General features: G+C 47.2%; 3 protein-coding genes and 1 pseudogene across 3 annotated transcripts; 2 read left to right on the top strand and 2 right to left on the bottom strand.

The window, feature by feature from the left end:
* Positions 1-41,262: 41,262 nt before the first annotated feature.
* Positions 41,263-47,375, top strand: LOC147975725 (uncharacterized). The gene is made up of 11 exons (XM_087520553.1): positions 41,263-41,373; positions 41,527-41,637; positions 42,037-42,198; positions 42,411-42,509; positions 42,615-43,108; positions 43,252-43,440; positions 43,943-45,132; positions 45,718-46,027; positions 46,185-46,458; positions 46,777-47,042; positions 47,174-47,375. The coding sequence occupies exons 1-11, from the start codon at positions 41,263-41,265 to the stop codon at positions 47,373-47,375; spliced, it is 3,408 nt and encodes a 1,135-aa protein (XP_087376679.1).
* Positions 47,376-50,145: 2,770 nt separating this feature from the next.
* On the bottom strand, positions 50,146-52,119 carry LOC147975724 (protein FAR1-RELATED SEQUENCE 5-like; annotated as a pseudogene).
* A 1,752-nt stretch (positions 52,120-53,871) lies between these two features.
* On the top strand, positions 53,872-64,219 carry LOC125551244 (uncharacterized). The gene is made up of 28 exons (XM_048714399.2): positions 53,872-54,139; positions 54,221-54,398; positions 54,497-54,648; positions 55,170-55,289; positions 55,386-55,517; positions 55,689-55,875; positions 55,952-56,129; positions 56,473-56,594; positions 56,698-56,789; positions 57,010-57,046; positions 57,206-57,266; positions 57,539-57,687; positions 57,834-57,904; positions 57,989-58,159; positions 58,265-58,333; positions 59,534-59,632; positions 59,720-59,809; positions 60,319-60,394; positions 60,475-60,580; positions 60,678-60,753; positions 61,169-61,348; positions 62,027-62,149; positions 62,241-62,324; positions 62,453-62,637; positions 62,730-62,868; positions 62,950-63,009; positions 63,423-63,527; positions 63,672-64,219. The coding sequence occupies exons 1-28, from the start codon at positions 53,996-53,998 to the stop codon at positions 63,783-63,785; spliced, it is 3,300 nt and encodes a 1,099-aa protein (XP_048570356.2). The 5' UTR covers positions 53,872-53,995; the 3' UTR covers positions 63,786-64,219.
* Positions 64,220-65,878: 1,659 nt separating this feature from the next.
* Positions 65,879-67,022, bottom strand: LOC125551245 (protein LURP-one-related 11). Its single transcript, XM_048714401.2, has one exon. The coding sequence runs from the start codon at positions 66,845-66,847 to the stop codon at positions 66,116-66,118; it is 732 nt and encodes a 243-aa protein (XP_048570358.1). The 5' UTR covers positions 66,848-67,022; the 3' UTR covers positions 65,879-66,115.
* Between the last annotated feature and the right edge of the window lie 4,456 nt (positions 67,023-71,478).

Genomic DNA, 71,478 nt, shown 5'->3' with positions numbered 1-71,478 from the left:
AGGAGATAATAGCACTCCGGACAGTGCTGAAGACGACAACAATCCCCTCCAGCAAGATTTAGAGCAGGAGGATGGAGAAGCCAGCCCTCCCGAGAGAGCGGCAGATAGAGAGGCGGAGGATGATAATTACATGCCTCCCTCCAAAGATGAGGCAAGCCTCGACAATGACGAATTTGTCATGCCGGAGGATCCCGCCAAGCAAGAGCGCTTCAAGCGCCGGCTTATAGCCACGGCAAATAGCCTTAAGCAAAAGCAGCAGCAGCTTCAAGCTGATCAACATTTGCTAGCTAACAGATGGACTGAAGTCCTTGCGGCCGAGGAATATGAACTCGAACACCCCTCCAAGAGTTACCCAAAGCGCAGGTTGCTACCCCGACTGGAGGAGGAAGCATTAAAACCTACATCTCCAGCATATGACGCGGCTGATCGGCCACCTCGTGGCCGCGACAGAGAGGCATTTCAGCCAAAAACTTAGCCCGCACCCCGACACCACTCAAATAAAAATGACAAGGCATGGGGAAACACGCTAGACCTGCGAGACGTATTGGAGGACAAAGCAAAACACGCAAGATCGATCTATGGATCATGAGGGCGCGCCACTACGCGAGACGATAACCGTCACGCTGGATACAGTAAAAGTAAATCCGGCCGGGCCGAACACAGCGGACAAGACTCATTCGAGCTATGTCGCGACATAGCCCACTACAGAGGCGCCGCACACCCCATATGCTTCACAGACGAAGTAATGGATCACCAAATCCCAGAGGGTTTCAAACCCGTAAATATCGAATCATACGACGGCACAACAGATCCTGCTGTATGGATCGAAGACTTCCTCCTGCACATCCACATGGCCCGCGGTGACGATCTACACACCATCAAATACCTCCCACTCAAGCTCAAAGGACCAGCTTGGCATTGGCTCAACAGCCTGCCAGCAGAATCCATCGGCTGTTGGGAAGATCTGGAAGCCGCATTCCTCGACAACTTCCAGGGCACTTATGTGCGACCACCAGATGCCGATGACTTGAGCCACATAATTCAGCAGCCAGCGGAATCGGCCAGGCAATTCTGGACACGGTTCCTAACAAAGAAAAATCAACTCGTCGACTGTCCGGATGTATAGGCCCTAGCAGCTTTTAAGCACAACATCCGCGACGAGTGGCTCGCCCGGCACCTTGGCCAGGAAAAGCCGAAATCTATGGCAGCCCTCACGACACTCATGACCCGCTTTTGCGTGGGAGAAGACAGCTGGCTGGCTCGCAGCAATAACATATCAAAGAACCACGGTACTTCAGATACCAAGGATAGCAATGGCAGGTCACGTCGCAACAAACATAAGCGCCGCGTCAATAGCGACAATACTGAGGATACGACAGTCAATGCCGGATTCAGAGGCTCTAAACCCGGTCAGCAGAAAAAGATATTCAAAAGAAGCACTCCAGGCCTGTCTAGTTTGGACCGTATACTCGATCGCTCGTGCCAAATACATGGCACCCCCGACAAGCCAGCCAACCACACCAACAGGGAATGTTGGGTGTTCAAGCAGGCCGGCAAGTTAAACACCAAAAACAAAGATAAGGGGCTACATAGCGATGACGAAGAAGAGCCCCGGCAGCCGAACAGCGGATGACAGAAGAGGTCCCCCCCACAAGTGCGGATGATGAACATGATATACGCAACCCACATCCCCAAGAGGGAGCGGAAGCGTGCGTTAAGGGATGTATATGCGTTGGAGCCAGTCGCCCCAAAGTTCAACCCATGGTCCTCCTGTCCGATCACCTTCGATCGCAGGGACCATCCCACTAGTATCCGTCATGGCGGATTCGCCGCACTGGTCCTAGACCCAATCATCGATGGATTTCACCTCACTCGAGTCCTTATGGATGGCGGCAGCAGCCTGAACCTGCTTTATCAGGACACAGTGCACAAAATGGGTATAGACCCCTCAAGGATCAAACCCATAAAAACGACCTTCAAAGGCGTCATAACAGGTGTAGACGCCCATTGCACAGGCTCAGTCACACTAGAAGTGATCTTCGGATCCCCGGATAACTTCCGAAGCGAGGCGTTAATCTTTGATATAGTCCCGTTCCGCAGTGGCTATCATGCACTGCTTGGGCGAACCGCATTTGCGAGATTCAACGCGGTACCGCACTATGCATATCTCAAGCTCAAGATGCCAGGACCTCGGGGGGTCATCATAGTCAATGGAAACACAGAGTGCTCTCTCCGCACGGAGGAGCACACTGTGGCCCTCGCAGCAGAAGTGCAAAGCAGCCTCTTAAGGCAATCCACCAGTTCGGCGATTAAAAACCCGGACACCTTCAAGCGCGCCCGGAGAAATCGGCAACAAGACCGCCTGGCACGTTCCGAGCTCGCATAGCAATGCGACCCCCACCCCAGTCCCAGCCAAACGGTGAAATCCGTGCCACGCGTACATAATTACTCATTGAAAATACCATGGGCAAAGGTGGGGAGGGGGCACGACTACGGCACGCCAAAGACGCGCCTCAACCGCACTAGGGGCTTCCTGCTTTGTTATTTTTCTCTCTTTCAGGACTTTAATCTCTGGAAACCCCGTCCGACAGTACTGTTGGGGATATCACTACTGGGCGTAAACCGGCCTATCTGGGCCGGGTTAACTTCGTCAGTAGTTAAGTATGTTAAAGCCCAAGAAGGCAGATGAGGGTTCAAGGCCCATAGTCGGTTCAAGGCCTGTAGCCGTAAACCGGCATTGGTATTTAACTTGTATTGTAAGTTAGGAATAAGTAGAGACCAAACCGTACACATCTATGAGTTGGTATTGGGACTCTGTGAACCGACGGGCGTCACCCGTGTATATAAGGGGACGACCCGGCGGCGGTTCAGGGACAACAGACAACAACTCGAGATATAGGTGAAGCTTGTTTGCTCCCTGGTCATCGAAACCCCATCAATTCCATCACAACTAGACGTAGGCTTTTACCTTCATCGAAGGGGCCGAACTAGTATAAACTCTCTTGCGTCCCTGTGTCCGCTTTAACCCCCTCAAGCTAACCCGACGCGATGGCTCCACGACTAAGTCCTTTCTCTAGGACATCTGCCGTGACAAAACCATGACAGTTGGCGCCCACTATGGGGCTATCGCACGATGGTTTCAAGTTCTTGGAGGGCCGCTTTGAAGGACTCGAGGGCTACGCCGTAGGCCGGATGACTAAGAGTCGTCGCGGCAAGCTTTACATCGACGATGCAGGCTGGAGCCCCGAGGCCGGCTCAGTTGAGTACGGGTACCGGGTCCCCTTTGGTGGCATACACGTTTTCATCGGCAAGATCGGAGAACCGGGCCCTGAGCCAGATATCTGCACCGACCTCGTCGAAACGGCTCAGCGTGCGTGATCTGCCCAGGTTATACCGGCCATGAAGCGTGCCTTCGTGGGAGTCATCCATGGAGGAGGTCATGAGGATGGATCGGGATCTGGCGGCGAGACCGTCATTTACTCCGGCGATGAGTCATCAACCGGAGAAACCGAATCTCTATATCAGCTACAAGATGGCCGGATTGGGGGCTGTTCCAACGGCGACAGTATTCCGGACCCCTCTGATCTGCCCAACCGAGTTGGAATATTCATGGCCGGCACACAAGCAGCGCTTCATTCTTCGACCGCTGCGGCAACAACCTCCGGTTCAGCAGCGGCGACGACTGCCGGGGCAGGAGGCCCTGTGCGCCCACCGGCTCAAGTTCTATCAGAGCTATTTGATGCATTGGCTGTGCTTATGGCGAAAGCTCATCTGGCGGATCAGGACGTCCACAATGCGGAGATTGCAAAGGTAAGGGAACAGATCACCCAGGCCAAGGCGGACCTGGAAGCTGAGGATACCAGGATGGCCATAGAGCGGGCCGCTCTAGACGCACAAGCCTACAGGCTCATGTTGGACCAGAACGCGTCGCATGAAGTCATGAGGAGGAAGTACCGATCCCGTTTGCCTCCGGTTTTCGAGGCCATAGACCTTTTCAACACCCCGGGAGCAGGAACCAGTAATCCGCTGGAGGGAAACCGGGCGGAAGCTCCTGGGACCGGTGCGCCGGTTCAGCCTCGTCGGATGGATCCGCCTCGTCAAAACACCGTTATACCTCAGGCTGTTTCAACACCTCCGGGTCACTACTCCAACCCAATGGACAATCTCGTCACCGCTGCTGCATGGATGGAGGCCATTCCAATTGAAGGTGACTCACCGCAGGCGATAGAGACGCGACGGGTCAAGGAGCTTCTTAGGACAGCTTTGGACCAACAGGAAGCATACTCGTATAGCCGTGACCGAATCAACTCGACCCCTCTCCCAAGCCGGAGCTATAGCAGGCGTATGGAGGAACCGGCAGTGTCAAGTAATGAACGACGTGGAGCACCCCGCGGCAACAACCCGGCGGGTGGTGCTGATAATGCTCAGGAAGTGGTGGACCGGGACCGAGCACGCAGGGAGGCCGAGTTAGCCGCATAATATCAGGCTCGGCAGCTTACGCCGGTTTGTCCAACTATTTCGGTCGAACCCGGTGTTACTTCTAGCTCTTTGGGGGTGCCTTGCCTTGTCCCCGCTTTACGCAATGTGCGCCTACCCAAGGATTTCAAGGGCCCGCGCAAGGTACCAAATTACACAGCGGATCAACCCCCAGAGACATGGGTGGAGAGCTATGAGATGGCCATGGAGATGCTGGAGGCATGTGTGAAATACTTCACCATGATGCTTGAAGGAACGGCCCGCACTTGGTTAAAAAGCGTACCGGCCAATTCTATCAGTTCATGGGCCCAATTACGAACCCGGTTTATCAATAATTTCAAGGATACATGTAAGCAGCCCATGTCGATAGTAGACTTAGCTGCCTGTGTCCAGGAGGAAGGAGAACCGATGACTCATTGGGTGCGCCGGGTCTCACAAGTGTTGCATTCATCAGACCGCATCAACGCTGACACCGCAGTCTTAACCATAGAAGGCAACTGTCTGTTTAGGCCCCTAAAGCTGAAGTTGGGACGGATGAAGCGCCATTGCACTGACATTGGGACCCTCATGGCTGCTTTGGTAAAGTATGCTGATTCTGATAGTACCAAGGATCCTGAATCTGATGATGACAAGGCAGGGAAGGGAAAGAGGAACAGCAACTCCAAAGGTCAGCAGCATCACTGGGCAGGCAATGGTGGTGGAGGCAAGCGTAAAGCGGATGGTAACATGGACTTTGTGGCTAATACCAGCGCGCAGGACAATGGCCAGCGACACAAGGGTAAACCGAAAAATCGCAGTGGGGCACCCAACCCTAACCCGGACCGCCTAAATTATCTACTGAGCCAGCCTTGTCCAAGACATGGGACGAAGGAGGTGCCAGCAAACCACCTTTGGAAGGATTGCTTCATTATGCAGGAGTTCAAGAATTCTAATGATTTCCGGTATGATCACGGCTCCGGCGGTGGCTCAGGATCCGGGCCGGGTTACGGTGGAGGAAATTCCGGTTCAGGATTTAACGGTAATCTGGGCGGACATAACAGTCAAAATAATCAGAACAACCAGGGTGGTTACAACCAGCAGCAGCAACAGTCAGGTTACCAGAGCAACCCAAAGCAATTGAATAGTGGGCAGTACCATGTCTTTACCACTAGCTTGGACAAGCGAGACCGGAAGGTTCACAGGCGGGCAGTCAACTCTGTTGAACCGGCCATGCCCCGTTATCTACGCTGGTCTGAACAGCCAATCATATGGAGCAGAGAGGATCACCCTCCCCAGGTTGATAATCCGGGTCAGTTGGCTCTGGTGGTGGCGCCTCGGGTGGGAGGTTACAAGTTCACCAAAGTGCTCATGGATGGAGGGAGCAGCATTAATATCTTGTACTATGAGACCTTCCGTCGTATGGGACTAACAGATAAAAATCTCAAACCGTCTAATACGGTGTTCCACGGTGTGGTACCTGGCAAGTCAGCATATCATGTTGGTAAGATAGCTCTGGAAGTGGCCTTTGGAGACGATCATGATTCCAGGTCGGAAACATTGACGTTTGAAGTGGTGAAAATCCAAAGTCCATATCACGCCCTGTTTGGGCGACCGGCCTACGCCAAGTTTATGGCACGGCCCTGTTATGTGTATTTGCAGCTCAAGATGCCGGGTCACAAGGGGACAATAACGGTTCACGGAAGCCGTAAAATTGCTTTGGAGTGCGAGGAAGGAGATGCGGCCTACGCAGAGTCGGTTTGTGCCACCGAGGAGCTGAAGCATTATAAGGACAATGTTGATCCGGCGGACATGACTCCATTAAAGAAGCCAACTACGGAGCATGATCCGGCCTTGAAGTTCAAATCGGCAGCAGAAACTAAGCTTGTTGACTTCGTACCTGGCGATTCGTCCAAGCAGTTCAGCATCAGTGCCAACTTGTATCCGAAATAGGAAAGCGCGCTCATCGAGTTCATCCATGAGAATCGGGACATTTTTGCATGGAAGCCCTCTAACATGCCAGGTGTACCGAGGCAACTCGCTGAGCACACCCTTAATGTGGATCCTAAATACAAACCGGTGAAATAGTTCCTCCACCGGTTTAACAAAGAAAGACGCAAGGCGATTGGAGAAGAGGTAGCCAGGCTCTTAGCAGCTGGTTTTATTGTTGAAGTTTTTCACCCTGAGTGGCTTGCCAATCCGGTGCTAGTCCTTAAGAAAAACGGCACCTGGCGCATGTGTGTGGATTACACGGATCTTAATAAGGCTTGTCCAGCAGATCCTTTTGCCCTCCCCCATATTGATCAAATCATTGATGCTACGGCGGGTTGTGAGCATTTAAGTTTTTTGGATGCATATTCTGGCTATCATCAGATCAAAATGGCAGTTAAGGACCAGGAGAAGACGGCATTCATAACTCCCTTTGGAGCCTTCTGCTATGTGTCTATGCCCTTTGGGCTCAAAAGTGCCCAGGCAACTTATCAACGGTGTGTACAAAATTGTCTTCACAAGCAGATTGGCCGTAATGTACATGCTTACATGGATGATATCGTGGTTAAGTCCAGGGAGAAGGAGACTCTGGTTGATGATTTGAAGGAAACCTTTGATAACCTAAGGACGTACAAGATGATGCTTAATCCGGATAAGTGTGTCTTTGGTGTACCGGCAGGCAAGTTATTGGGTTTTCTGGTGTCCAACAGGGGAATTGAGGCTAATCCAGAGAAGATCACAGCCATCACCTCCCTGGCTAAACCGAAGTGTATCAATGATGTTCAACGCCTGGCAGGCCGGATTGCCGTGTTAAGCCGGTTTATCAGCCGCCTTGGTGAGAAGGCAATCCCTTTGTATCAGATGTTGAAGAAGACGGATCAGTTCGTCTGGAGTTCTGCTGTTGATGAAGCATTTGAGGACTTAAAGCGGCAATTGGCCAATCCGCCTGTGCTCGCCGCTCCCATTGACAAGGAGCTGTTACTGCTATATGTTGCTGCTAATGCTCATGCGGTCAGCGTGGCTATTGTGGTGGAGCGAAAGGAGGCAGGTAAGGAGCATCCGGTTCAACGTCCGGTCTATTATATCAGCGAGGTACTCATTGAGTCCAAGCAAAGGTATCCGCATTGGCAGAAGCTGGTGTACGGAGTTTTTATGGCAAGACGGAAGCTTAAGCAATACTTCCAAGGGCACCCAATTACGATGGTCAGTTCTGCTCCTTTGGGGGATATCATCTAGAACCGGGAAGCGACTAGCCGGATTGCCAAGTGGGCTATAGAGCTTGGGCCGCACGGATTGAAGTATGTGCCTCGGACAGCGGTGAAGTCTCAAGCACTGGTTGATTTCATCAATGATTGGACGGAAATGCAAGCACCTGAGGAAAAGCCAGATCACACATATTGGACCATCCATTTTGACGGATCCAGGCAATTGGAAGGCTCGGGGGCTGGAGTCGTATTAACTTCCCCACGAGGTGATAAGTTTTGTTACGTTCTCCGCTTAATGTTTCCTTGTACTAACAATGCAGCTAAGTATGAAGCCTTGCTCCATGGTCTCCGGATGGCTAAGGAGATGAACCTAAGTCGAGTTAAGTGCTTCGGTGACTCGGACCTCGTGGCTCAACAAGTGTCTGGCACTTGGGACTCCAAGGACCCACTCATGGCAGCATATCTTCGTGAGGTGGATATTGTTGCAGGTCATTTTAAAGGATATTAGGTGGACCACGTGGACTGACGGAAGAATGAAGCGGCGGACGCTTTAAGCCGGCTGGGCTCTCAGCGCAAACCGGTCCCGCCCAATGTTTTTCTGGATGTGCTGCACAACCCGTCAGTCAAGCTCCCTGGTGAAGCGGATTTGGCTATTCCTGATCCAGAGGCTCAATTGGTGGCAGCTCTTCATGTCATTCCGGATTGGAAGCTTCCTTACCTGGCGTACATGAACCGGGGCGAGTTACCAGAGGATGAGATTCTAGCCCGACAGATCGTAAGGCGGTCCAAGTCCATGACTATTGTCAATGGCGAGGTGCATCATTGCAGTATATCAGGGGCGTTTCAACGCTGTGTGTCTCCTGAAGAAGGCTGTGAAATTTTGCGTGAGATCCACGAAGGAGATTGTGGTCACCACGCCGGTTCAAAATCTTTGGTAGCTAAAGCGTTTCGCCATGGCTTCTATTGGTTAACTGCTCATGCTGATGCGGAGGATCTGGTCAGACGATGTGACGGTTGCCAAAAGTTTTCAAGACGTGCTCATGTGCCGGCTCAAGAATTGAGACTGATTCCAATTACTTGGCTGTTTGCGACTTGGGGGCTGGATATGGTTGGGCCTTTCAAAAGGTCCAAAGATAAGAAGACCCACCTCCTGGTGGCGGTTGACAAGTTCACAAAGTGGGTGGAGGCAGAACTGGTTAGCAACTGTGATGCGGCCACGGCGGTTCAGTTTATCAAAAAGGTGATTTTCCGATTTGGCTTTCCACACAGTATCATCACAATGGTACCAATTTGTCCAAGGGTTCCATGAAGGAGTTCTGTGAACGGGAGCACATCCAGCTTGACGTTTCATCAGTGGCACACCCACAGTCCAATGGTCAAGCAGAAAGGGCTAATCAAGAGATCTTGAGAGGCATCAAGCCCCGGCTCATGGTTCCTTTGCAGAGAACGCCGGGTTGTTGGGTAGAAGAAAGTCAACCTCTCCCTGGATCTGACCGGGGTGGAACCGGTTCGACGCAGAGGAGATCGGGCGGCGTCGGCGGCACCTCCAGCGAGCTCGTCGCCAGCGAGGACGGCGCGGAGGAGCGCGGAGACAGGCGGAGGCGGGCGGCTGCGCGCGGCCTCGGGGAAGGTGCGGCATCTTCGGTCGCCGGTGCCCCGGGTCCGGCGAGGCGCGGGGTCGCGTGAGGGGTGGGAGGAGCAGCAGCTCCGGCGGATGGCAGCGGTGAACTCCGGCGAAGGTGCTCACGGCGAGGAGAGGCGCGGGCAGGCGGCGACCTTTCTCGGGCGGCGATGTTCAGATCCGGGCCGGACGGGCCCCTCCTGGGCTCCGCGAGCCGGCGCGGACGCGGTGCAGAGGTGGTGGTCACTGGTTGGGCGAGGGCGGCGGCCGGCTGACGTGGCACACCATGATTGGTTGGAGTGAGGTGGCTGCGGGCGGCGGACATGTCCGGCCGGTGGCGGAGATGCGTCCGGTGGCGCGAGGTAGAGGAGGACTAGGGTTTCGTCCGCGAATTTGGAAGGGTTGCACATATATATATAGGTAGAGGGAGCTAGGAGAGTCCAAATGAGGTGCGGTTTTCGGCCACGCGATCGTGATCGAACGCTCTAGATGATGGAGAGGGTTTTGGGCCACTTTGTAAGGGTGTTGGGCTGCAACACACACGAGGCCTTTTTGGTCCCTCGGTTAACCGTTGGAGCATCAAACGAAGTCCAAATGGTACGAAACTTGACAAGCAGTCTACGGTAGTAAACCAAGGCCGCTTGGCAAGTCTCGGTCCAATCCGGAAATGTTTAATCCCCACACACGAGAAGAAGGTAGAAATGACCATCGGAGGAGAACGGAGCGCCGGAATGCAAAACGGACAACGGGGAAAATGCTCGGATGCATGAGACGAACACGTATGCAAATGAAATGCACATGATGACATGATATGCAATGCATGACACGCAAGCAAAGACAAGGCAACAAAAGCGAATAACTGGAGAACACCCGGCACATCGGTCTCGGGGCGTTACATATGCTATGAGTTACTCTGGTATCTGAATACTTACGACTTCGCCAGGGGCTTGGCCCTGAGCAGCCACTCGTCTTCGCCATCGGCGGCGGTGGTGGTGCAGTCCGGAAGGAGAGTCCTTCCATTTTTGGACCCTTCGGCCTCCCCGGTTGGGGCGGCCTTCCTTTTCTTGTCTCCCCCGGCTAGAGGGGGAGAATCTTCATCTTCCTTCTCCTCGTTTTCACGGGAGGAGTGCGTCTCGGAGTTATCGGACGATGTGTCCGATACCACCTGGCGCCGGGAACTCTTTTGGGTTCTCGTGGCCTTCTTCTTGGTCTTCTCCAGCACCTCATAAGGAGCCGGAGTCCGCATCTCCGTCAGGAGAGCGTCTGCAGGGTCTTCGGGCAGAGGGGCCGGACAGTTAATCTGCTCCGATGTCTCCACCCAGTCCTGTCAAAGGCATGGGAGCTCAGACCCCGCACATGGTTAAGCTATGGGAAATAAATACCCTACCCGGTGTACAGAGCTTACCGGATTCGCAGCACGCTTCGCGCTTAACCCACGGTCCTCGGTAAGAGAAGGGGGGACCTCGGCGCCTTTGAACAGCACCTTCCAGACGTCCTTATGCATCGTGTCGAAGAGCTCGTGCAGAGTCTGGTGCTGGGCCGGGTCGAACTCCCATAAGTTGAAAGCCCATTGTTGACACGAGAGGATCCGGCGGAAGAGCATGACCTGGACTATGTTGACAAGCTTAAGTTTCTTGCTTGTCATGTTTCGGATACACTTCTGGAGTTCGTCCAGCTCCACCGATGAGCCCCAAGACAGGCCCTTCTCCTTCCAGGAAGTGAGCCACGTGGGGATTCCAGATCGAAACTCGGGGGCCGCCACCCAGTTGGTGTCGCGCGGCTCGGTGATGTAGAACCACCCCGATTGCCACCCCTTTATGGTCTCCACAAAGGAGCCCTCGAGCCATGTAACGTTGGGCATTTTTCCCACCATGGCTCCGCCGCATTCCGCTTGTTGGCCGCCTACTACCTTCGGCTTGATATTGAAGGTATTCAGCCATAGGCCGAAGTGGGGCCGGATGCGGAGGAAAGCCTCGCACACGACAATGAACGCTGAGATGTTGAGGATGAAATTCGGGGCCAGATCATGAAAGTCCAGCCCATAATAGAACATAAGGCCGTGGACGAATGGATGGAGGGGAAACCCCAGTCCGCGGACAAAGTGGGGGAGGAAAACCACCCTTTCGTGAGGTTCCGGGGTAGGGACGATCTGCCCCGCGGCTGGCAGCCGGTGCACGATATCCGTGGCTAAGTATCCGGCTCCACGTAGTTTTTGATGTGTCCCTCCGTAACGGAGGAGGCCATCCACTTGCCTCCCGCTCCGGACATGTTTGGAGAGAGTTGAGGAAAAGGATGTGGACTTGGGCGCTGGAGCTCGAGTGCGCGAGAATGGATGGGCAAGGAGGAAGAAGGCGTGGGTAGAAAAAGGTGAGACCTTATCCCTTTATAAGGGTGGACAAAACTATGCGCCCCCACCAGCCTGGTAAAACTTGCTTATCCCCCAAGCATCGTAATTGATGGCGCGGTTGGGCTACCCACGTCCGTCTTAATGGGAATCCCGTAATAAGGGGACACGATCTCTGCTTCGACAAGACGTGCCAAGGAAACCGCCTCACGAAACACGCTGAGACAGGTCATGAAAAATGATTCGAATAAAGACCTGGCTGTGGTGTGATGTCACACTACGGGGAATGTCAGCAGATTAGACTTGTGTAAATATTATTCCCTCTACGGTGGTATGTGGAACTTAATTTGCAGAGCCGGACACGATCCTCATGTTCAAAATCTTCTATGAAGTATTCGGAGGAGGAACCCACCTTGCAATGTCGAAGACAATCTGCGCGCCGGACTCATCGTCATTGAAGCCTGGTTCAGGGGCTACTGAGGGAGTCCTGGATTAGGGGGTATCCGGAGAGCCGAATTATATCCTTTGGCCGGACTGTTGGACTACGGAGATACAAGATTGAAGACTTCGTCCCGTGTCCGGATGGGACTCTCCTTGGCGTGGAAGGCAAGCTTGGCAATACGGATATGTAGATCTCCTTCCTTGTAACCGACTCTGTGTAACCCTAGCCCCCTCCGGTGTCTATATAAACCGGAGGGTTTTAGTCCGTAGGACAACATACAATCATACCATAGGCTAGCTTCTAGGGTTTAGCCTCTCTGCTCTCGTGGTAGATCAACTCTTGTACTACTCATATTATCAAGAATAATCAAGTAGGACGTAGGGTTTTACCTCCATCAAGAGGGCCCGAACCTGGGTAAAACATCGTGTCCCCTGCCTCCTGTTACCATCCGCCTTAGACGCACAGTTCACGACCCCCTACCCGAGATCCGCCGGTTTTGACACCGACAAGTTGGCTTACAATCGCCACTTCACACAATACATAAATATAGCATTACATCATCCAGAATACAATCAAGGTCCAACTACGAAACCAAATAAAGAAAGAAAACCCTAAATGCATAGATCCCCGATCGCCCCGAGTGGGCTCCACTACTGATCAACTAGAAACGAAACAACACAACGAACACGGCCTCCATCTAGCTCCCATCTGAGCTCAGTTGCGTCACCTGCACTGGTATCATCGGCACCTGCAACTGTTTGGAAGCATCTATGAGCCACGAGGACTCAGCAATCTCACACCCTCGCGATCAAGACTATTTAATCTTAAAGGTAGGAAAGGGTAGTGAGGTGGAGCTGCAGCAAGCACTAAGCATATATGGTGGCTAACTTACGCAAATCAGAGCGAGAAGAGAAGTGAAGCAACGGTCGTGAACTAGAAGTGATCAAGAAGTGATCCTGAAACTACTTACGTTCAAACATAACTCCAAAACCGTGTTCACTTCCCGGACTCCCCCGGAAAGAGACCATCACGGCTACACACGCGGTAGATTCATTTTAGTTAAGTTAAGTTTCAAGTTATCTACAACCGGACATTAACAAATTCCCATCTGCCCATAACCGCGGGCACGGCTTTCGAAAGTTCAAAACCCTACAGGGGTGTCCCAACTTAGCCCATCACAAGCTCTCACGGTCAACGAAGGATATTCCTTCTCCCAGGAAGACCCGATCAGACTCGGAATCTCGGTTACAAGACATTTCGACAATGGTAAAACAAGACCAGCAAAGCCGCCCGAATGTGTCGACAAATCCCGATAGCAGCTGCACATATCTCGTTCTCAGGGCACACCGGATTGTCCAAGATTCCGGTAGGCCAACCCAAAGTTGCCCCTAGTGGCCACCGGCTGCTGACAGGTTGGACCAACACTCAGACGAGCACTGGCCCGGGGGTTTAAAATAAAGATGACCCTTGAGTCTGCAGAACCCAAGGGAAAAAGGCTTAGGTGGCAAATGGTAAAACCAAGGTTGGGCCTTGCTGGAGGAGTTTTATTCAAGGCAAACTGTCAAGGGGTTCCCATTATAACCCAACCGCGTAAGGAACGCAAAATCAAGGAACATAACACCGGTATGACGGAAACTAGGGCGGCAAGAGTGGAACAAAACACCAGGCATAAGGCCGAGCCTTCCACCCTTTACCAAGTATATAGGTGCATTAAAGTAAACAAGATATAATAATGATATCCCGACAATAATCATGTTCCAACATGGAACAAACTCCATCTTCACCTGCAACTAGCAACGCTATAAGAGGGGCTGAGCAAAAGCGGTAACATAGCCAAACAACGGTTTGCTAAGAAAGGTGGGTTAGAGGCTTGACATGGAAAAATGGGAGGCATGATATAGCAAGTGGTAGGTATTGCGGCATAGCAATAGAGCGAGCAACTAGTAAGCAAAGATAGAAGTGATTTCGAGGGTATGGTCATCTTTCCTGAGATCCCGCAAGGAAGAAGAACGAGTCCATGAAGAAGACAAATAGACGTAGTCGAACGGATCCTCACAACTCCGGAACGGAACCGAAGCTAATGAGAGAAGCAACCCAGAAAGAAGCAAACAACATAGTAAACAACCATCACATAAACATGACATGATGCACAGTCAAGTATGATGCATGTCCGGTTTAATGAGGCATGGCATGGCAAAGTGCACAAACAACACTACAAGTTAAGTGGAGCTCAATATGCAACGAGTTGCATATTGACGGAACACCACATTCAAGTTATTTAGTTCGATCTCGTTTATGTACCCAACAATATTAAATGTTGTTACACATGGTAAGAGGTGAAGCAAATGAAAACTACCTATCTAGGCAAGTTTAAATGAGGCCGGAACAACAAGCAACAAGTCCGGAAACTCCTCATGTGCATATATTAGGTTTGGTACTGTTCTTCCCTAAACATAATTTTAGAGTTGTTAAACATGCAAAGTAATGCCACCAAGATAATCTATTCATTTTTCTACCCCATTTACATATAAAGTTTATTAAATTTGGAGCTACGGTTATTTAGTTATGAAATAAATCATTTTAACATGGCAATATGGCAAATTAATGCAAACAGCAATTTAGACATTTTAAACATGCATGAAAGTTGCAAATTATTAATCTACACAAAATTATAAGCATTTTACATATATAACTCATTTTAAAAAGATACACGGTTCGTGAGTTATTAAATGCATGATGTATGAGGGCTTTTCTGAAAAACAACAAACTCCTGGATTATTAGCAAAATCACCTAGAGGAAAAAAAGATAACACGGGCCAAAACTGAGATCTGGCCCAACATGCACAAGGGGCTGGAGGGGGATCTGCCCACCCATGGGCCATGGCCCGTTCGGAGGTGAGGGGAGGCCGGAAGGGTTGCTGGGCCTGGCGCGGCCGACGCGCTGGCGCGGGTCAACGGGGGCGGGGCAGCGCTGCGAGCATCTCAGACGAGGGCGACACAGGGAGCAGATTGGGTCGGCCGATGGCGGAGCTGGTCGGGGAGATGCCAGGTGATGAGGTAGGGACATGGAGGTCCAGATCCGGCGGCAGAGGAGCCTGGTAGCGCCGGCAGTGGAGCTTGGACGAGGCGCGGACGCGGTCACCGATGAAGGAGAGCTCGACACCGGCTTTCCTGGCGGTAGCGACTTGCTGCGAGGTAGAGAGAGAGCCAGTGAGAGGAAGGAGAATGGGAAGGGAGAGAGAGGGAGGCGAGGGCGGCACTGGCCTGCTGTCGAGGTGGCTGGCGCGAGCATGCTCCGGCGGGCTTGCCGGCAGCGAGGAGATGGTGCGGCGGGGGTAGACTCCCTCGATCCAGGCCGGGATCGAGGAGGCTGCGGGAGGCCGGGCTCGCGCGGGCGTGCATGGGCTGCGGCGGATGGGCTCCGCGGGCCCCTCTCGGGCCTGGTGGGCCGGCGGCGGTGGGAGGCGCTAGGAGATGAGGTGGCGCACGGGGATTGGGTGAGGAGGCGGCTGGCGGCGGCGCTGACTAGTGGGGATGCGCCAAGTGGTGTTGGAGGGGTGGATCTCACCAGAATTTGAGAAGGGGGGGGTTGGCTGTGGCTGGAGGCGGCAGATCCGAGGAGGAGTGGGTCTAGGGGTAGGGGAAGACTAGGGTAGCCCATTTTGGAAGGGGATGTCTATATATATACATGAGATAGGGTTAGGGGGTTTGGGGGGCTTTTAGAGCCCTCCGATCGAGATCCGAAGGTTCCGGACAAAGGGGAACTAGACAGGCTGTAGGTGGGCTGTGCAGAGTGCGATGGGCTGAGAAGAGAGAAGATAAGGCAGCCCGGCAACGGTTTCTGGAGACCGAAAACGTCCGACGAAAAGACCGGCTACTATTGCCGCTATATTTATCCGTTGGGGCATGAAACGATCTCTGAATGCGAAGAAATTTGACAGGCGGTCTATCTACACTATAATAAGATTGCAAGCCAACTTTCAACCCATTCTAAGAACATTTTCCGGCCACTTATAAAATACTATTTCGGACATGTCGCGGGCGCGTGCGAGTGTGTCTGAGCTCAGAACGGACAACGGAAAGAACGGGGAGACCCGGACGGATGCAAGTGTTGAAAACATGATGATGCAATGCACATGATGACATGATGAAATGCAACACGCAAGCAAATGACAAGGCAACAACAACGAATAACTAGAAGACACCTAGCGCATCGGTCTTGGGGCGTCACACAAATGCTGCACTTTCTCCGTTTGAGCTGAAACCTTATGCACCTTGGATTATGAGATTCCTCAGGACAAGGTCTTCACTCAACTACAAGGCTGATTTTCAGAATTACCTTAGCTATCTGCCCCCAATTGAAGTCCTCAAGCAGGCTTTTACTTCAACTGATGAAAAGGGTAGGGCTCCTACAGTCATTGATGAAGGCATTCGTCTATTTGATGGTTAGTTTCGCAAAGCTGCATCTTATTCCACCAATGATGACTCTGCCACATATGACTCTGCTGCCAATGCACCCAAGTCTACTTCTCAAGCCACTGCTCCTCGTGTGGTGACTGACCGTGAGCTTATGCTTAGTCTTCACCAGAAGGTGGATCAAAACCATAAATGGGTTAAGCGCCAGTTTGGTTCATTTCTTCACAACATGACTGCTACACGCAATGCAGTGAAGAAAAACCATTACTACCTCCATGAAGTCTTCTGTCGCACCTGGGCCATTCTATCACATCTGTATGGTGAAGAAGATCTCAAGAAAATGGATCTCAAGGAAGATTTTGACTGGTTTGCACCTCCACCGAAGAAATTCAAGAAGGTCAAGGTTCCTTCTTTGGTGTCCAGCTCATATTCTTCATCACGTGATACCGACGAGTATGAAGACTTGGACGACACTGCGATAGGCCCTTCCACGACAAACGACCCCAACAACGCTGGTGCTCCTTCATCAACTTGATATTCTTCAGGGGCGTTAGTCCTCATTTTCGATCCTTTTGGTCATTCGATGACAAAGGGGGAGAATTTTGAGTTAGTCTTCAAGCGGGTCTGTATATATGGGCGTTTTTTGCTAAGTTACAACTCTCGTTCTTCTGAAACTTTATTGGATCAACTTGTAAACTTACACCCGATGGTGCTCTGATACTTTTGACGTGTTTTTCTGCATGTTTATTCCTCATATATGTTAATGCACGCATGCTGAATTACATCAGTCACCATATTTCATCATGCATTTCAAATTCCTCATTATGATATGTCAAATGCGTGTATGAATTACAAGAAATAGGTGGGTATCTCCGTGATTCTACTCTTCAAGTGTGCAATGCTTCAAAAGCAAATTCCTCATCATGCACATCTTCACGGGAGTTCTTCTATATCTTGCAATCAAATTCCTCAATATCAGTATTTACACTTCATATGTTTATCCCCGTTGAAAACTTAACCTATATTGTCATCAATCACCAAAAAGGGGGAGATTGTAAGTGCCTCTAGTGCCCCTTAGTGATTTTGATGTATTGAAGACTTATAGGTTAAGGGACTAATGTGTTTTTGAGTTTACAGAGGTCTATAAGTCTATGAGGAGTTTGATATTTACAGAGAAAGTCGACCCCGAAAAATGAGGTTCTTTGACTGAAGACTTTGGATTTCTGAAGACTTTGAAAGTGAAGAAATTGGTGCAATCCTGAAGACTTGGTATTCATTCGAGGAACATGAAGCATGAAGACTTTTGTTTTCGTAGTTTCATTTTCTCTTTCTTGAGTCATAGGAAACACCGTACTGTTAAAGGGGGTCGAGGAAATACTAAGGAAAACTTTCCATGTGATGCTCAACTCAAAACCCTACACCTACCAATCCCTTCGAGTGAAGCCATTGGAAATCTCATACAGTTCAGTCATATTCTTCAGTGATAGAGACGAAGTTCTTCTGGCCTCTGAGGAATTTGTTCTGACTGAGGAGTTAGCAATTCACCAGTGCGGATTGCCTACACAGTGAGGAACATGATATCCCTGAGGATTTTGCTACTCAAAATTCCGACCGTTGCTGTGCTATGCGCCAGCTGTTCCAAAATATCTACTCACCTAACGGTCATATCATTGAAGGGCATTTATGTCTTATCATGTCGGGCTGCTTCCTAGGCTATAAATAGCCGCCCCCTACAACCACTAGCTGGTTGGCTGCTCCAAGAGAAACCGACACTTGTCATTTGAGAGCATCCCATCCTTCGAGGACTTTGAGCAAAAATCATCAAGTGAGGAAAACCCAAACCCAAACACCTACAAACCCCAAGTGATTGAGAATCACTGAAGAGATTGATCCTGCGTGGATCCGACGCTTATTACCTTTGAAGACTGTGCTTCTTCCAGACGGTTAGGCGTCAAGGTCTAGAGCATCCAAGAGGAATTGTGGATCACCGAGTGACAAAGTTTGTGAAGGTTCGGAAGTCACCTGAAGACTTACCACGAGTGATTGGGTGAGGTCTGTGTGACCTAGCTCAAGGAGAATATGGTGAGGACTGTGTGTCCGGAACTGTGTGTCCTCAGGTTTAAATACCTAGCCGCTCCAACCAGATGTACAACTGAGACAGCAGTTGGAACTGGTCTACCAAATCATTGTCTTCACCAAGCTCACTGGTTCTATTTCCTCAACTCTTTCATTTCCTCATAACTGTGTTGAGTGCTTGTTCGTATCTGTGTTTGAAGACTTTGACTGAAGACTTTCTCAATTTCCTCAGTTCAATTTCTTCAGTCTGTTTGTCTTCATCCTGTGTTATCCTATGTCTACGCTTTCTGTACTCTGTGCTTGTCTTCATTTTATCATGATGACTATGCTTGTGTTCTGTTATGTTTATTTTTGAGTACTTATTCCGCTGCTAGTAGTTCTTCGCTAAGGAATTTCCTCACCAGCAAATTCCTCAATGAAGAATTTATAAAAATCGATATAACGCACTTTCAATATTTTGAAGCATGGAGCTGGAGGACTTCAAAACAGGCCCAAACTTGCCATAGCAAAATATGCATCTTTCATTAATTGTAAATAAGAAATTCAATTCACCGTTATCTCTCTGAGGTAGTGGTAACCTTCTCATTTTCCAATCAGATATATAATACGCCATCATCTCTTGGAGTATGTGAGGACATTTTCATGTATCTCAAATCATATGAATAGTAATAGGAAAAAAGATGCCCTTTCATTCATATTATTGGATTTTTTCCATTAAGTCTAAGTTAATATTATTTTCATATGAAATGTGAAGGATAGGAAGATTTTGTCCATATGAATATGATTCTATTCTTACAAACCAAAAGACTTTAAATATATTTTTCTATAAAAATCCTATCCTATAGAATTCCTACAAATTTTCTTCAAATCAAAGGAGACCTCAAAGGCCCGTAGCAACGCACGGGCATTGTACTAGTAGTACTAGAAGAACGCCCGTGCGTTACAACGGGGTCACATTAACTTTAAGAGTTCAATATCAATTATGTTAATATTACATTTAATATTCTCATACATATTAAGTGACATTGATGACCTTTTTACCATCAAATTCTCACAAACACACACTCTCCCTCCCTCTTCCTCCTCTCTCCCCCTCTCCCTCTCTCTCTCTAACACACACACATATCCATCTTATTGGGTACGGGACCATAATTCATCTATTTCACATGCACACGCACTAGTGCATAACATATTGGATTATGTGTATTATATTTGCCACCACAACTGAGGGAATTAATTTCATGTAATCGGCAGCCACGGCTCCATGACAAACAATACATCTAAATTCCCAGCGTTATTTTTATGTAACATTGGCGAGAGGTAAACGACGGTGGTTGTTTCCTTTGTTTGGAGATTGATTACCATCTGTGAGTTAAGCTGGGTACTAAAGAAGAATCTGATTGTGATACATGAATTGATTGTTGCCTTATACGTTTGGTTTTCGTATTTGAAGATTGATTAGCAGCCGTTAGTTGGGTTACCAAAGAAGAAATCAATCACCATATGTAGAAAAAGGAACTACATTGCACATGCTTACAACTCATCTACTCGTGAGAATATATAGAATTGGAGCAAACAAAATAAGTGCAGACGAGAGATAAAACATCAATGAGGATCCCTAATGTCTTGACTAATATGTTGTCCTCCAGCTTGAGAAGCACCTACAAGAAATTGGGAGGTGGGAGGGAGGACGAAAAAAACCAGGGGAGGTGGAACGAAAATAAACCCGGAACAGAGACTACCAACTGAGACATTAGGAGTAGAGATCATTTAGTTGATAAGAATAAATAGAAAATGGTGTTAAAAAGAAGAAACAGATTAGAATACATTGAAAAGCCAAAAGGACGATGTAAAAGGGAATTTGCCTTGCCCCCCGGGCCTTGCCACCGAACCGGCTCAGCGGTCCATCCAGTCCCCGCGCCTCGAGCCGCGTCGCTACAGAGACGGGCTCCTGCCCGACCACCTCGCTGGCATCGAAGGGGAATGGATAAGGGTGACGCCTTGCCTTACCTGCCCCCATGGCCTCACTCCTCCTCGACGCCCCCTCCCAAATCCACTTCTCCTCCTTGCTCGCTCGATCCCGTTGATCCGGACGAAGTCAGACGCCACAACCACCATGACCGACCCCATCCACACGGCCACTGCCCTCCCTGCAGGCTAGGAGCTTGTCGAGGAGCTCCGAACGCCTTCGCTACTTCGTCTGCGCTAACGAGATCAAGTCCAGCACCCCCGCATTGACGTCATTGCCGTCTTCCTCAACTTTGGGCCACCGCGACATTGTCGTTCGATCCGCGTCGCCCCGAGCTCCCATGTCTTCCCCTAGGGCGCCATTGACACCACCATGATCTCCTCTTGCCTTTTCCCTGTTTTCCCTCTCGTTTGCTCTCGTTAGATATTTCACCGTGGCCGAGAACCGCCGTCCGCCATGGCCATTGCAGGGGTAGCCACCGAGATCCTCGGATTGACCCCGTGGCACATGCCCGCTCCTATGCACGCACATGCCCGAGCCTGCCGCTCTTCTTCCGCGCCCGCGGGGCCACTCCCTCTCCATGCCCACGCCCGTGCTACACCGCGTCGATCGCGCCCGCCGCAGCCACCGCACTACTGTGCCCCGCGCGAGACACACCCTGGCCGCGCGCCACACTCTCACTGGATGCGCTCGCCCTGTCTGCTGCCGCCTATCCTTCGCTCGCACCGCTGTCGCGCCCCTGTCTCGTGCCGCCTCCAGTCGTGGCCATCTTCTGCCGGCCGCCCCCTCAAACACGCCGGCCGCATCTCTGCCGCCCATCGTCGGCCGCTCGCCTCGCCTGCTGCGTGCTGCTTCCTGCTGCTATGCACTGCTCTACCGCTGGTACGTTGTTGCGCCATGCCCTCGACACCGCGGTGAACAAATGTGGCGGAGGGATTGTTAATGGAGTACGAGAAGGAGGTGGCGGAGAAGGTGTGGAGAGGTAGGAGGTCTGGGGTGGTGTCACCTGGTTGTGGTGGAGGTGTTTATGCGAGAAGGAGCCGGAGTGGAAGGAGAGGTCACAATTGGAAAGAATCGCAAAAAAAATCATAACCCGGAGATCTCATTCCAAAAAAAATGCTAATATCGATGGAGGGGTGATTTCCTTTAATAGGTGAAAAACATAGGAAAATATTGGTTGTTATCAAGGAAAGGGAAAAATTTAGGAAATTCGGATTTTTCAAAACTGATTTCTATGCAAATGGGGTTTTATTGTTTGGTAACGTGATATCAGTACCTGCCCGTTTGTGACGTGTCTGATTAGGAAAGTTTGCAAATGTTAAGAAACTATTTATTGGGAGGAAAGTTGTAACGTGTCTGTTATTTGTTTTCTAAAACAAATTCACTAATAATAGAAATCGATTGATTTAGATAAGTTAGGAAAGTTAGATAAAAATGTATTATTTGTTTCCTAAAAATCTGTTATTTGTTTCCTAAGACAATTGAATCAATAAAAGGAATCGATTGATTTGCATAATTTAAGAAAGTTAGATCCGTGATTTGTTATACGTTAGGAAAGTTCTGGTTGTAATAAAGAGTGGAAAGAAGTTCACCCGCAAAAAAAGAAAAGTGGAAAGAAAAATAAACCGATGGACCAGGGTAGGAGGGGTGGTGGGAGGAGAGACAAAAAACCCATCAAAAATGAACTGCGGAGACTATTCCGAGGTTCGTTCCAAAAAAAAGCAAAGAGAGCCGAGGTCAACGTCCGTAAACGGGCAGGGTGCCAAAACGAGAGCCCCTAAAACCAAACCGAATTGAATCAAATCACTTAACTTTCCCGTTCTAACATTAGAAACCCCCTTCCCCTAAAAAACGGAAATGTTAACGCCCACACGTGTGGGCGTTTACCATCCCGACCACACGCAAGCATCTCCGTTGGCAACTTTGTGCACGAATCTTGGAACAAACCGGCCGGTTTTCTGCGCCACGTAGGACGAGGCGTGTGTGCGGTGTGCGAGTCAGTTCGCCCACACGTTGGTTGCCATCCCGCGGTCAGCGGTTGCCACTCGGAGGCTTGCGGTGGAACTGCTATGCGCCCGCACGCCACGCTCCGACCGCGGTTGACGTCAAACACGTCGCACACCTCTGCCCCCTCTCCCTCACGGTTCCATTTACTCACCCGCACCGCAGTTACTGGCACAACCCACTCGCATTTCAAACCATTGGAGGAGAAGGCAAGGGGAGAAGGCGACGGAGGAGGCGGAAGAATCGACGGTGTTCGCGGCCGTCGGTGGTGCTCGCTGGAACGGAGCGGCTTCGCCGGAGCGCCTGCGGGTTGAAGGTAATGCTCGCTACAACTCTCGCAATCCCTTCCTGCATTTTCCCCCCTTCCCTCCCTGTTCGATTCCTCGATCGAGATTCATAGAGATTCAGGCGATTCGGCGATGCGTCGGCGTTCCCGCCGGCGCCGAAGTCGTCTGCTAGCCATTTTTGGTGGCACTGGGCAGTTTCATCGCGGCCGCGGCCGCGGCATCGTCGGTGTGGTTATGCCTGTTCGGAGGCACGCACTGGTCTTGCCTATGGATTGGGAAGGTGTCTCTCGGTTTGTTTGATACGCATTGGTTCGAATTTGTGTTTGCAGTCAGTTCGTGGGAGAATTTTGAGGGTGAATTTGAAGTCGCGGTAGTTGCCATTGAACCCTAGATCTAGTTAGTTGGGTTTTGAAACTGTAGTATGAGGCGAACTTGATAGTTTCATTAACTATCATGATTGTGTGGCAACTAACTCCTTGAACAAATGTGATAGTTGCCACAAACGTGTTTCCCCTTGCGGCAACAAATTACTGAAATGACTGTGTTAGTTGCCACATATAAGCTTTCGCATGGGGCAACTATTTTTATTGAATGACTATGATAGTTGCCACACACACGCTCTTCCATGTGGCAACTAAATTTGCTGAATTACTGTGATAGTAGCCACAAACATGCTTTTTCATTGTGGCATCTATTTTTCTGAATGATTTGTGATAGTTACCACACTGTGATAGTTGCCACAATCGGTAGTCAATGCAGTTTCAGGAGCCAACTGCACTAGACGGCAACTAATGTGCACATCAAGTGTGCCTGTTGCCACTTGGATAGTATATTCATGTGGCAAATAGAATGTGAACACACTGTCTGTTGCCATTCTGCCGATAAGACAGTGTGGCAAATTGGCTGCATAATGTGGCAACCAAATTTGCATATCAATTGTGTCTGTCGTGGAATTGTCACGGCAGATGTCCTTTTGCAAGGACTTAGTCGTGGAGCCATCGCAACTAGGAAGCTTAAAGGGGTTAATCGGGACAAGGACACGCGAGGTTTATACTAGTTCAGCCCCTTACGGTGAAGGAAGGCCTACGTCTAGTTGGGTTGAAATTGCTTGAGGTTTCGATGACCAAGGAGCGAGATACGCTATGCCTGGCTCTCGATCAGTTATTTCTTGCCCTAAGCCGCTGGCGGGTCGTCCCCTTATATACACGGGTTGACGCCCTGCGGCCTACAGAGTCTCGGCCGGCTCATAAACAGTGTCCGGCTCGGCGACTAGTTACTTCTACCTTACAGTACAAGTTATACCATCATGGCGGTTTATCTTTACGGGCCTCAGAGTCGCCTGTGGGCCTTTAAGCCTTTTAGTGAACCGCCATCTTCATGCCTTGGTCTTGGGCTTCTGATGAACCTCTATTTGTGTAACCCGGCCCCTCCTGGATGGCTTACACAAATAGTCATATCCCCAACATTAGGCCCCAGATTGATTTGAACCAGTTCATGTCAATCTTTGAAAACCTTATGAACTGGCCTTTAGTCTTCTGTCTTGCGTGAAAATTGTAACCCGCGGTGACGTCATCCTCTGGCTCTGGGTTAAATCATCGTGACGTCATCTTCAATAAAACTTATATTTTAATTCATCATATCTTCAACGGATCTTTGCCTTTACTGACCCTCCCGAAATCGAGGCGTCGGGGCCGCTAGATAATGATGTCTTGGTCTCCTCATTTCTCGCGCCGTCTCAGTCGGTCCTCCTTATAAATAGGCGCGACCTAGGTCTTTTTCATTTCCTCCGGTCGTCTTCTTCCTCACACTCCCTCTTCTGCTGCTCGAGCTCCGCCGCCGCCACCGTCGGAAACCTCGTCTTCACCAACTCAGGACGCTGCATCACCCTGTTTTTTGACCAGAGAACAACGGCAACTGTAGGATCGAAAGTATGTCTAGAGGGGGGTGATTAGACTACTTGACCAAATAAAAACTTAACCTTTTCCCAATTTTAGTTCTTGGCAGATTTTAGCTATTTTGGAACAAGTCAAGCAATCATCACACAATTCAAGCAAGCATGCAAAGAGTTTATGGGCAGCGGAAAGTAAAGCATGCAACTTGCGAGAATATAAAGGGAAGGGTTTGGAGAATTCAAACGCTATTGGAGACATGGATGCTTTTCCCGTGGTTCGGATAGGTGGTGCTATCCTACATCCACGTTGATGGAGACTTCAACCCACGAAGGGTAACGGTTGCGCGAGTCCACACAGGGCTCCACCCAAGGGCAACGGTTGCGCGAGTCCACAAAGGGCTCCACCCACAAAGGGTCCACGAAGAAGCAACCACCCACAAAGGGTCCACGAAGAAGCAACCTTGTCTATCCCACCATGGCCATCGCCCACGAAGGACTTGCCTCACTAGCGGTAGATCTTCACGAAGTAGGCGATCTCCTTGCCCTTACAAACTCCTTGGTTCAACTCCACAATCTTGTCGGAGGCTCCCAAGTGACACCTAGCCAATCTAGGAGACACCACTCTCCAAGAAGTAACAAATGGTGTGTAGGTAATGAACTCCTTGCTCTTGTGCTTCAAATGATAGTCTCCCCAACACTCAACTCTCTCTCATAGGATTTGGATTTGGTGGAAAGAAGATTTGAGTGGAAAGCAACTTGGGAAGGCTAGAGATCAAGATTCATATGGTAGGAATGGAATGTCTTGGTCTCAACACATGAGTAGGTGGTTCTCTCTGAGAACAAATGAGTTGGAATGATGTGTGTGTTCTGATGGCTCTCTCATCAATTGAGAAGGAGGTGGAGGGGTATATATAGCCTCCACACAAAATCCAACCGTTACACAGTTTTCCAATCTCGGTGGGACCGAATCAATAAACTCGGTCGGACCGAAAATGTAAACCTAGTGACCGTTAGGAATTTCGGTGGGACTGACATGCAACTCAGTAGGACCGATTCGGTTAGGGTTTGGGCATAACGTAATCTCGGTGAGACCGATTACACAAACTCGGTGATACCGAGTTTGGTAATTAGCTAACCAGAGAGTTGGTCAGGCAAACTCGGTGGGACCAATTTGCTCTTTCGGTGGGACCGAGTGGAACTCGGTGAGACCGAAAAGTTACAAAGGGGAAACACTGAGTTTACATTGCAATCTCGGTGGGACCGATTCGCTCTTTCGGTGGGACCGAAAAGTTACGAAAGGGAAACAGAGAGTTTGCAACCCCATCTCGGTGGGACCGAGATCCTTATCGGTAGAACCGAATTGCTAGGGTTTGGCAGTGGCTAATGACAATTGAAACTCGGTGGCGCCGGATAGGAAGAATCGGTAGGACCGAGTTTGGCTTAGAGTTTAGGTCATATGTGGATATGGGAAAGTAGTTGAGGGTTTTGGAGCATATCATTAAGCACATGAAGCAAGAGGCTCATTAAGCAACACCTCATCCCTCCTTGATAGTATTGGCTTTTCCTATGGACTCAATGTGATCTTGGATCACTAAAATATAAAATGAAGAGTCTTGAGCTTTTGAGCTTGAGCCAATCCTTTGTCCTTAACATTTTGAGGGTTCCACTTTCACATCCATGCCATGCCAATCATTGAGCTTTCCTGAAATAATCATCTTGGAATAGCATTAGCTCAATGAGTTATATGTTGTTATGAATTACCAAAACCACCTAGGGATAGTTGCACTTTCAGCAACCCTCCGCAGTTCTTCCACATCGGTGAGTTCTCTTTCCCCCTTTTCTCAGATCTGCATTAGTACTGTCTTGAGTTCTTCGACGTTCATCGTCGCCCGACGCAACCTCCATTAGTTCTTACCTCTAATACCTTGTTCAGATCGTAAAAACCACATAGAACTGCCGTGGAGGATGTTGTGTGCTTATTCTATATGAAAACAGATCTCATTTCCTTGTTTTGGAAGCCCTCCTTGAGTATATGAACTTCCCTGTACTGTTTTAGGTCTAGAAATTTTTCCTTTCCAGAGCATCCTTTGATCCAAAATAATAATTGCAATTTGTCAAACCTGTTTGCTCCACACTTAGCCAAAAACTGTGTCTGTTGACTCTGTTTCAGCCATAGTAGTCCGTGTAACCGGTTTAAGATAATACCGGCTGTCGGCACCGCTTGCCTCTGGCGACTTAAGAAAACCTTAATCATCTTTAATACTTGCAGTTGTTAAACATTATCACATAGTTACCTGTATGTCATTAGGCCCCTTCTTAAGCCGCCATCTTAAATAACCCAATAATGTTTATTCTCCGGGTTATAATAAACCGGAAAATTTCCTTTATCTTGTTGTAGGCTTCAATTTACCCAATGGCACCCAAAGCTGCTAAACCTCCGGTTACCTGCAACTGGGTTCCATCCATTGTTACAGAGAGCAAACTGTCCGAGTTTGTAAAGTCTGGCCATCTGCCCAAGAAGGATGTCATGTCTTATCGTTCTCCTGACCCGTCTGAAGAGAAACCTCAACCCAAGGAAGGGGAGGTGATCATTTTTACCGATCACATGAGCCGGGGATTTGCTCCTCCCGGTTCAAAATTCTTTAGAGACGTTTTGCACTTCTTTGACTTAAGACCTCAAGACATCAGGCCCAATTCCGTGTCAAATATCTGCAACTTCCAAGTTTTCTGTGAGGTCTACCTTGGAGAAGAACCCAACCTACTTTTGTTCAGGGAATTGTTCTATTTGAACCGGCAGAATGAGCGGGCCAATGGGCCCAGTCTGGAGCTTGGTGGCATATCGATTCAAAGGCGGAGAGACTGCCTGTTCCCTTATGCTGAATTGCCGAGTCATCCAAAGGACTGGAACCAGACATGGTTCTACTGCCAAGATACTTCTCCGGCTGGTGAAAACTCGCTGCCCGGCTTCGGTGCATTGCGCCTTGAACCTACTCACCCGCTGCCGGATAAGTTGACTGCTATTGAACGTCTGCCACTCACCCCCAAGATCAAGAAGATTAAAGCTCTTTTAGGGAACGGCTTAGATGGCATTGACCTGGTCCGAGTCTGGGTTGCTTGGAGAATAATTCCATTAAGCCGCCGCCCCGGCTTAATGTGTAATTATTCAGGCGAGAAAGATGACCCTCAGCGTCATAGTCCTGACGACTTACCAGATGACGTAGTGGAAGCTACAACTCAGTCTTTGTTGAAAGAGGGCACAGCGAATAGTAACGCTTTCGGCTTACTACCTTTTTGCAAGAAGAACCCGGCCCCTACAGTAAGTTTCCAGCAGTCGGGTTATTTTTTATCATGTTATACTGTATTCTTACGCATAACCCTTTATAACCTTTTACATGCAAATGATAACTTCTGGAAAATCCAATATGATCATGAGGCGGCCAAGAAAGCCAGGGCGGCCAAGAGAGCCGAAAGGAAAACCGCCAAGCCCACCACTTCAAGGAAAAGGAAGCCAAGCGCTTCTGAGCTGTTTCAGCTTGATGATTCTGATGAAAATGAGGAAGAGGTAACTTTTTAATTTCCCTTCCTCCTTTATCACTACCTTACTGATATTAATCTTCTTTCAGGAAGAAACGGGCAACAGCCAACCCGTCGAGGAAGAGGTAACTATAATCTCCTCCGACTCCGAGCTTCGGCCGCGTCAGAAAATTCGAAGAGTAACCCGGAAAGTAAGATTTTCACACCCTTTGGCTTACCAAGATCCTGACTTTCTTTTGAAGCAACAGCAATTTGAAAACGGAGGCAGACCCAGACCAGCAAGGATGCAGAGCTATCCTCCGGCTTGCCTGACACAACCCGGAAGCGTCGGACTGAGGTTATCTCCAACTTATACCCTTTTTACCTTTGGCGGGTCTAATCCGTCAACCTCTCAATTCCTCTGACTCCAATTACCAGGATACCTCTCCTTCATCCGGCGAGTCCATGCAATCAAACATGTCGGCTTTTAAGACTGCCCCTGGGTAATATCAATTTATTCACCTTATGTTTTTCTTTATTCATGTTTCTTTACTTATTTCTCTACTTTGCCCACAGCGTGCAGGTTAAGCCCAGGAAGAAAACCAAGAAGGATAAACCGGCCCAAACCCCTGTGGTGACTGAACCGGAACAGGGTATAGCTGCTCCCGACTCTTCCACACATCAACCGCCGCCTGAGCCGGCTCAAGACATTGCAGCACCAACTTCTGACCCGCCTGCTGAAGATATTCTTGATGGTTCTGTTAACCCGGAGGCACCTAGCCCAGTCAAAACGGCTGACCCAGAAGTGGAATTTCTCAAGGCTCAATTCGTTGAGCCGGCCAGGCCCACCGTCCTTGCCAAATGCTCGGCTAAAGAGGAGTTGCTAGAACGCCGTAAGGCCAAGATGGATATCACCGACTATACTCATTTGAGTATTGGAGAGATCGTCTTGGGCTATATCAACCAGGTGCAAAGCAGCCGTGACCTGGAAATTGACATGGTGAAGCAAATATAGCAAAAATTTGAGGTATGACTTATGCTTCCTTACTTTCAATCATACTTACTATACCATCCCCCAAGTCTATTGCTTATGAATAAATATGTTGTAGACTTAGAAAAATTGTTAGAACTGCTTGCCCGGCTTAAAGAAAAATATTTAAACCGGATGTAACACAATACCTTTAACTTGCGATACACATTAGCCCCCAAGTGCCAAGTATCTTTGCTTGCAAAGTATTTGGGACTTAATATCCAGGACCGTCTTAATAATTTAGAAAGCTTCGGTATACATTAGCCCCCAAGTGTCAAGTATCTTTGCTTGCAAAGTGCTTGGGACTTAATATTATTTACCGTAATCTTGACTACTATCCGGTGTAATGCAGGCCACCATAAGTCAATTTGAATCGGAGATTGCTGACCTGAAGAACCGCCTGGCAGCCCAGGAGATTGAAATTCAAAAGGCTAACTCCAAATTTGAATTCAGCGTCTCTGAACAAGAGAAGCGGAAGAAAAATTTTGAGTCGGAGAAGAAAATTTGGACTGACGAAAAGGCCGGACTGGTGACCCGGGCCGAGACAGCAGAGGCGTCGCTGGCAAATGCAACGGCCGAACTGACCGGCTTACAACGCCAGATATCTCGGATGGTCTCAGCGATTTTTGGTAAGTTATCTTAAGCCAGCATTAAATATTGGAAATATTCCTTCAATTGTTACCTGAGGTTTACCTTATACTTACCAATACAGGCCCCAGGAGCACAAACCTCAAGCAGAATATGCTGATCAAATTGAAGGCGGTGTATACTCTAGTAGAGCAACTGTACATCGGGTCACAACGTGCCTTGGCCGTTGTAGCTTTATCAAATGATGTGCCCCACCTCTTGCAAGATGTGTTACAACGGCTTGCTGTACTTCCTCAGCGGATTCAAGAGTTGAGACGGGCCCAAGCAAGAGCCGGAGCAATAGCCGCTTTGAGTCGGGCCAAAGCCTGGTTACCAGAGCTAGACCCGGCCGACATCGCTCTTGGGTATCCAAGTTTAAAGGAGGATGGCACTCCATTTGATGAAAAGGATTTCACCACCTGCGTGAGGGATATACGCCCTGTGGCCACTCAAATTGGAAACGACACTGACCTCACCAAGTGTCAGCCGGGTTATGACAAGGAGAATCGGAGAATCTCCACGCCGCATTATGATGATGTCAGCTTGATCCCTCCAATCCGTAAGCACACCTTTGCCCCTGAAGTCGACCCAACCGGTTTAATAGATGATGAAGCTGAGTTTGAGGCCTTGAGTGGCATTAACTGGGCCTCATCATCCTTCCAGGACAAAGCAGTCGGTGGAGAGGCGGAGAAGGATAACCCGGAGGCTTCAAGTCAACCCCAAGAGTAGATTGCCAGGCGCCACCTGCTTATGTCGTTGTAGAAAAACAATGCCGCATCATTCAGACTCGGGGAGTCTTGTAACAGAGTAGAAAATACTTTGAGTTTTGCTATGCCCTTGCGCATGCTTATGGCCCTTAATACTTGCATAAGCTGCCGTCACTATGCACTTTGTAGTTTGTATGAATCTGTTATGTCCTTTGCAGAAATGTCTTGCATTACCCTGTGATGCTTACGGCTGCTTTTCCGGCTTATATAAGCCAACCCCTGAGGGTAAGTTTAACTCCTGAAAATTGGCACATAAAAGTTCTCCTGGTACTTAACAACCTGATGTAACCAATATTAATCCTGGAGGATTGCAATGTATTCCGTTGTATTTTCAAGAGGGTCGCAAGATATCCAATGTTGATACTTGTAAAATATGATGAACAAAATTTCAAGGGTTTCTGATTCGAATACGATCAGTGAACCGTTCCAAAGGGGTTGAGCTAAGATTCGGATACGATCTATTAGCCCCCAGTGGCTGTGGCGATGCCGATCAAGTGGGTATCGACAGCTATGTTCTCTTTGGTTTGAATACGACCTATGTTTGAACAGGAAGCCCCCAAGTGACCATAAGAGTTGTTTAATGACGCTGATTCGAATACGATCCACGTCAGACCCAAAGGGGTTAAGCTATGATTCAAATATGATCAAGAAGCCCCCAAGTGGGTTTGGCAGTATGCCGATCAAGTGGGTATCGACAGCTATGTTCTCTTTGGTTTGAATACGACCTATGTTTGAACAGGAAGCCCCCAAGTGATCACGGCTAGATTCAGATATGATCATAAGCCGGACCAAAGGAAAGCCGGATTCAGATATGATCCGCTTCTCCTTGGTTATCTCCACCACCTGACAAACAAAACACATAAACCTTTTTTGGGAGTGGAAAAAAGGACAGAGGTCCTGCTTTATTGCTTTATGTAATATACATAGTATAAGTATATACACATTAGAGCCGATGGCTCAAGTATAATAAGGCCGAACATGAGCGATATTCCACGGCCGACGGGTCTCCTCCTCCGACTTACGTGAGTCTGTGTGCTCCCGAACGTCGATAAGGTAGTATGATCCGTTGTTCAGATTCTTGCTGACCACAAAGGGTCCTTCCCAAGGAGGGGATAGCTTGTGCATGTCAGATTGATCCTGGATGAGTCGGAGCACTAAGTCGCCTTCCTGAAAGGTTCTGGACCTAACCGGCGGCTGTGGTAGCGGCGCAGGTCTTGCTGGTAAATCGTCGAGCGGGCTATTGCCAAGTCTCACTCTTCATCCAACAGGTCAAGTGCGTCTTGCCGAGCCTTTTCATTGTCTTCCTCAACATAAGCCGCCACACGGGTGAGTCATGACGAATGTCACTTGGCAGGACCGCCTCTGCTCCATACACCATAAAGAAAGGCGTGTAACCCGTAGATCTGTTAGGTGTAGTTTGATGCTCCAAAGTACAGAAGGTAACTCCTCCACCCAACAACCCGGCGTCCGCTGCAATGGGACCAAGAGCCGGGGCTTGATACCCCTCAAGATCTCTTGATTAGCTCGTTCTGCTTGACCATTGGATTGAGGGTGAGCCACAGCTGAAACGTCAAGTCGGATATGCTCACATTGACAGAACTCTTCCATAGCTCCTTTGGAGAGGTTGGTGCCATTATCGGTTATGATGCTGTGTGGAAAACCAAAGCGAAAAATCACCTTTTTCATAAACTAGACCGCCGTGGCTGCATCACACTTACTGACTAGCTCCGCCTCCACCCACTTTGTGAACTTGTCAACCGCCACCAAGAGGTGTGTCTTTTTATCCTTAGACCTTTTGAAAGGCCCGACCATATCAAGCCCCCAGACTGCAAACGGCCAAGTAATTGGAATCATCCTCAATTCTTGAGCCGGCACATGGGCTCGTCGTGAGAATTTCTGACATCCGTCACATTTACTGACCAGGTCTTCTGCATCAGCATGAGCCGTCAGCCAATAAAACCCATGACGGAAAGCTTTGGCTACAAGAGATTTTGAGTCGGCGTGATGACCACAATCGCCTTCATGAATATCACGAAGGATCTCCTGACCCTCTGTAGGTGACACGCAACGTTGAAATGCTCCAGTGACGCTGCAATGATGTAATTCGCCATTGACAATTGTCATGGACTTGGACCGCCGGGCGATTTGTCTTGCCAAGGTCTCATCTTCAGGCAACTCTCCCCGGGTCATGTAAGCCAAATAAGGCATTGTCCAATCCGGGATAACGTGGAGAGCCGCCACCAGCTGTGCCTCTGGGTCTGGTATTGCCAGATCTTCCTCTGTAGGTAACTTAACAGAAGGATTATTCAAAACATCAAGAAAGCTGTTAGGCGGCACCGGCTTACGCTGAGATCCTAGCCGGCTTAAGGCATCAGTCGCCTCATTCTTCCTTCGATCAATGTGTTCCACCACATAACCCTTGAAATGTCCAGCCACAGCATCGACTTCACGACGGTAAGCCGCCATAAGGGGATCTTTAGAATCCCACTTGCCTGACACCTGTTGATCCACAAGGTCTGAGTCTCCCAAGCATCTTACCCGGCTCAAGTTCATCTCTTTGGCCATCCGGAGACCATGGAGTAGGGCCTCGTACTCAGCTGCATTGTTAGTACAAGGAAACATAAGCCGGAGCACATAACAAAATTTGTCACCTCGAGGGGAAGTTAACACGACTCCAGCCCCTGAGCCTTCCAACTGTCTGGACCCATCAAAGTGAATAGTCTAATAAGTGTTATCGGGCTTCTCCTCAGGTGCCTGTAGCTCTGTCCAGTCGTTGATGAAATCCACCAAAGCTTGAGACTTAATGGCAGTGCGTGGTACGTACTTCAGACCATGAGGCCCGAGCTCGATGGCCCACTTGGCGACTCGTCCTGTAGCCTCTCTGTTCTGAATAATGTCTCCCAAGGGGGCAGAACTTACCACAGTGATAGGGTGACCTTGGAAGTATTGCTTCAGCTTCCGGCTTGCCATGAACACCCCGTAAATAAGTTTCTGCCAATGAGGATATCTTTGTTTTGACTCGATGAGTACCTCACTGACATAATAAACCGGTCGTTGAACCGGATGTTCCTTACCAGCCTCCTTGCGCTCTACCACAATTGCCACACTGACGGCTCGTGAATTAGCAACCACATATAACAGCAAAGGCTCTTTGTTAATGGGATCTGCAAGAACTGGCGGCTCAGATAACTGCCTCTTCAAATCCTCAAAAGCAGCATTAGCAACATTACTCCAGACAAAGGTGTCTGCCTTCTTCATCAGTTGGTACAGCGGTAGGGCCTTCTCACCTAACCGGCTTAAAGCGGCAACATGACCCGCCAATCGCTGAACATCCTTGATACATGCCGGTTTAGCCAAAGAAGTGATTGACTTAATCTTCTCCGGATTAGCCTCGATGCCCCTGTTTGAGACTAAGAATCCCAAAAGCTTGCCTGCAGGCACACCAAATACACACTTCTCCGGGTTAAGCATCATTTTGTAAACCCGGAGATTGTCAAAGGTTTCTCTGAGATTAGATATCAAGGTTTCCGCCTCTCTGGATTTCACCACTATGTCATCCACATAAGCATGAACATTGCGCCCAATCTGATTGTGGAGACAATTATGTACACACCGTTGATAAGTCGCCTGGGCACTCTTGAGCCCAAAAGGCATAGACACATAGCAGAAGGCTCCAAACGGAGTGATGAAAGCCGTCTTCTCCTGGTCCTTAACTGCCATCTTGATCTGATGATAACCAGAGTAAGCATCCAAAAAGCTCAAACGCGCACAACCCGCCGTAGCATCAATGATTTGATCAATACGGGGGAGAGCGAAAGGATCAGCCGGACAAGCCTTATGTAAGTCCGTGTAATCCACACACATCCGCCAGGTGCCGTTTTTCTTGAGCACGAGCACCGGGTTAGCCAACCACTCCGGGTGAAACACTTCGACAATGAACCCAGCCGCCAAGAGCCGGGCGACCTCTTCTCCTATAGCTTTTCGTCGTTCCTCATTGAATCGCCGCAGAAACTGCCTGACCGGCTTATACTTCGGATTAATATTAAGAGTGTGCTCAGCGAGTCCTCTCAGTACACCCGGCATGTCAGAAGGCTTCCATGCAAAGATGTCCCTGTTCTCACGGGTGAACTCGATGAGCGCGCTTTCCTATTTAGGATCCAAGTTGGCACTGATGCTGAATTGCTTAGATGAATCGCCCAGAGTAAAATCAACAAGCTTAGTCTCTGCAGCCGATTTAAACTTCATGGCCGGGTCATGCTCCGTACTCAGCTTCTTGAGGGAGGTCATATCCGCCGGGTCAACGTTATCTTGATAAAATTTGAGCTCCTCTGCTGCACAGACAGACTCGGCATAAGCTGCATCGCCTTCTTCGCATTCCAGGGCCACCTTTCGGCTTCCATGCACAGTGATGGTACCCTTGTAACCCGGCATCTTGAGCTGTAAATAAACATAACACGGTCGCGCCATGAACTTGGCATAAGCCGGCCGCCCGAACAAAGCGTGATATGGACTCTTGATTTTTACCACTTCAAAAGTTAACTTTTCCGCCCTAGAATCATGTCGTCTCCAAAGGCCACCTCTAGCTCAATCTTACCCACAGGATACGCGGACTTACCAGGCACCACTCCATGGAAGACGGTGTTGGAAGTCTTTAAATTCTTGTCAGTTAAGCCCATGCGCCGAAAGGTCTCGTAATAGAGGATGTTGATGCTGCTACCTCCATCCATGAGCAACTTAGTAAATTTATAACCACCAACCTGCGGTGCCACTACCAGGGCCAGTTGACCCGGATTATCAACCCGGGGAGGGTGATCCTCCCTGCTCCAGACAATAGGCTGTTCCGACCACCTCAAGTAACGAGGGACTGCCAGCTCAACAGAATTCACAGCCCTCTTATGAACTTTCTGATCACGTTTACACAAACTTGTGGTGAACACGTGATACTGCCCACTGTTTAGCTGTTTTGGATGACTCTGATAACCCGACTGCTGCTGCTGCTGACCTCCTTGACCAGACTGCTGTTGATTATAACCATCCTGGCTTCCCTGAAAACCGGATCCTGAACCGCCGCCCGGGCCATGAAAGCTGCCATCTCCTGAGCCGCCGCCTGGGCCTTGATTGCCATCAAACGTATTAGAATTCTTGAAAGCCTTCATGATTGCGCAATCCTTCCATAAATGAGTCGCTGGTCGTTCCCGGGTGCCGTGTTTCGGGCAGGGCTCATTGAGTAGTTTCTCAAGAGACGGACCTGACCCACCAAACCGAGGGGGTGGCTTTCCTTTGCGCTTCTGATTGTTACCCTGTGCATTGACCACAAATTCCGGGTTACTGTCCACCTTACGCTTATTGCCTCCTTGACTCGCCAGGTTATGCTGCTGACCCTTTCCATTACCATTCTTCTTTCCCTTCCCTGTCTTTTCCTCATCAGACGCGGGATCCTTGGTACTATCAGAATCGGCATACTTGACTAAAGCCGCCATCAGCGTCCCCATATCGTTGCAATCACGCTTAAGGCGCCCTAGTTTCTGTCTCAGAGGCTCAAAACGGCAATTCTTCTCCAGCATGAGAACTGCTGAGCCGCATCCATCTTGTCAGACGAATGTATTATCTCTTTGACCCGGCGCACCCAATGAGTCGTAGATTCACCTTCCTCCTGCTTACAATTTGTCAGGTCCACAATCAACATAGACTGCTTGCAAGTGTCCTTGAAGTTCTGGATGAAACGGACCTTTAGCTCCGCCCATGAACTAATGGAATTGGGTGGCAAACCCTTTAACCAAGAACAGGCCGTTCCGTCCAACATCATGGTGAAGTATTTAGCCACCGCTTCATCACTAACCTCCAGCAGCTCCATGGCCATCTCCTAACTTTCAATCCATGCCCCAGGCTGTAAATCGGCAGTATAATTCGGCACCTTTCGAGGTCCCTTGAAATCCTTGGGCAGATTACATTACGTAGAGCCGGCACCAGACAAGGAACTCCTCCGGTTCTAGTAGCAACACCTGCCTCAACGGAAGTCGTCGGGTAAGCCGGTGAGTCCTGTTGGGCTGCTAGCTGAGCCGCTAGCTGAGCCGCCCGCTCGTCCTCCTGACGTATCCGATCCTGAACCGGGTTATACCCGCCGGGCTGGTTCCGGCACTGAGCGCTACTTGACAAGGCCTCTGACTCCATGTGTCTACTGTAACTCGGGCTCCAGTTTTGACGAGGCAGAGCTAACCAGGGCGGAGGAGTTGAGTTAATCCTGTCCCGGCTGTAGGAGTAGGTTTCTTGCTGAGCCAGGGCTGTTTGGACAAGTTCCCTGATCCTCCAGGTTTCCACCGCTGTCGGATCATCACCATCTACTGGGAGAGCCGCCAAACGTGTTGATGCTGCAATTAATTTCTCCATGGGGTTGGAGAAGTGACCCTGTGGTATTGGTACGTAATGGGGCGGTGCCATATTGCCGTGAAGAGGCGCCGTCACCGGAGGCTGGACTGGGCCTCCTGCTCCGGATGTCATAAACTGATTTGCACCTGGCGGGTTACTTGGGCCGGCCCCGGGTGTAGCAAAGAGATTCCGAGGATCATAAATCTGAGGTAAACGGGACTGAGTTTTCTGATGTCTCCTCCTCATTACCTCTGTAAGTGCATCTAGTGCCACCCCTAGTTGGTTTTGGAGTATTGACGACAAACCTAGTTGAGGGGCTAATGTGTTTGTGAGAATTGCAGGATAACACAGGTAGAAGTCCCTCATTGATTCGGTTTTCCTACCAGAGATGACCCCTAAAAATGTATGAAGACATTGATGTCAAAGGTGGTATATGAAGATATTCACATTGAAGACTATGACAAGAGAAGACATCGCATGAAGCCTATGGAGCTCGAAGACTTAGATCTTTCATAGTTCTTTTTCTTCTTTGTTGAGTCATAGGAACCACCGTGCTGTTAAGTGAGGTCCAAGAGAACCAGTCAGAATGACTGAAGTGATGCTTAACCAAAACCTATGTCTTCGAGTGAAGACTATGAGAGCGAATCTTGTCCAGAGTCGGACAAGTCAGCTTTGCTTGTAGCCCAAGTAAAGTTGCCGTGTGAGTTTGAAATCTGACCGTTGGAACACGTGTCAGTTCCTTAGTGACCCAGGGTCATTTCAGACAAATCAGGTCAGGTTGCCTAGTGGCTATAAATAGCCCACCCCCTACAACCATAAACGGTTGGCTGCTCAGAGTTAGTGTACGGCTTTTGTCGTTTGAGAGCAACCCACCTCGAAGCCTTTGAGAGAGAATTCCTTGCGAGGATAAAGCCCTAACCACCCAGAGCCAAAGAGAATTAGGCATCACTTAAGTCTTCTTGTCTGTGTGATCTGAAGACTTATTACACTTGAGGACTGTGAATCCTCCAGCCGGTTAGGCGTCGCGTTCTGAGCATCCAAGAGACATTGTGGATTGCCGGTGAACGAAGTCTGTGAAGGTTTGGGAGTCTACCTTGAAGACTTACCAGAGTGATTGGGTGAGGTCTGTGTGACCTTAGCTCAAGGGGAATACGGTGAGGACTGGGTGTCCTGAGCTGCGTGTTCAGGACTGGGTGTCCGGGACTGTGTGTCCTCAGGTTTAAATACCTAGCCGCCCTAACCAGATGTACAGTTGTCACAGCAACTGGAACTGGTCCAATAAATCATTGTCTTCAACGTGTCACTGGTTTCATCCTTTCCTTCCCTTTACTTACTGTTGGTCCTTGTGAAGTCATTGTATGATTGCACTATCTTTTATCTTCACTGAGTGACTGTGTGTTCTGTTTGGCTTCATAATATCTTCCTACCTGATCCTTACTACATTGCTGCTATTAGTCATTGTGTTTTCACTCCATTGAATACTTGACTATGGTTTGCCTAGTGTAGTCTACCTTCCGCTGCATGGTAATAGGTTTATTTCTGTCGTTTGTCTTCGAAACTTCCACGTTTTGAAGACTTTCATAAAAATCGCCTATTCACCCCCCCTCTAGTCGATATAACGCACTTTCAACCTCATTAGATGCGTTCAAGCTCAACGTGAGCTGAAAGGCCTCTGCCTGAAGTTGTTGCGCCCGTTCGTCCAAAGCCGCCCGCTTTGTCGCTAATCTAGTATCTTCAGCTGCTAAGGTTTCCTTGGCCCGGGCGATCTCATCGCGAACCTGTGCCACCTCTGCCTCATGCTCAGATTGGTTCGCAGGGACGACTGTAGTAATTAACAAGGCCGTAAGTTTATCCATGAGATCCATCAGCACCTGAGCCGGTGAGCGCACAGGGCCTCCTGCCCCGGCTGCTCCTAACCCGGATGTTATCGCCGCTGAGGCCGTAGAATTTTGGTCAGATTGAGTACCAGCCATGAAGACTCCTGCCCAGTTTGGCGACTCTGAGGGGTCCGGAATAGTGCTGCCATCGGAACAGCCCCCAAGCACACCATCTTGAACTTGATACAGCGAATCTGTTGAGCCGGCGGACGAAACACCATCAGAGAGGACGGCTGGTTCACCATCACCTTCAGATCCTTCAGAAAGTTCACCTCCGTGGATGCAACCCACAAAGGCACGCTTCACGATGGGTTAAGCTCGGGCGGGTTTCGCACGCTGAGCCGTCTCGACAAGGTCGGTGCAGCTGTCCGGCTCAGGGCCCGGCTCACCAATCCGGCCGATGAAGACGTGAATTCGGCCAAAGGGGACCCGGTACCCGTACTCAATTGAGCCGGCATCGGGGCCCCAGCCTTCGTCGTCGATGTAGATCCTGCCGCGACGACTCTTGGTCATCCGGCCAACTGCGTATCCCTTGAGCCCTTCGAAGCTGCCCTTCAAGAACTCAAATCCACCGTGCGCTGGCCCCACGGTGGGCGCCAACTGTCGTGGAATTGTCATGGCAGATGTCCTTTTGCAAGGACTTAGTCGTGGAGCCATCGCAACTAGGAAGCTTAAAGGGGTTAATCGGGACAAGGACATGCGAGGTTTATACTAGTTCAGCCCCTTACGGTGAAGGAAGGCCTACGTCTAGTTCGGTTGGAATTGCTTGAGGTTTCGATGACCAGGGAGCGAGATACGCTATGCCTGGCTCTCGATCAGTTGTTTCTTGCCCTAAGCCGCTGGCGGGTCGTCCCCTTATATACACTGGTTGACGCCTTGCGGCCTACAGAGTCCTGGCCGGCTCATAAACAGTGTCCGGCTCGGCGACTAGTTACTTCTACCTTACAGTACAAGTTATACCATCATGGCGGTTTATCTTTACGGGCCTCAGAGTCGCCTGTGGGCCTTTAAGCCTTTTAGTGAACCGCCATCTTCATGCCTTGGCCTTGGGCTTCTGATGAACCTCTATTTGCGTAACCCGGCCCCTCCTGGATGGCTTACACAAATAGTCATATCCCCAACAGTGTCAGATGCCATACATATGCTTTGCATGTGGCAAGTTTTTGGCTGACCACATCATGTCTGTTGCCATGCCGCAGTCAGTACAATATGGCAAATTCATTGTACTGTAGGCGCAATTTTTTTTGTTTTGCCACAATGACTTTGTGATATTTGATCACACTGTGGCAATTTTCAAGTTCTTGGTTAGATGTGGTTTCATCGATTTGTTCTAGTATGTGTTGCATTTCAGCACGGCAATTTCACCCTAGCACATTTCTGCCGCTGAACAAGTGGCATTTGATTGGTGTATTTTTAGGACAGTGTGTTAGCTGCCACATCTTAGTTTTTGTGATGTGGAGGATTCTGTGACTCTCTATCGTACTATCTTGGGCTAACATGGCAACTTCAACATTTTTTGTTTTCAAGTGCATTTACCATATGTACACTTTTTTACTTGATAATGCAACCAACGTGCTTACTTGCCACGTTTATGTTTTCGACAATCATAGGAGGGGTGCGTGTGTGTTCATGTTATTTTTTCTGCATTCACTAGTTGACATTTTCTGTTAGGTGGCAACTGCTTACCTCTTGCATTTACATTTCCACCATGACAATTTGGTTTGTTCCTATCTCAGCAGAATGGCTCGTGGCGATCATCAAAACAATGATGATGATTTCATGGATCCACCACAGCGTAATCGGGCAACTGGACGGAGAAAAGAGGGTGATGAGGTAAATGTTCACACATCCCCCCTTCCTCCTGCTTTATGTTACTGGTTGACACCTCGAGCTTGCAGTCGTCTGACACGAACTAAAATTTCATGACATTGCAAAACATGGCAACAACTGATCACTTTTTGCAAAAACATGGCAACAACTGATCACTTTTTATCTGTTTTTTGCAGAAGAAGAAACGTATTCGCAACAAAGCCTCCCAAGAAGACTGACTGCGTTGACTGACAAATTCACCGACGATCAGAAGGGGGCTGCTGCTGAGATGGGTATGCAGTCTATGATGGATGTCCGATGCACGAACCTTGTCAACCCTGTATGCGACTGGCTTGGTGAGATCTACGACCCCGCCTCCAGGGAATTCGTGATTCCGGGACGTGGAAGACTACCGTTGAACGAGGAATCCGTGTTCTGCACTTTGGGTGTGCCTCGTGGACATATCAAAGTCCCGTACGAGGTCAACAATGAGATCGAGGAAGCGTTGTTCCCCCGTTTGTTTCCTGGGTCAGAATCCATGCCGAACACGTCTGCAGTGGCAGATTCGCTGTAGGCCATGACGACGCATGGAGATGTTTTCAAGATGAAGCTACTCATGTACCTCATCTTAGCTGTTTTCGCGCCGACCACCTCTCTTCGCCCAAGCAACAAATGCTTCCCCATCCTGGTGAATGATCCATCTTTACTACTTTATTTTCCTTTGATCTTTTTGGCTCCGATGTCATGTGTAAAGCTAGTGACTGCCAGCGTTTTCTGATGTTTTTTCCATTTGATTTCTGATGCGGCAACCTTTTTTGTCCTGAAATTTTGTGTGGTGCAGGCGGATCTGGAAAATGTGAAGAACATGAATTGGTGTAAGTTTATTGCCGACTTCCTGCACGATGCATTCTCAAGCAAGATGTACCAAAAGGGTTGTCGACTGCATTTAATGGTATTTTTTACCAGTTCTTTCTGTGAACACTGTTTTTAACACACTTTTATTCATGCATGGCAACCTGATCATAACAAGATGGCAACCTGATCATATCAAGATGGCAACTGCCATAATGACAATATGGCAACTGGCATAATGACAATATGGCAACTCCCATCATATTAGTATGGCAACTGTCATCATACTATGATGGCAACTGCCATCATAACAACATGGCAACTGCTATCACACTATGATGGCAATTAGCACATGTAGATGGCATCTTCTTCTTTTTCTTCTCTTCTTTCATGCACCTCAACTTGATTATCATGGGAACATATATTATCCTGTTTTCCTCCACACAGTACCCATGATGGCAACTGATATTTCTTTCTTTTTAAAATTGTTTTGCATCAGCTCATGTACGTCGACTGTCTTGATCTGTCCACCGTGGATTTCACTGGGACAGGAGGCCCGCCACCTGCGCACAAGTTTTCTATTTCTGCATGGACTATCAACACTGTCAAGGCTGTGCTTGCCGCAGACAAGGCTACTGACACCACATATGGAAAACTGCAGGTTAGTTCTGGTTTCTTTGCCCACACGGCATGCCTACAAATTGGCATGAGGCAACCGTCTGTGGGTCATAAGAGATGACTACCTTTGTTATTCATGGCTGTCTGGGTACTGTATCCATGTCTCATTCCACATGGCAACTCTTTTCATTCGTGCTTAAACTTACATTCTCTCTCTTACGTCCTAGCTTTTTTTCTTTTTTTTGTTCTTTCCAGCTGATGGCCAAGCATGCTATAGACTACAGTGTGTTTGGGGGGCCTCAAAACTTTGGAAAGTGGATGGACGTGCACTCAGCTCTGTCTTGCCCTGCCGAGGTAATCAAAAGATCTACATCTATGGTTTGCCGTGGAGTATTTTTTAATGTCATGCAAGTGATTGCAATACGGGTGGTCATTGATGCTTCTTTGTTTCATGCACAGGCGAGGGCACCTGTTGAGCATCTAATAGGGCAGTTTGCATCTGGAATGACCGGCTTGCTCGGGAAGTTGGTTGAGGGGTGGACGTCCCTCAGTGGCTCTGACAGCGACGCGGTTGCGAGGCAGTTCACTTCATTTGTCCCGGAACGTACACACCGGCCAACCGGTTGCCGTGGCCGGTATGACTACAACAGTTCCCAAGAGCCTGCTGACACACAAGATGAACTAGGTGGAGATGCTGGTATCAGCAAGGATGACGACGATGTCATGGAGAATGTGCAAGAGGACACCGATGATGATGATCATGTTGAAGTTCGCGCAGGTGGTAACAAGGGCAAGGATGCAACAGATGTCCCCCAACCGGAGAAAGTCAAACAACATACGGCTGCGAGAGGCGAGGGGGTTTTGCCATCAAAGAGGGGGAGGGCTCCAGAGGGTGTTGGGCAGGGTTCTGCTGGCAAGAGGTCTAGGACCGACCCCGTAGCTGCCAGGAAGAGGTTCGACTTTTATTTTAGTTTTTTGCTTTGTCTATTTTCTTCGAACAGACTCATCCTTTTTTTTGCACTTGTTTTTGTCAAGCGCGGCAACGAGTTTGCTGTCTGACAATTGCCACCTTTTTTCCTCCATCTCATACGTGCAGCGAGCCGAGAGCTGGTGGACGAGCAGTTACAAAGAATCAGGCGCCAATGCCAACCCGTGTTTCTGCTCGGTTGAACAAAGGCGCCCCCATTACCGGTGACACCCCTTCCACCAGGTCATCTCCTCGCACGACGACGACCAACACCGGGGATCCTGTCATGTTGCCAGACCCGAGGAAGGCAGTCAAGAAGTAGGTTTTTTTATCCGCTTTCATTGACATAGCGCTATATTTTCTTGATTTTCCAATGCATCCATTTAGCTTGTCACATTGTCTTCTGTCATCGCCCCCCACGTGGCAACTGCTGTTCTCCAAATGATTTTTTCCTTCCTTTTTAAGTGTATGGCAACTCCTATTGTTTTTTACATGGCAACTGGAATCTAGGCCAAATGGTAACTTTAATGTACCTAATGGCAACTGCCATCTTTATCGTTGGCTTGTGAGCTCATCCCACACCTAGGTTTGAAATTGCATTCATGGCAGATCAGACATTTTTATCATTCTTCAAGTTGACTAACATGGCAACTGCTGCTGGATGGCAACTGCTAATTATGACACATGGCAACTCACGTTCCCCTTACATGGCAACTACCAGCTTTTCCACTTGTTTTTCATTTTTTTAAGATTTCTACCAAGGAAAACATATTTTTGTTCATTTTTAATACCTTTTTCATGTGCTTTATTTTTTTTGCAGGGTGAAGAAGACTACTACGCGCGGGGCCAAGCATATCAGTAAGGACCCGCTCGAACGCCTGCATTCAAAGTTGTCAACAGGGGGCAACTCAGATGTACATGAGGCACCAGGCGACAATACTGCTGCTGCACCGTTAACCGCTCCCACCAACTCTGATGCAAGTGGCCGACCATCTCCGCCGGCTGCAGATGTGCAGGCTAGAATAACAGGCATCCGTACATCGGGGAGTGATGAGTCGGTATCTGCCAGGACAGCTGAAATATTGCCAACTCTTCTGGCAATGAAGGATGCTGCTGTGAGCCATGCCACCCCATCAGCAAGCGTTGAAGTGGACGCTCCCGAGATGAACCTAAGCAAGGAAGATTCCCGCTCATCTGACACTGATTCCAAGCGCGTGCGTGGTGGCACTCCTGTGTCCACGACAGAAGCGGCTGAGGCGGCAGTTCACAAGGATATGCCATCTACAGGTGAGAGTCCTGGCACAACAGCTCCAGCTCCTGTCGGTGCAGATACTGCTAAGGCGACTGTTTCGCATGCTGGTCTTCCACCTAGGTGTCGTAGCCCCCGCAAGCAACCAACAGACATACCCAACGCACCGGCTGTAGCTAGGAGCAGGAGAGACGAGTCTGGTTATGTTCCTGCGTCCACACTGTTCCCGCCACCTGCCAAAAGCAATGTGATGGAGAAACCGGAAGACCGGAGCACAACTGATGCAGGTGTCAAGCCGGGCACGAGTGACGCAGGTGAAAAACCGGAGCAGACTGCGCCTTTACCCGCAGTGGAAATCCCTAGCATAAATCTGAGCACTTCCAGGCTCCCAGTCAATGTCGGTGTCCCCTACAGCCCAAACAAGAAGATTGTCATGAAAGATGCGGCTGATACCGCTAACAACACGCCCCGCCCTGCAAATAAGGCCGATCATTCTGTAGCGGCCGATTCAGATATGTTTGTTGATCTTTCACCCTTGGATTCTGCCTCGCAAGTCGTTCGTGGTCCGGCCAGTAGGAATGAGAGGCACCCAATGGCCTTTACCCCACCGAGCTTCAGCCTTGGCATCAGTCAAGATCAACCGGTGGTGCAAGATCTTATGCCAGTTGCCTTTGCTTTCCCAGGAGGCATGCCCGCAATGATGGCGCAGCCAATGGTCGAGGGCAGGAAGGTTGTCAAGTTCGCAGAGCCGATTGTGCAAGGTACACTTGTCATGTCCTTATGATTTTTCTTGTATACATCTTTGTAGTTTGATTTTTGTCTCAATCATATTTTTTGGGGGTTCTCACTTGTGATGACAACTGACATGTGATGACATGGCAACTGGATTTGATGCACCATGTCACCTACATTTTTTGCTACCATGCTGCATTTGACATTTGCGCAACCACGTGGCAACTGAAGTTGATTCAACATGGCAACTGTAGTTGCTGTCACATGGCAAATACAGTGCATTACACATGGCAACTGGATTTGCCACACCATGTCACCTGCATTTTTTGTTTCCATGCTGTATTTTTTCATACGGCAATCACATGGCAAGTGGAGTTGACACAACATGGCAACTGTAGTTGCTATGACATGGCAACTACAGTCCAACTAGATGGCAACTACAGTGCAACTACATGGCAATTGTAGTTGCTATGACATGGCCACTGTAGTTGGACCACACATGGCAACTGCCCCACTTTTTCTACCTACATCTCACATCATGCACCCTATCTTCTCACAATTCATCTGTTTTTGATTTTCTAGGTATCCTAACCCACTTTTTTTTATCATTGCAGCCACCCCTGAGGAGATTTCACCATCACTTGACGAAGCTTACTGCATGATTGAGGAGGCAGCATTGCAGAGGAGGTCCTCACGAGGGCAAGGGCAATCAAGTTCCAACGTGCCTGCAGATACGGTATCTGAGGATACCATTAGGAGTGCCACTCCTGGTTCTGTGAGGCAGCAGAGGGTAGTTCACCCACCTCCCGCGGAAGACTACGAGCCCGAATTCAGGGCCACTAAGGAACATACCCAGCTGTACGATATCGTCAAGCGGTTTGGAAATGCGAGGGCCAGCAGCAAGCACATGAAGGAGCTGAAAGCGTAAATGACCACACCCCATAATCTCTCATTTTGCTTTGCTCCTTTTTTACCATTCATCTTCTTCGTACTTTCTATACACGATCCGCTTACGTTTTAGTTCTTTCATTCTTTTTACTTGGTAGGCATGATTCTTCCATGTTATATCGTTTTCATACAACTCATGTTTGGACAAAACCAAAGTCATTCAATGCGGAGCGACGTACGTCGACCTGGGTGATCTTGCCGAGTCCGTGAGGCCAAACGGTAAAATGTCGACGAATGTAGTTGCATGCGGGATCGACTACATCAACAATCACACCGATGTGTGTGCCGACAAGATAATCATGCATTATAGTGTGACCTGCAAAATATGGGATGGTGACTTCCACCACAAAATCCTGAGGAAGAATTTTGCTCAACACGGTGAATTCAAGCTCACACTGAAGAAATATGTGAGTACTCCTTCCCTGTCTGCACTGTTTTTTCACATGGTGTGGTTTTTTGCCATCATCTGCACTTGTGTTTATGTGGCAAATGTTTTCATGTGGCAACAGCTGCCGTGCACACTGACTTCTTGATTTTTGCATCCCGTGCAAACTATGTGGCAACTTGATAGTAAAATACACAGCACATTTTGTTCATACATGGACGGCAACTTTCTTTCAACTACCCCCACCCATAACCAAACATTCTACGTGATTCTAATTTTTTTGTCCCTCTGCTGTTCTTTATGTGAACTCTGCTTCTCATTTCTTCACTTTTAAATGCAGGTCATGTTCCCCATGTTCCAGGAGCTTGCACCACATGACCCACACGACAAGTGTGGTCACCACTATGCGATCTGTCTTGACCTGAAGAACCAACGTTTTGAGGTGCTTGATTCAATCCGTTCGGAAGCTGATGCAGACCTTACTACGCATGCCGAATTCTTCATTAACAACCTCAAAGAGACATGGAACCGTCACTATGAACATTCAAAGGTCCAGATCAGACATTTCCAGACTAAGTATGTGGCGACTGCGAAGCAAGGGAACACGTAATTTCTTCCTTCCTTCATGTGCCATTTACATTATTCCAACCCCTCTTTTGTTGTCACATCTGAATTGAAGTCTATCTTTGTTACGTCTGTCCTTTTTGCGTGTTCACCTGACTCTTTTCCTCGTGCAGGACAGACTGTGGCTTTCACGCGCTGGAATACTTTGCAAAGTGGGAAGGCAGAATTGTCCCTGCTATCATAGCTGCAACGGTCGTTGAGCTCCGAAAAATCTACACATGGAACTGGTTGACGAATGAAGATTTCAACAAGCGGTCCGGAGCACGCGAGTTCGTGGAGGAAGCTATCAAGAAAGTCATCAAGAAGTACAAGTGATCACGTGGCGTTACACACCAGACGCATACCTTACATTCTGTTGCCGAGGAATATAAGGTACTATCTCTTTGTTCTCGTCGAAAACTATGTTTGTGTGCTATGTTATGACTGCAACCCCGCGTAGCCTACTATGTAGTGGTGGTGTGTGAGCGACATTTGAATAGTTTCTGTAATATATGTGTGGACGTGAACCTATTTTAGGTGTTACAGCATATATGTTTTTATGTTTATCATTATTACAATGGTTTCATCGTTTCTAGCACCGATTTGCTGTTTCGAATGCGTCTACGATGTTTTTAAAAAAGATGACAAATGTAGTTCATCAGACATGGGTAGTGAAAGTCATCGTCGTTTTTCATTTTGACTGTTTTGCTTCTTCTTTTTCATCGCTAACTGCACCGGCTAGCATGGGTAGGTTGATCATGTAGCCACAACCTTTGCTGCGGTTTATACACGTTACGCTTTTTCCAACTTGTTTCCCATACATTGCACACAACACACTATGTGTCTCTAAACCGCGTCGTATTGTCATGGAAATATATGCCATGCAGAGTCATTACAAATACCATGGCATATTTTCAGTACAGCTAACATGGCAGATACAGTACAAACAATATGGCAGATCCAACATAATTAACATGGCAGATACAGTACAAACAACATGGCAGATCCAACATAATTAACATGGCAGATACAGTACAATTAACATGGCAGATCCAGTACAACTAGCATGGCATATTTAGTATAAAATAGCATGGCATATTTAGTATAAAATAGCATGGCAGACTAACTACACATAACATGGCAGATTAACTACACATAACATGGCAGATTAAGTACCCATAACATGGCAACTGCATTTATCCATTCAATGAATTTTCCTTCCACTTCTGATGCCCCTCAAAAGTCATTCTCCCAATTTTTTAAAAAAAATTATCATCATCTAGGGTACAAAACAAAATGTCCACAAGGACCATGTCACATCGCCTCAATTTTTGCTCATGGATTGCCCGCCCCTTTCTTCGTTTTCTTGTGTTTTGCTTGGATCTTCAATCTCGACTTGTACCTTATCTCTCTTGGACGACCCTTTGTGATGGAACGGGGTGGGTTCCTGACCTGGGTGTGTGTGCTTGCTGTTCCAGATCCTATCTCCGAGTTTTCAGATGATGGCCCCGTGGATGAAGGCACACTTGATGTGCGGGGGAACCGGTGTAAGGCTTCCTCAGCTTTCCTCTTCTTGATCTCATCAAGCTCTCTTTTCAGTGCCTTCCTGTGTTTTTCTGCGACTCTCGCTGTCTCATCACTCTTGCACGCTTCATCAATTAGCTCAGCATAGTTCTTTGTCAGCACAACGTGCCTCACGGCTTCCATGGTTGACTCAAGTCTCTCGTCATGCACAGCCAGAACTGCGTGTGTTGTCTGCGGCGCCAACGCGTTCAGCGTCCCAAGTCCATCGCCGCCTTATGAAATGGCGGGGCATCCGTGTCACAGTGTTCATGTCCATTACTTTTAGTATGTGACAGTACACAATGCCGTCCCGTTCGAACTTGCAGCATTGGCAGTAGTACTCGCCTTCGCCTATCGAGGCTTTGACGAAGTAGTTCCTTCCTTTGTCCGGGTCTTCAGGTTCTGAATCTGACATGCCCAAAATAGAACACACCTTGAACATATGTTCGTCCACCTGGAAAGTCATGAACATGCTGGCACGCTTTATTTCTTCCTGAAATCTGCAAGTTTTGTGTGTTTTCTATTAAACTATCATGCGCTCTTTTCTTGTACCACCTTATGTTGTCATGAAAATAGAAATACATTTTGTTTGAACATGGCAAACATAGTTCATTGAACATGGCAAACATAGTTCATTGAACATGGCAAATATAGTACGTTGAACATGGCAAATACAGTACACTAGACATGGCAAATGCAGTACACTAGACATGGCAACTGTAGTACACTAGACATGGCAACTGTAGTACATTTTCAACTGGATATCGTCATTTTTCCACACCAACATCCCCCAATGGAAGCACATTGCATAAAACATGGCAACTGCCCTTTTATTTAAACATGACATCTACAGTTGATTAAACATGGCAATTGCATTTCAACAAACATGGCAGATGCATTTTATTAAACATGGCAACTGCATTTCAGCATATGTGTCGCCAATATAACATTTTTTCCAGTTGACATTGGCATTTGCATGCCAACATGCCCCAATGGAAGCACAGTGCATTAAACATGGCAACTGCACTTCATTCAACAAGGAAAATGCACCCGAGCAAGCATGGCAAAACAAATTTTTCATTGAACATGGCAACATGCAGCTGAGTAAGCATGGCAAACAGTATTTCATTAAACATGGCAACTGCATATCATGGCAACTGCATTGCACTCTATAAGGCACCTACTGACTTGGTGCTTTTTCTGCAAATAAGACTGTAACGCAACTGACTTACTTGTTAAAGACCTTGTTGGTGTATATCTTGCTCATTTGCCTCTCTATCGATAAATACGTTAGCAATTTTGGCTGCTTTAGTGCCGTGGTCGCTTCTTGCTGTAGCTCAGATCCCAGAATTTTTTGTTGCAAAGTTGTGTACTGCTTGGCAAACTGTAGCAATGAGTTGCCAGGGCTGACGTACCGCTTCAAAACAGCATTGAACCCCTCGCTGCGCTACGTAGTCTGCAGAAAGGGGAAGAAGCACTGCATGAAGTAGGCCGACACCCAGTACATTCGCTTCTCCCACAGGCTAACAAGAGTCTCGTTGTCTTAGACTTGATGTGTTTCAGTCATGGCCATCCAGCTCCTTTCAAACTCCTCCACCGTCAAGTTGTGGTCCACGCACAGCTCAAATGCCTTGTGTAGCTCTGGACGGTCAGCAAAGAACGGTCCTAGTGTCTCCTCAGCCTTCTTTATAATGTGCCACCTGCAGTGCCTGTGCACTGCCAACGGAAAGACCTCCTCTATGCCTGCACGCATGCTGAAATCTTGGTCTGTTATTACGTTCATCGGATCAAGTCCATCCATGCACTCCAAGAAGGTCTTGAACAGCCAAACGTACCCATCCGTGTCTTCGTTCTGGACGAGCCCGCAGCCGAACTGCAACGACTGATTGTGGTTATTTATTTCTATGAACGGAGCGCATGGCATCTTGTACATATTGGTGAGGTACATCGCGTCGAATGAAATGCAATCTCGGAAATGTTTGTAGGATCTCCTTGCAGCACCATCCACCCAATACATGTTCCTAACACGGTCCTCATCGTCCAACCTTATCCTGTAGAAGAAATCTGGATCTTCCTTCGCTTTCTCATCGAAGTAGGCCATTGTGGCCTCTATGTCTGCCAACTTGCTCTCTCTACGGTACTTGGCCTGTAGGTTTGTGACGTCAGCTGGTATGTACGGCATGCTACTCAGAGTCCCCTTTTTACTGTGGATGAGAGATAGTATCTGTACCATTCTTGATGGACCGACGTTACAATCATGTAGCAGCTTTACGAATTGCCTTTCGACGGGGGTGAACCCTCTGTGGGCGGTCAGAAATTTTACCAGGTCGAAATTCTTTATGAGTTGGTGGTTGTGCTCATCAAAATATTCATTGACCACCCATTGTGCTCCATCTACGTTTAGCTTACACCGGATAGGGCACTCGGTCTTGAGAATGATACTTTTCTTTCGTTCCGGAACAACAGGCGCAACACCTTTCCCCTTCTTGTTCCTCCGTGCCTTGTGGCACCTCATCTCGCCTCTGCTGTACTCGTTAGTTTTCTTAATTTTCCTATGGTACTCGGTGTTGACCGCAAATCCATGGAACTTTGCATATGTCTGGTAGTATTCCTTTGCTTCTTCGAACGATTCAAATCTCTGCCCAATGTACGGTGGCTGAGGTACCACGATCTCTGATTACCCACCATCTTCATCCCCTTGTGCGTCGTCGTCAGTTTCATCATTCACTTCAGTATCGGCGGCAGTTCCATCTACTTGAGTGTTGCCAGTGCTTGTGTTCAAAGGGGTGCTTGTCGGCATTGCTGGAATAATTGCCATTCCCGACTCTGACTCGAAATTGTTTGCGGCATGATTGTCTGCTGGCTGGTGGAACACGTCTTCCGTGCGCTCAGAGCTCCCCGCAGTAGATGTCCCCGCGCCGCTGTTCAGTGTAGTTGTAGGCCCTGTAATAGAAAAAACAGGTACGAGAGTAAGATTTTTGTTTGGATAACATGTGTATCGCAACGGATCACACCATCTTCGAGTGATTTGGCATGACATCATTTCAAACAGCAAGCCGTGAGTCTGCGCGTGGACATGTATGGCAACTGTAGCTGTCCAGTCATGGCAGCTACTGTTCAACAAACATGGCAACTATTGTTTTTCCTACAAATAACTACAAATAACAAATGTAGCGTTGTTTTTTGTGGTTCAGTTTTTTTCCTTACCTTGTTGTGCTGCATTTGACCATCTTGTGTGGTCTGTGACACCATAATGACGTGCTCCATCTGCAATTTGTGAAGCTTGCCACAAGACGTTTGCCGGGTTACCACCAGCGTAATAACCTGTAAGCATGGTAGTGGTTGGTCAATTCATGGCAAATGCAGTTTGTGCTAGCACGGCAACTGCAGTTTTACTGGCATGGCAACTGTAGTTGCATCGGTATGGCAACCGCAGTTGTTCCTTCATGGCAACTGCAGTTGCCATGGCATGGCAAATGTAGTTGCACTGGCATGGCAACTGCAGTTGTTCCTCCATGGTAACTGCAGGTGTCCAGGGATGGCAACAACAATTGTCCAGGGATGACAAGTGTAGTTTTTAATTCATGGCAATTGTAGATGTCCAGTCATGGCAATTGTAGTTGTCAACTATGCTCCTTCTGCTAATTGAGTATCCGCAACTTCACTTTTTTATGGACTCACCTATGTATGACGTCGATGGCAGGTACATGGGTGCTGCCTGATGCCATGTGCTGCATGAAGGCTCTGCATTTTCACCCGTGATAACTCGTGGGTCCTTTTGCCAGTTTTTTTGCATGTTCATTTTTCATGTCCACAGCAGTATGTGCTCTTTTTTCGTTTTGCATTACCTTGATTAGCCATACTAGCTAGTTGAAGTTGGCTGCCCGTATATTTGTGAGTGTTAGTGCCTTGTGACTGAACTTGTCACGGGGGCCCCCTAAGAGTGTTTTGGTCATAAGAACCTGCGAAAAAATGATAGTGTATAACATAAGTAGAATGTCATCTTCATCGTTGCGAAGATGGCAACTGTTCTCCTCTTTTGTTATCACGCATCATACCTATGCCTGCATACTATTCTAGTAGTGGCAGCAACGGCCCTGCAGAGATGAGTTGACTGTACTCTGATGCATCCCAAGGGGGTGTTTCTGGCCTTTGAGAACCCCAAGCATCAACGCCATCTTCGTGATTCATTCTTTCCGTGTCTCGCTTCTTTCCGATGTGTTCTCAATCACTGGATGAACAAGAAGGCATCAACAATCCACAAGAATTGTATTCTTCTGCTGCTTGCACATAGAAGATAGGGATGGCAAGCAACAGGTCAAATAGGTGGCAGCTACTGACAACGAAAGGTGGCAACTGTCGTTATACACAAGTGGCAATTAATTTTTCCCACCCCCTTCATTTCAAAAATTGTCCTTCCTGCCCCTTTTTAGGGATTCCTACTCATCCATTTCATACCCAACTACTTGCGTCAATTAAACTATGAACTTAAGTTAATCTCAAACGTAGTACATGACAGATCTGGTGTATTCTGCCTGGCAGTTGCGAATATACACTGAACCATGCAGTGTTCTACCCCTATAGCATGGACCCAGTACAAGATCGGGAGATTTTCAGCTTTAAGGATGAGAAGGATGAGATCGGGAGATTTCACCTGGTTTTAGATGATCGTCTCTGGAGGGCTGGGTTGGAGTGGGGGGCTGGGGCTGGGAAGGGTTGGGGTGTGGTTTGCGGTGGGAGCGCCCTACGGATCTGCCCTGGTTGCCATGGCAACTAGAGATGGCCGGCGACGGAGGTCGGGGTTCGAGAGGTGGGGGACAATGGCGGCAAACGAGAGAGGGGATGGATCGAAGGCCGGGAACGGCTGGGTCGTGCGGGCAGCGGGTCGTCTGGCCCGTACAAGACAGTGCGGGCGGAGTTGCCACACACCGGACGTGCGGGCCGTGTTTTTGTACGCGCGGACGTGGTCGTGCGGGCCGGTTCCCGTCCATGCCACACGAGACGTGCGGGCGGATTCCCATCCATACCACACATGTAGAAGTTATTCGGACCCTAAAAAAAAGACATTAGGCGGGACGGAACCGCCAATAACTCGGCACGCAATGCCCACGGACCCGACCCGTCCACCACCACCACCTTCCATGGACAGATAAAATTGGCCGGGAGCCCCCTGGGGATCAATCCTAATCGCTTGCCGACCCTCGACAGCACAGTCTAACCTGTCGCGCCGCTGCAGTATCATTGGTGGTCGCCGCGGCGCCGCCTATTATATTGCCCCCCCTTCGATTTCCTTTCTGCCTTCTTTTTCTCTCCGCGACGCAACAACGCCAACGTTTTGGTTCCTTCCTTCCTTCCTTCGTCTCCTCCCACGCCCGCCGATCCCACAGGCAACGATGGTCGACACCAGGCGGAGCGCAGCGGCCAAGCGCCCCTCGGACGACGACGACGACAAGGGCTCGCCGCCGCCGCCGTCCGACCAGGCGCCGGGGGCCGAGGCCCAGTCGTCGGGCGCCCGCAGGCCCGGCAAGCGCGCCAAGGTCCGGATCTCCCCCCTGCATGCGCCGCGCTCGCCTTGATCCCTTCTTGCTCTCATCACACGACGCTCTTGTTCTCCGCAGGCTACGGCGCCCGAGGATGATATCACCAAGACGGCGGCGCCGGCGACAGATGCGGCGGCTATCGCCACCGGTCCGCCGGTCGCACCGCCGGACACCACCGGCCTCCAGGCGCTCACCGGCGCCATGGACAGGCTGGAGGCCTTCCTGAGGTCAGGGGAGGCGGCGTCGAATTCGGACGGTACGAGCCTCACCTTTTGGGTTCTGGTGGCGCCCAAAGACGTCCCTTTTCGGCTGGGGCCTTTAGGTCTGATCTGATGATTTTTCTCGCTTGCGCAGGGCATAAGCGTGGCGCCACTGACAAAGATTTATCTGCAATGTTGAAGAGGGCCAAGGATTTGTCCGCCAAGGCCACATCCAACAAACGCCACGGCGCACTGGGCAGCAGGCGCCAGGAGCCCTGGTGCAGGCTAATCTCACAGTATGCCACGGTGCGTCTTCTTTCTCGTCTCTTTTTTTACTCATCAATCCAAGCAGATTGCTTCGACTTCCCTTTTTTCTATGCACTTGGAATATATATTTGTGCCAATAACATCAATAGCGCTTCTCTACTATTTATCCAAAACCCGTGCTGTTAAACCTCGTCTTCCCTCTCAGGATAGGTTGTTTTGGCAAACAATCTTTTTAGTGAAAGCATTTCATTTCAGTCTGAAGTCTGTATTTCTACACTGTTACATGAAACCCTTGATTTTCCAACCAATATGTTTGCTGAATTGCTCGCTCCTTTTTCATCACTTTGGGATGAAACCCTTGATTTTCCAAGTAGTGATGTTATTGACTTATATTGTAGTACAATTTTACATAACTGTGATTCAAGTCTAACCTTAAAGGTTAATTGACTAAATATTTTTATTTCATTATTTTGATTGGAAGAGACTACATAATAATTAACAAATTCATCAGATACTAGCAGCTCTTCATTTAGTTGACTGCATTTCTATTCGTTTTGCAGGATCCTTCCCTTCCCATTCATTCCTCCTATTTTACTGTTGGTTATGGAGCACAATATGATTTGAGACTGGGCGAGTCATCTACTAGCTCACTTGTTTGTAAACTGAAGCTTGCTACTAAGGTATAAATTTTCCGGAAAATTTAGGAGTTCCAGTGTTATGCACTTGGTTTACCTCCTATTTACCCCTCTTTTTTTATGTTGACCTTTTGATATCAGCGAGGTGCTCTACTTGAAATACACGAGCCCAAAGTTGTTCGTGTAAATGGCAAGACTTTGGACAAGAATGCTAAAGTTACCTTAAATGGAGGGGATGAAATTGTCTTCAGTTCACCTTTGAGGCGTGCTTACGTATCCTTTTTTTTATTGCCTGCCGTCTATATGCAGCAGATAGGTTGCTGGTTCTGTTTGTGGTCTACACTGATGAAGGAGCTTTGGTTCTATTGTTCAGTTGAAGTAGTATGCAATGGTTAGGCAAGTAAAGTTGTTACTGTTTGATGTCCTTAATTAATGTGATGATAGATATTTCAGCAACACCAGCAGGATAAATCAAGCACTTCAGCGTTTTCCTCTACTTGCAGTAGTATCCATCAGGGGCAACATTCACTTATCAAAGATATTCAAGATCATCTGTCATCTAAAGGACCCAAATTACCATCCTTTTACTTTGGTAAAAGCCGACCTCCATTGACTCCATTGATGCCTATTGGTGAGACTAATGTATTTTATTTTAAATTTGCATTTTATTGTGGTAAAAAGGCCGCTAATGTAATCACCTTTTGCAGGATCATCAGCGGATCCAGATATATTTGGTAGTTTCTGTAAAACAAGGGAGGACCAGTCTAACTCTGAAGAAAGTGCACAGTCTGCCCGGTCTCAACTATCAAAGGAGGATCTAAAAAATGCAACAAATGATGCTAGTGACATATCTGAGTCATTTGATAATTTTCCATATTATCTAAGGTAAATTCTTATGATATCTTGTAAATATACTTAGTTATTACTGTCATATTGGTCTGTCCTCATCTGGGGTATGGAGTTGGTAAATACATGGCTTCTGTGCATCATAATTTTGAACATGTGATAAGATGCTCGGTTGTTCGGCATATGTATTACTAATTGCGTGATCAAATAGGATACCTGGATAATCTGTATGATGATCTCTTGTTAGCACTAATTGCGTGATCAAATAGGATACCTGGATAATCTGTATGATGATCTCTTGTTAGCGATCACAGATGTAATGTGTTGGTTTAATTTTGTCCCATGATTAAGAACAGTGTCCTGATACTAGTTGTCTTTGCAGCGAGGATACCAAATGTGCTCTTCTGTCATCAGCATTTGTGCATTTACAATGCAAAGACTATATTGAGTTTACCAGACACATTTCTTCTCTCGGTCAACGAGCATTGCTATCCGGTTCGGCAGGTATCTACCGTGCACTTGTTGTAAGCTTGGTATTGTATTGTAGCTTTGCTAATTTTACAAAGATCTGTACTAGTATATTAAGTGCAGCAACCTATCTTGACAGGGACTGAGATCTACCAACAATATCTGGTGAAGGCACTTGCAGAACATTTCGGTGCAAGGTTGCTCACAGTCGATTCTTCAATGCTGTTCGGTGTAAGCTTCTTAGCAATTACCCATGTTTTCTTATCGACATTACTGCTTGTTCTCTATTTTCTTTATCAACTCATTGACATAAATGGTTTACTCATCTTCCTGTAGTTTGTTTTGCAAAAAAGACAAAAAAAACCTTGCTTTTGTGTGATTCTAGACCATAAGAGTAGTCTGTATTTTGTTTGGTAATTGAGAAACTCAAAACATATATTTCTTGTTTCAGGGGCAGACTTCCAAGGAATTAGAGTCATACAAAAAAGGTAAGAACATTGATATTTTGCGATATTTTGTAGGCCATCGTCTTTTTCTGGTGCAAGTTTATGGCTGATCAGTAGTATCAATGATACTCTGGAACGTGGTTCAAATGTTTTGGTATATCTGTAAAATAAATGTCATTGATAATCTGATATTTTGTTCAGGTGATAGAGTGAGGTACATTGGTTCATTACTGCCGACAAACGTTATCCTTGACGGACATAGGTATTCATTGTCTTGGCACTATTTGCACTTCCTGCAACTATTTGCGGTCATTCTATTTTCAATGAAATTGTTTGATGTTTTGGTTCAACGAACAAAATAAAGTGGGTGCTATTATTTTGATTTGTCTACTGTCTTTCGTTGCTTCCTGAGGTTTATGAAGATGTGGATATCTCGTCCTGGGAAAGCATACAAACTTCTCATTGTTGTTATTACCTGCAACTTAATGTCCTGTAATGCTGCCTCTGGCTGATGTTAGATTGTTTGATCTGTAGTCCTCCAGAATTTGGCTCGCTAGGTCAAATATGTCTTCCTTTCGAAGAAAATAGATCATCAAAGGTTGGGGTAAGGTTTGATGAACAAATCCCAGGAGGTATTGATCTTGGAGGCAGTTGTGAAGTTGATCATGGCTTATTTTGTTCAGGTTAGTCTTTGGTGTGTTCATTTTTTTCTAAAGAAATGACGATAAATTGAGTGTTGCTAGTTGTGCTTAAATTTTATGGTTACTGCAACAGTGAAGTTCAGTTCAGTTCAGTTGCTTATTTGAATTCCAATCTACTGTCATTCCAGTTGATTCTTTATGCCTCGACAGTCCAGGATGGGAAAATAGATCCAAGCACCCATTTGATGTGATCATTCAGGTATGTACATCTATGCATTAATTTTAGTCATGATCTGCATCAATGTTGTTTTTGCTTTCCTTATTAACTGTGTGTGTTCCACAGTTTATCTCTGAAGAAATACAGCATGGCCCTATGGTCCTATTTCTGAAGGACACAGAAAAAATATGTGGGAATAATGATTCCTATTATGGTCTGAAGAGCAAGCTCGAACATTTCCCGGCAGGTGTTTTTATTGTTGGTTCTCATATCCAGCCTGACAGTCGCAAAGAGAAGGTACTGTTTGTAGAGTTTGTTTATTGTGATCTATGAATGCTCGTTCTAAATCTTTTGCGTGGCTAACTCGTCACTTATAGCTAACAGAGATACTTGTACATGCAGGCAAATGCGGGGTCTCTTTTCCTTTCAAAGTTCCCTTATAGCCAAGCAATTCTTGACCTTGCATTGCAGGTAGCTTTTAATTGTACTGTACCAAATATTACCATTTCTTGTGAAAATAGTTTATGTTTATGACCTATATTAGTTTTTTCAGAACTTCAATTAGCTAGCAACAGGGGTACAATCAGCGTTTAACGTCATTTCAATTTCCCTTGGGTAGTTTCACAGCCAAACTTTAGTTCTACCTCGCACCCTACCTTGCTTAGCTAACTCATGACTAATGGCTATCCTGCACACACACACATCCATTTCCCTCATCATCTCACATATAACAGTGAAACACACCTATATTAGTTAACTGTGTTGGAAATAATGTTTCTCGTTCGGGAATTCCTTTCGGAGGAAATATGTGGGACCTCAGTTCAACCTTGGACCAATTTTTTTTTCCTTTTTATGTATCTTCCTTTGGCATTGTCAGGCCAGATTTTTTCTGTGAGTTGCACATTTGACAATTAATACACATAATTTTATAGTCTCGCATGATGGTTTCATACCATCACAAATCCAACATTAAGTTTGAAATTTGCCAATAGTACCATACAAGTGGACCCATGGGTTGTGTTTCACGATGATGAATAGTGGATGCCTGAAGGGCTGATTCCTTGAAGTTCTTCGAAATTTTGGGTGTGCCGGTGCATACACAGCATTCCCCTAGTACGGCTTCTCTTTTTCCGGTGTCATCATTGGCATAGGACAACAATCTTAAGAGTAATACGTAAACCTAAGAAGATACTTAGCCTTTTTTTTGACGAGTCTGTTAGTGTTTGGTTCCCAGCCACAGTTTGTCACGCCTAACCTTGTGGGCGCAAGTGACACTATTTCTTAGGTATGTGTTCCTGACCACAGCTGTGGCTTGCCACTTTATTACTCACGTAGTGCATGTGTCATGCATATAACCTTTTGCCAACTTTTGCTACACTTGTGCCTCCATTATTGCCAGCGACACTTTTGTGGCGAACTAGTGCGACATCATGCATTTAGGAACAGCGTTTTTTTAAAATTCTCTGTGGCTTCTTTGGCCTACCCCAACTTGTTTGGTACTAAAGGCTTTTTGTTGTTGTTGTTGTTGTTCTGTGGCTTCTTTTGTAGATCTTTTCCATCATTTGACTTCTAATTGTTAAAAGAACTAGGTGACGTGCACGTTATGATTTCAGAAGTCTTCATTCTCCACATTGGTGCTTTCTTGTTACAAACTGACACAAGGAAATGCAGGACTTGGATCGGGTACATGATAAAAGTAAGGAAATGTCAAAGGGGATGAGGCATCTAACAAAGATTTTCCCAAATAAAGTGACGATCCAACCACCACAAGTATGTTACTCGAGTTAATCTGAGAGAATAGTTCATCTTGTGTGTAGTCCCTTCTGTCATCTTAACATCTGGAAGAACTGTTTACAGGATGAAGTTGAGCTTTCACGGTGGAACCAGATGTTAGATCAAGATATTGAAATTCTTAAAGCAAATGATAACACTTCAAAAATACGCTCTGTAAGTCACAGTTCTAAAAACATTTCTCACCTAAGTATGTTTGCAATTATTTGTTTACGAGTATACTCTGTTGTTTTCATTAAATGTTCTGGGTACTGTTTATCTTTCTTTAATCTGTTATTTTGTTTGAACTAGTACTCTTTGTGTTTTGTAATAAATTATAAATAAAGATAAGCATATAGCGCCGGTCTTGGCTTTGACATCTGTTCATGTTGCATACCTTGAAGCTTATGGTGCTGTACTATTTTATTATTCTTATTCATCTCTAGATTTGTGTCAAAGCATGTAACAGTTTCAGAAGTTCTGTGAGTAACTAGAGAAATATAGCTTCTCTTTTACCATCTACAGGGAGCTAAGCAAGTGGGTGTGTTTTGTTAGGATTATCATTGACTTTGCTATAATGTTTCCAGTTTGGTTACTTAATGGACTCGTTACTCCCATGAACTTATTTGTTATTCTTAATTAGAATTTTATTGGTTTTGTTAATATCCGTGTGCAATTCCCTTCAGTTTCTAACGCGGATTGGCTTGGAATGCTCTGATCTTGAGACAATATATGTCAAGGATCGCACCCTTACAAATGAGTGTGAGTAGCATTTCTATTCAAGTTTCTGCCAAGTTACAATTTTGTCCAATTGCATGATGTGTTCATTATTTATTTTTCAGGTATTGATACAATAGTTGGTTTTGCTTTGAGCCATCAACTAAAGCACTTAACAGCTACAAACCCTGACCCTTCAATTGATTTGCAATTTTCCCTATCTAGTGAAAGGTTCCCCATCTATTTTTTTGTTTTCCACCAAGTTGACTACACAATTTATTCTGGTTCCTCGTGAACTTAATCATTCAACCTTTATTGACCATTCCAGTCTGAAGCATGGAGTTGATATGTTGGAAAGTATCCAGTCTGGCCCTAAGACCAGCAACAAAAGGAAGTCACTTAAGGTATGCCTTCTTTTAGTATATCCGCTTTCTTAAGCATTTGTACTGTTTTATGCATACTGTTCATGAAGGGGCAGGCCTGGTGCAGTGGTGAGGTACTCCCCACTTGTGCCAAGAGGTCCTGAGTTCAACGCAACCTCTTTGCATTGCACTGTGCAGGGGTAAGGCTTGCCTTGTATAATCCTTCCCCAGACTCCACCTGATGTGGGAGCTCTAGCACTGGGCCTGTCCATTTTTTTAAGCATACTGTTCATACAGCTCACTTGTATAGTTATGCTATGCACCTTCATGACTATTTCATCTATAGTAGCTGAGAGGAAACCATTACTACTTCTGAGCGCTGATTATGCTACAGTGCTATAACTATATGAAGTCATTACAAATGAATAGAGCTAACTGTTCTTTCCAACAATGCCAGGACATTGCTACGGAAAACGAATTTGAAAAGAGGCTTCTTGCCGATGTTATCCCTCCAGATGAAATAGGAGTTACATTTGAGGACATCGGAGCACTGGAAAGTGTCAAGGAAACTCTGAAGGAGTTAGTGATGCTGCCCTTGCAAAGGCCTGAATTGTTTTCCAAAGGACAACTTATGAAGGTATATATTATTTATATACTTTAAAAGCTGTTTGAAAAAATGGCATTTCTTGGTAAGGTTTCCGTATTGAAGTCAAATATTAATTAAACGCCAAAACTTTACCAAGAAATACTCCTCAAAAAGCAGGCTCTTAGGAACTTCTGTGTTTTTGTAGATATGCTATATAGTATGAACGTATCACTTCTCTTGCCTTTTGTCATTTAATATAAAAACTAGCAAAGTGAAGCAAGTTTAATCCCTTGGTGGTCAGTTGATCATAACTTAAAGTTTATGCCTTTCACCTTCTGGTTTTGGGAGTTGCCCAATAAATAAGGCACCTAATGAACATGGTGAAAGAAGTAATATATGCCAATCTGAATAGCAAAATATAGCTACCACTCCCTCCGTTCCTTTATATAAGGTGTATTTGTTTTTTCAAATATCAAATGAGTGCATGTTTGACCGAGTTTTTACCATTTGATCCATCATAAAAAGTAGTTCCATATTTTATCTACTAGGTATTGCAGATGTTTTTATTTTATTCAATAATCTTGGTCAAACATTGCATGGAAATCAATACACCTTATATTCTGGAACGGAGGGAGTATCATTTAGCAAAGTTATGATCATTTGTTCTGTTTATGAAATAGTGGAACCTTTTTATTTCTAAGCTGACTATTGTTACTTTTGTTACGCTAGCCATGTAAAGGAATATTACTTTTTGGTCCGCCTGGTACGGGGAAGACGATGCTTGCGAAAGCTGTGGCAACAGAGGCTGGTGCTAATTTCATAAACATATCAATGTCAAGTATATCCTCAAAGGTATTCCATTTGATAGGATTGGCTGATGTCTTGCCTTATTTCTGCATTCCGGGTGTTTGCGTCATCAGCTCTAAATCACATGTTGTTGCAGTGGTTTGGTGAAGGAGAGAAGTACGTGAAAGCTGTGTTTTCACTGGCAAGCAAAATTGCTCCAAGTGTCATTTTCGTAGATGAGGTAAGCTAATGCAACTGTGACTATTCAATATCGATAATTTTGTTGCACTGTATGGGCACATACTTGCTAAGTTTGTTGTTAATCCTGAAGGGTGGTGCTTATTTTCTTGCTGTTTTTGCATTTCTTAGGTTGATGGCATGTTGGGTAGACGTGAGAACCCTGGAGAGCATGAAGCCATGCGCAAGATGAAAAACGAGTTTATGGTGAACTGGGATGGGCTAAGAACAAAAAATAAAGAACGAGTATTGGTCCTTGCTGCGACTAATAGGCCATTTGACCTTGATGAAGCTGTTATTAGGAGGCTTCCAAGGAGGTGATTTTTCAGTTCTTTCTTAGGATTCATATTTTGATACTCAGAAATTATAGTTTATTGACTGATCATTTTATGGAAATTGTTTTCTTTAGGTTGATGGTGAATTTGCCTGATGCATCAAATAGAAGAAAAATTATTAGCGTCATACTAGCCAAAGAAGATTTGGCAGATGACCTTGATCTTGAAGCCATTGCTAACTTGACGGTAGGATACTCAGGCAGTGATCTTAAGGTATTGTACTACTATAATGAGTCCTGTGGCAAACGTGTTTCTTTTCTACCATGCTCATGCTCTTTTGCAATTATTTTTCAGAATCTTTGTGTGACTGCTGCTCATCTTCCTATTAGAGAGCTCCTTGAAAAGGAGAAAAAGGTTTACTTCTATCCTCCCAAACTTGTATAGTTTCTTTGTTATGTAGCCTTATGGTTGTAAATTGTAATATATCCCCCTCCGTTCCAAAATATAGGGCGTAGTTTGACTGTCCGTACTTGACCTTTGACCATAAACCTCTGATGAAGTATTAATGCAAAACCTATTCATTATTGGACGAACTATTGGTCAAATCTTGAATCTGTGCGTCCAAAACTATGCCTTATATTTTGCAAAAGAGGTACTCCCTCTGTCCCAAAATAAATGTCTCAACTTGACACTTATTTTGGGACAGAGGAAGTAGTATATAGATTAGTAATGAAATCAATGGAACATGACCATCTTCTGTATTTATTTATATTTGACAGTGATGGATGATGTGAAATGGATTTGACCTTTTGTGTGTCCACTCGCAGGAGAGAGCTTTGGCAGAAGTAGAAAACAGACCATTGCCCCAATCGTGTTCTAGCAATGATGTCCGTGCCTTGAGAATAAGTGATTTCAAACATGCACATGAACAGGTAAGTTATCGTGACTATGAGTTTGTGCTGTGGGTTGGTAGCTATGCTGTATCATGCTAAGTATTTTTAAACCCTGATACAGAAGAAAGAAATTGTGCTGCCTGATAGAATAATGTCCTGACCTTGTATGTCACTTGCTTGTAGGTTTGTGCAAGTGTATCTTCTGATTCAACGAATATGAACGAGCTTGTTCAGTGGAATGATCTCTACGGAGAAGGTGGGTCGAGGAAAACGACAACGCTAAGCTACTTCATGTAGCAATGTTGAGAGCATGTACATACATGATAAACCTTAGCACAGAGCAATGGCTGCGACTGGAGGGGGCTACAGTAAAAAGAAGTGTAGGCATCTGTTGCTAGTCATCAGATCAAGAAGGGACCGTCATAGTGAGAGCAACGGAGGGATGCAAATCTCGTTGATGCCTTGTCAACAACAGCACAGCTGACATGGCCTACTCCAGCGCATCACCATCCAAAGGAGATAGATTTGTATTTGTAGCACCATCATGCTTGGGTCAGGCCGGTTCATGCTGGCCATCGTTTTTCGTCGGTTATTATTGAGAATCTTTGTTTAGATTGCAAGTTGTAGAGCCTGTGCAAGTGTACAGCATGAATGAGCAGGTCAGGTCAATTAACTTGTTATTGTGGTCAGTTCAGGGAAATATTCATTTTATTAACCAGATTAATTTATTACTTGGTGTCGTAATCATCTTTGACGCCCGGGAGAGATTTTCTTTTCTTTTTTTGTCATTATTATTGGAGATGAGTGTTTCATTTAGCCCCTTGGTGGCGCCTGCGTGCAGGATCACGCTACTGGGCTTGGTGTCGCAATCTTTGACGGTTCAATGTCTCATTATTGGAGATGATTGTTTCCTTTTGGCCCCGCCTGCGTGTATAATCACGCTACTGGGCGAATTGTATTGAGTCAGAATTGTGCAGGTGTATCCAGAAAGCTTAAAAAAATGGTTTTCTAACAAGAGAATTCTTGCATTTTCGTTCTAGGCCTAGTAAACAATTTTTAGTATATATTGTTGGTCTTTCAGTTTAGAGAGAAGTACATATTACACCCCTCAACTCTAGCCCTAGTCTAATATACAACCCCCAACTTCAAAACCGTCTAATTTGCAACCTCTAACTCTTAAAAAAAAATGCAGGATTTATTATGTTTTAAGAGTTGGAAGTTACAGATTAGACAGTTTTGGAGTCTTCAGTTTATGCAGGATTCATTATGTTTTGATACTTCACTGTGGATGTTGGGCACCAGAAATAAATTTGCATTTTTTTCCTTTTGTCCAAGAAATCACACATTTAGTAACCTACATGTTTGTTGAGCTGATAAATATCCAGAACGGAAAAGAATTCTATGAGACCAGATCTCACGTGAGTAAATAAGTCCTGTGCATAAACAAGTTTGGGCATTTCATGGAAATCTGCGTGCATATAATTTTTTGGAAAAAAAATATTCATACACCCGGGGCACTGGTTTCCAAGAGCCAAAAGGCTGTGTGCATGATCTTTTCTGTGTCTTATTCCTCTGGTCTCTGGTTTTCGAGTCTTTGCCAATATTTCTTTTTTGGAAAACGAGAATTCTTCGTCCGGACTTGCCGACATTTAGATGATCAAGTGGATGAGATCATTCCAGCAGTCTTGCGATGGATCTGCACGTCTCATATTATTGTGGACTGAAGAATAGTCTAGTCGTCTCTCTCACAAATGATGGTACATACACATTCCTATGGACGTGGTGAAGAAGTCGAAGTAGCTGGATCGAGGACGATGAGTGATGACAGCGACACTTGTGGGCGTGTTTGTAACATTTTTGTGCCTGACGAACTAACTGCACAATCCTGCTCCTCCTCCTCCTCCTCTTCTTCTTCTTCTTCTTCTTCTTCTTCTTCTTCTTCTTCTTCTTAAATGATGAAAATGAAAGTCTTTTGTCTTGTTGAAAAAACGAAACGCTTTCTTGCAAAAAAGGAAAAAGGAAAAAAAAGGAAGCGCTTACTGAACCTCCAGAAGTTGAGCAGGAACCCTGATTGGTTTTGTCGTGCATGAATAGACAGCACATCAAGTCTCCATTCAGCTAACTAGGCAAGAAGAAAACACGGTTCTGCTGCCATGACTGCTGGGTGCATGAAGCAGCTCCTCTCCTCTCCTGCTACAAGAATCGCTCCATGAACATAAACGAGGTAAGGTGCACTGCAAATTTCTGAAGAAAATACACGAGGCCAAGGATCTCCAGCTAGAAGAAGAAGAAGACAACCATTTCGGTGAGTTTCACCTTTCTCATCGATCGATCGGTGGCCTCCTTAAGCGCATGCAGCGTGCTTTCGATGGACATTTCCAAGGACATGATTGAACATAAACTTATTCTTGCTTAATTGATTGGCAGACCTCATGCCTAAACAAATACTGTATAATCACGCCACAAGGTTTTCCAAAGAAAGAAGAAACCTTATCGAAAAAAGAAAGGAAGAAAGAAAGAAGAAACAGCAGTGCAAGAAAGAAATTACACTGATCTGCAGGATGCATCTGAGCATGCATCTAACAAGATAATTACACCCTGTCCCTGCTGCACGTACGGTGCGATGCTCACATGGAGTGGTTTATGAGGCCATGCACCACAAGGAGCCCCATGATGAGCGAGTGGTCCACGTTGGGCTCCACCACCAGCGTCAGCACGTCCTCGCCCAGGGACACCCCCGTCGCCGTCAGCTTCCTCTTCACCTCCGCCACCGCCAGCCCGGTGGCGTCGTCCACGATCCACGAGGCGCGCGCCGCCTGCTGCCGCCGCCTGCCGCCGTCCATCTTGTAGCGCACCGCGTGGCCGTCGCTCCTGAACTCGCAGCGCGGGCCGCGGCCCCACTTGTTGCTTACCACCGTGAACCACGGCGCACTCTGGTCGGGCTCCTCCCACCCGCCGCACCTGTACCCCTCCCACCTCCGGAACTTCTTGAGGACCTGGAGCACCACGCTCCCCGTGATGTCCATGAGGCACACGTCCACGGAGCGGTGGGAGCCGTAGTTGTCGACGCGGTAGACGATGCGGCCGCGGGAGTCGAAGACCGTGCAGCCGCTCCCGTTGAGCACCAGCGACTTCATCCAGATGGTGAACACCTCCCTCTGCTGGCTCCTGTGCTCTTCCCCTTCCCCTTGGTCTTTGACGACTTGGCCTTCGCCGGCCGCCGCCGCAGCCGGAGGAGCACCGGCGGCCGGCGTGTCTTGTAGGAGTAGCCGCTGCTGCGACGAACAGGAGGCCGAGGAGTGTACCTTGACCTTGGGCGTCCAGAGTTCAGCACCAAGGCACCACCTTGCGCCTCCCATGAGTCGCGCGCGCGCAGATTAACTCTTCCACTACTTGATTATGGCAAGTATGGGGGTTTCTGTAACTCTTCCACTACCTTCACCTTCCCTTGTGTAGTTGCGTGTGTATAAATATACACACACACACTCAGACCTCAGACGAGACCGGCTTTTCTACCATGCACGGGAGGTACCGTGCATGCATAGCTGAGCTGTTTATGCTTTTATGGGAACCCTGCCACTTTGTCCACTATGATATTTCTTTTTACCTCCATGCTCTCATAATCATTTAGTGTTGTGTCAGAAATGTTACAGTTATTTTTTCAAAAAAAAAATGTTACAGTTACGTGCGTGATTATGGAACTTGCACAGTGCAAATATTCATCTATTCTCTCCTTCCACAAACACATGCTTTACACTATAAAGGTACTAATTAATTCAAATGTTTTATTATGTTTCAAAAAGAACAATCACACTATTTCACTGTGGTTCATTTGTTCGAAATTGTACCATAATGTTTCGTTCCGTGTCAATACACTTAATAGGGAAAGTAGTGGCTGAGCCTCAACTTAATAGGCATTCGTTCTCATGAATTTTTATTAGGTTTTATCGTGTTCTAGATTGCATCATTATGTTCATACAGTTTCATCATGTTTCAAAATACGAATTTAGAACTTGTGAAAATATATTTAGAAGTGGTCTTGTTTCAAAGTCCTAATCGCAAGGAAATCAAATATTTAAATGAATAATAAATTGGAATTGTGATTCAAAAAATAAAATATATTGAAGCTTGGAAATCATATGAAAATGTATGGATGGGTGAGGTACTATTGTGTCAGGGGGATATAGAACAGAGGTTGCTAGTGGTCAATGTATAACATAATTTAACCGAAAAAAGTTATGGCTTAATTTGTGACTCATTAAGGTATGGCTTAATTTGTGACTCATTAATGTGTGTGGACCAGCATGCATGGATCCATCTTCAAGAGAATGGACAGCTAAGCCATGCACAGGATCTCCCATGCATGGTAGAATCTCTTTTCTCAGGTCGCAAACTCCTTTTTACCGGTGTGAAGGTCAAGATCGGAGAGAGAGAGAGTTTAGCTTAAACGCATGGGGGATGGAGATAGGTAGTAGTAGTAGATGCGCGCGGAGGTCGTCAGCCGTACTCCACTTACCGCATTTGATTTATGTGATGCTTATCAAGTTGGCACACAATAGTAGCTGATGCGGAGACTTTTTCTGTAATCGCTTACTGCTAGTACGTACGTATGGCGGTCTTGTACCGCATTTAATAGATGGAGGACTGTCCATCCTACAATACGCTGATGATATTTTCATTTTTATGGAGCATGATTTGGCAAAAGTAAGAAACATAAAGTTTGTGTTATGCTTATTTAAACAGTTGTCGGGGTTAAAGATTAACTTTCATAAAAGTGAATTGTTTTGCTTTGAAAGAGCTAAAGACGAATAAGAAGCTTACAAACAATTGTTCGGGTGCGAATTGGGGTCTTTTCCCTTCACGTATTTGGGTATATCAATTCACCATCGCAAGCTTTCCAACAAAGAATGGAAGTGCATTGATGATCGATCTGAAAAGAAACTAAGCTCCTGGAAGGGCAAACTTATGTCATACGGAGGCCGACTAATTCTCATTAATTCGGTATTGTTAGAAATAGTTTAAACCTGCTATTGTAATCTCATCTGTATCTATCTCTACTCCCTCTTTCTCTTGTATTCATCCTGGTCTTCTGTACGACAGTTGTATCCTAGCGATCGACTGCTTCTTGTACCTCACGGCATATTACACCTAGATCAATAAATACCCACGCAGCTCTTCTCCTGGAAAGTAGGAACGCTTCCAACTTACATGGTATACAGAGCCTATTCTCTTCCCGATCTAGCTACCAGAAGCAATCCCCATCGCCATGTCTTCCAGCTCGGCCCCGATCGTCCTCAACCTCGGACCTCCGCCAGCCGAAAAGCTTACCAAGGGGAGCTACCTCTTGTGGAAGGCCCAGGTCATGCCCAGCCTGCGAGGAGCGTAGGTCATGGGGCTCCTGGATGGAACCGACGCAGCGCCCCCAGCCACGGTGGAGCAACATAAGTCGGACAAGACCATGGAAGTGGTACCCAATCCACTTTATGGGTCATGGCTATCAAAGGACCAGCAGGTCCTCAGCTACCTGATGAACTCCCTCTCCAAGGAAGTCCTGGCGCAGTTCGTCGGTAAGGAAAACACCTATGATCTGTGGACCGGGATTACCACTCTGTTTGCATCGCAGTCTCAGTCCCGCATCACGAACTTGATGATCGCCGTCACCACAACGAAGAAGGGCACTATGTACAGTACCGCCTACATCTCCAAGATGAAGAGCCTCGGGGATGAACTCGCGGCGGCAGGGCGTCCCGTCTCCGATCCAGAGATGGTGGACTATGTACTCGCTGGATTAGATCGTGACTACGACCCTGTAGTGGAGGCCATTGGCGCTGTCAAGACCTCCATCAACGCTGACGAGCTCTTCACTCAGATCACCGCCTTCAACCAGCGCATGGAGATGCTGGGAGATGGAGGTGAGGCCGACTTCAACACCTCGGCCAATCTGGCGTACAGGGGTCGTGGCCAGTACAGGCCCAGGGGTCGTGCTCGCGGAACCAGGGGGCGCGGGCGAGGAAGGCACTCTCCGTCTGCCCCAAACAACAGCAACAGGGGGGCTCGAGGTGGGCGTCCCCAACAACAACAGCAGCAACGCCCACCACACCGGGACTATCCCGAGTGTCAAATCTGTCTCAAGCATCACCGAGGAGGTGCTCGTGCATGCTGGGATCGATACGAAGATGATGAGTATGAGGAGAAGGAGGCAAATGCCGTAACCGAGTCCTATGACATTGATACGAACTGGTATGCGGATACCGGAGCAACAAATCACATCACGGATGAGCTCGACAAGTTGACAATCAGAGACAAGTACCGAGGACATGATCAAGTTCACACTGCAAGTGGTTCTGGTATGGATATTACTCATGTTGGTAGTTCAATTGTCAAAACCCCCGTGAAAAACTTTCATCTAAACAGAATTCTCTATGTGCCCGAAACATAAAAAAAATCTTCTTTTTGTTCATAGATTTACCCTTGATAATCGTGTTCTCATTGAATTTTATCGTTATTTCTTTTTGGTTAAGGACTTGGACACGAGGAGGGTTCTTCTTAGAGGCAAGTGCGTGGGAGGTCTCTACCCAATCATATCGTCATCATCATCATCAAATAAACATGCTTTAGTTGCTGTCAAGCCTTCTTCAGCAAAGTGGCACAGTAGATTAGGTCATCCTTCATCAGTTATTGTTAAGCTCGTTCTTAGTAAGAATAAACTTCCCCACTCTCATGAGTCCAACGTTGAGTCAATTTGTGATCCATGTCAACAAGCTAAAAGTCATCAGTTTCCATACACTATTTCTATCAGCAGTTCCACTGCATTACAACTTGTATTCTCAGATGTTTGGGGGCCAGCTCCTACCTCTGTTGGTAGACATTCCTATTAAGCTTCATTGATGATTATAGCAAATTTACTTGGATCTATCTTCTTAAGAAACGATCTGAAGTGTTTCAAGTTTTCAAGAATTTTCAGAATCTTGTTGAACGAAAACTAAACACTAAGATCATTGCCATGCAAACCGACTGGGGAGGTGAATACAAGAAGCTTAATCTCTTTTTTCAACAACTTGGTATCTCTCATCATGTTTCGTGTCCCCATGGACATCAACAGAACGGTTATACCGAGAGAAAACATCGCCATGTTGTTGAGGTAGGGTTAGCCCTGCTAGCAAATGCACCCATGCCATTGAAATTTTGGGATGAAGCTTTTTTGACTGCCACATATCTCATAAATTTGCTTCCTAGCAAAGTCATCAAATTCGAAACTCCCATCATACGTCTTTTTGGTACTACTCCTGATTATAAATCTCTCCGTGTGTTTAGTTGTGCTTGCTGGCCCAACCTTCGTCCATACAATACACGAAAACTTGTGTTTCGTTCCAAGAAGTGTGTATTCTTTGGATATAGTCCCATTCACAAAGGCGTTAAATGCTTAGATGTTTCCACCGGCAGGGTGTATATTTCTCGAGATGTTGTGTTCGATGAATCCGTATATCCTTTTGAGTCTCTTCATACCAACACCGGAGCACTTCTTAGGAAAGAAATTCTCCTCCTTCCATCCAATCTCCAAAACCTTGATCAAGGGGGCGACGATTGTACTAACCCAACTGATGATCGTACTAGTACTTCTCATGTGTAGGGTCATGCAGTAAACAGTGCAGCAAACGGTGCAGAAAATGATCAAATTTTTGAAGAAAATTGTGCTATATTTCATGTGGCGGAAGAAGATGTAGCCGGCGCGGAAGACGATGGAGATCTGGCGTCACCTGGAACTCATGTGCGCCAGGATTTATCGGATCGCGTGTGCCTCAAATCTTCCCAGGATCGCATGCCTGACAGAGGCGTGTCGCGCCAGCCATCAGCCGCCACGTCACCGCATGCCACCCCGCGTCTCACACGCGGGCCTGCGACCGCGACCGAGCTGCCAGAAAGCGCGTCGCTAGGCGCGTCTGGTGCGGGATCTGAGTTGCATGCCCATGTGCGGGGCCCTCCACGGGAT

The sequence above is a fragment of the Triticum urartu genome, chromosome 4A (genome assembly GCF_056163025.1).
Source record: "Triticum urartu cultivar PI428250 chromosome 4A, HENAU_Tu73, whole genome shotgun sequence".
Classification (NCBI taxonomy): domain Eukaryota; kingdom Viridiplantae; phylum Streptophyta; class Magnoliopsida; order Poales; family Poaceae; genus Triticum; species Triticum urartu.
This window is presented reverse-complemented; position numbering and strand designations above follow the sequence as displayed.

What these genes read in the sequence shown, in the direction of transcription:
- LOC147975725 (XM_087520553.1), top strand. Translation starts at nt 41,263, where the DNA reads ATGACGACGCATGGAGATGTTTTCAAGATGAAGCTACTCATGTACCTC. An exon ending in CTCTGTCTTGCCCTGCCGAG is followed by an intron (nt 42,510 to 42,614) that starts GTAATCAAAAGA and finishes TTTCATGCACAG; the next exon opens with GCGAGGGCACCTGTTGAGCA. An exon ending in CGCAGAGCCGATTGTGCAAG is followed by an intron (nt 45,133 to 45,717) that starts GTACACTTGTCA and finishes TTATCATTGCAG; the next exon opens with CCACCCCTGAGGAGATTTCA.
- LOC125551244 (XM_048714399.2), top strand. Translation starts at nt 53,996, where the DNA reads ATGGTCGACACCAGGCGGAGCGCAGCGGCCAAGCGCCCCTCGGACGAC. An exon ending in CTGACAGTCGCAAAGAGAAG is followed by an intron (nt 58,160 to 58,264) that starts GTACTGTTTGTA and finishes TTGTACATGCAG; the next exon opens with GCAAATGCGGGGTCTCTTTT. An exon ending in ACACTTCAAAAATACGCTCT is followed by an intron (nt 59,810 to 60,318) that starts GTAAGTCACAGT and finishes AATTCCCTTCAG; the next exon opens with TTTCTAACGCGGATTGGCTT.
- LOC125551245 (XM_048714401.2), bottom strand. Translation starts at nt 66,847, where the DNA reads ATGGGAGGCGCAAGGTGGTGCCTTGGTGCTGAACTCTGGACGCCCAAG.